General features: G+C 29.8%; 4 protein-coding genes across 4 annotated transcripts; 3 read left to right on the forward strand and 1 right to left on the reverse strand.

Annotated features, from left to right (window-relative positions):
- Positions 1-777: 777 nt before the first annotated feature.
- On the forward strand, positions 778-4193 carry LOC114188509 (gibberellin 2-beta-dioxygenase 8-like). The gene is made up of 4 exons (XM_028077082.1): positions 778-815; positions 1694-2329; positions 3420-3738; positions 3820-4193. Exons 1-4 carry the CDS (start codon positions 778-780, stop codon positions 4063-4065), a joined length of 1239 nt encoding a protein of 412 aa, XP_027932883.1. The 3' UTR covers positions 4066-4193.
- Positions 4194-17336: 13143 nt separating this feature from the next.
- Positions 17337-27384, forward strand: LOC114188510. Its single transcript, XM_028077083.1, has 11 exons — positions 17337-17474; positions 18446-21151; positions 21293-21410; positions 21525-21607; positions 21846-22087; positions 22303-22389; positions 22494-22593; positions 25593-25800; positions 25887-25965; positions 26905-26962; positions 27046-27384. The coding sequence occupies exons 1-11, from the start codon at positions 17388-17390 to the stop codon at positions 27175-27177; spliced, it is 3900 nt and encodes a 1299-aa protein (XP_027932884.1). The 5' UTR covers positions 17337-17387; the 3' UTR covers positions 27178-27384.
- Positions 27385-30196: 2812 nt separating this feature from the next.
- On the forward strand, positions 30197-35129 carry LOC114186737 (protein PMR5). Its single transcript, XM_028074725.1, has 5 exons — positions 30197-30689; positions 31110-31281; positions 31778-31956; positions 32318-32476; positions 34685-35129. Exons 1-5 carry the CDS (start codon positions 30373-30375, stop codon positions 35025-35027), a joined length of 1170 nt encoding a protein of 389 aa, XP_027930526.1. The 5' UTR covers positions 30197-30372; the 3' UTR covers positions 35028-35129.
- Positions 35130-36264: 1135 nt separating this feature from the next.
- On the reverse strand, positions 36265-40666 carry LOC114188166 (asparagine synthetase [glutamine-hydrolyzing] 2). The gene is made up of 13 exons (XM_028076716.1): positions 40393-40666; positions 39377-39515; positions 39060-39155; positions 38732-38873; positions 38429-38619; positions 38075-38236; positions 37895-37975; positions 37582-37803; positions 37356-37490; positions 37194-37274; positions 37026-37112; positions 36822-36929; positions 36265-36735 (listed from the first exon to the last, which is right to left on the reverse strand). Exons 1-13 carry the CDS (start codon positions 40470-40472, stop codon positions 36520-36522), a joined length of 1740 nt encoding a protein of 579 aa, XP_027932517.1. The 5' UTR covers positions 40473-40666; the 3' UTR covers positions 36265-36519.
- Positions 40667-62713: the final 22047 nt, after the last annotated feature.

Raw genomic sequence — 62713 nt, forward strand, 5'->3', positions numbered from 1 at the left:
ATATTTTTTTGTTAAGTTAGACTTTGCATTTGAGTCATGTTAAATTATTTTTTTAACCAATACATAAATAATTTGTATTTTTATGATTGTATTAAAGTTTATTTAGATTTTAATTAAAATTATAATTTAGTTTTGTCTGAAAAAAAAAAGTATTTTTATTAATTAAATAATCTAATCCGTTTAATTCACCGATCTGAGATGGGTCAGATCTAGTTCAAATTTTTTTGATTCACTCGTAAACGAGTCGGATCAAACTGGATTATTGGTTATAATAATTCTAAATAAAACATACCCAACTCTAGCTTCCACAGGAACAATGAATCAATGGAACACCAAACAGAACCCATCTATACCAATAAGGATCAGACCAAAAGTGCACCAACAGTGCAACCACTCAAGAGTCAAACACCAAAGATCATCCAAAAAAATCTAAACAAAAGAATTAAGGAAAAATTCATATTTCAGAACAACATTAAAAACTGTCATACATCCATTAATAATATAGTTACTCAAATTTTAGAGAGCAAACCCACTTGGCTTCATATATACATAGGTATGCATGAGTCCCAAAAGTGCATGAAACATCACAATCGAGTCTTTGATCTCAACTAGATTGCGACGAAAGCCCTAACAAATCTGCAGATTCTCCCTCAGGTTATTGTTTTATCAACTTTGAACATTATTTCTGGCACAAAAAAGAAAAAGCATCTGTACTTTTTTACGGAGATAAAAGTCAAAAGCAGAAAAAGCACTGAATTAAACAGACAAACAATATTAATGGCACGCACGCAGTACACTGCCATGCATTTTTGGCTGTAATGTAACTTGGGTGGTCCTCAAAAATGAACTCACCCCACTTATTGTTTCAAGAGGTAATTAATTAATATACCACTAACTTTTTCTCCAAAATATCCATCTACTTCTTAACTAAGAAGGTGCATGCATGTCCAAACACTTGATATGATATATAGCATCTTATTTGTTTATTTCTTCGCCACGTTACATCTTTGGATTAGATAGACAGTTACTGCATAGAAGTTAATTTTGATGTGATGAGTTGATTAAAAACAGATCCAGATATGACTTTATCATCTTGAACAACCCAGTGACATGTTTTGAAATTCCGATTCTAATAAGGAAAAAACACAGAAACTCTTTCCATTTTCTTTCCATAAACAATTTACAGAACATTGTTTTGAGAAAGTGATATATATGCATCTTAACTAAGAACATGGGTCGGTGGTGATACACACACACACATGATGTATAGCATCTGATTTGGTTAATCTGTTCACCATCCCTTTGGAATAGGGTAGTGAGTGCAGGGGGACCAATCCATGCACCGTATGGTCCCAACACTGGACAACTCTCCTTTTGTTTGGACCTTTGCACAGAGGGGGCTCATGGACACTTGTCAATTTCTATGTAGTTTTGGTCCCCTAACCAACCCTTGCAGAATCCTCTAGAATCACATAAGTTTTTCCACTCCAAACAAAACACTCTTCATCATTCTCAATTTCCAACCATCACTTTTCTTTTTCTTCATATTATCCCATCATCAAATATTTCATTGACTCAATAGTTCCTATAGACCAATTTTCTTACCTCTTCAACAGTTTTTCGTCCGTTTGTTTATGAAAGAGTCATTTTACTTTTTCAAAACTTAAAATAATATAAATAATTGATCCAACAGAACCGTTTCGCCAGTTCTATATATATATATAGTCACCAATCTCATTCAGCCACTGTTTGAATCACAGCATGCATTCACAACCTGTTTTCATTTTCTCAACCTTACTATTAAAGAAACCAAACCACATACGATAGATTTCTATAGGTCCAAGCTTGTCAACAATAACAACAACAGCATGAACAACATAGAGTCCTACCCTCCCGTTCTCCGCCACCTGGAGCAGCAGCGACATCCACCACCACCACCACCACCACCACCTAACTCCGACCCGGATGAAGAGTTTCAGGAGCCGGATCCTGTGCCCATCATAGATCTCGAGTGCTTGCACCATGAGAAGTTGGAAGAAGCGTGCAAGAACTGGGGTTTGTTTCGTCTGGTCAACCATGGTGTTCCGTTGACCCTTTTGAAAGAGCTTCAAGAGGCGGCGAAGGAACTTTTCTCTGTGTCGTTTGAGGCAAAAGAAAGTGCATGCAGTGGCAGCCCTGTGACATACTTTTGGGGCACCCCTGCCCTAACACCATCGGGGACAGCCCTAACGAGAAGCCCCCAAAACATGAACTGGGTTGAAGGGTTTGATGTGCCGTTGAGTCAACTCTCCCACTTCAACCCTCAACTTCCCACACTCGAGTCCGTAAGGTTAGAACAACATCACCAACAACTTGCATTATTTTCATTTGTCTTCTTCCATGTTTTTCTATGCCTTTTGTTTCCCTTATAGTTTATTGGTTTTTGTTTCTTTCTGGCAGGCCCTCGGGTCTATCTTTTGGACTTTCTGTCTTGTGTTCTGTGCTCTGTTGTCTACATGCATGTGCCTTCAAAAAATTCATTTTAAATCTTTTACATAAAATATATAATCTTCAATTTTCTTATCATTATTATTATTAAATTTAAAGAACATATATATAATTTTTATTATTATTATAATATAGTTTAATCACAAACCGGATACAATCTTATTCAATGAGGTTATGAAATTTTTTATATTAAATATTCTAAATTTATTGCTATAATACGGAAATATTATTAGTGTTGAAAACACATAGGGATCATGGTTTTGGTTGTGGGGTACCCGTCACCTTTTCCAGATTATGACACCTGATGGACCACGTGAACGGGTGCTTCGACCAATTAGATTGTGTATTTTCATGGAGGACGCTTATCAGATTTGATGGTAATGTTTAACTATTATAATTTCCTTCACCAACAAAATTAAGGAAAAAACGAACAAATTGAAGAGACATATATTTCTACCAATTTTGCAATTGAACCTAGTTACCTACGTGTTTTTTTTTTTATTAGAACTATGAAGCTTTTTTCAGCTATTTATGTAAATAAAATTATAAGATGAAAACAAACGTATGACCATAGCAAAATTTTAATTTTAATTAAAAACAACACAAGATATTTAATAGTTTAGCGCCTAAAGTTCATTCAGCTAATCTAATTGGTCCACGGGTAATAAATTATGAGAGGCAAACAATTAGATAAGGGAGACAAATCGATTAGGTGCTTCACTTTTTTTATTTTTTTATTAGGTATAGGATAAGGTTGAATCTTGTTTTATATATATTATATTTCTTCACATAATTCATATAAATTAATTACTTGGGCATCCGATATAGGCAACAGCTCAAAAACTAATTATTTCAACATCATCAAAGATAGCCTCTTTATCATTGTTATAAGGATTGTACGATATTGAGTTTAAATGTGTTTGGTTTGGTAGAGTTCTGGTAATGGAGTATGAAAAGCATTTGTCGAGAATTGGCAGAAGATTATTGGAAGCTATGGCGAAGAACCTTGAGTTGAATATTAAAAACTCAAAGGAATACTTAGCAGTTGGAATGATGCGTGTGTATCGGTACCCGAATTGCCCTGACACAAATGGTGGTTGGGGCATGGAGGCTCATACTGATAGCTCAGTCATGTCCATATTGAACCAAGGTGATGAAGTTGGTGGCCTTCAGCTTCTCAAACATCATCAATGGCTCAATGTAAAACCCATTCCCGACACTTTGATTGTCAACCTCGGAGACATGATGCAGGTCCGTGTTCTTTTCCTATGTTCGTGCTTTTATGGTTATTATCAACATAGGTTCGTAATGTTGTGTTCTGGTTTGGTTTAGGCAATTAGCAACGACAGATACAAAAGTGTGACACACAGAGTGAGCATGAACAAGCATAAAGAGAGGATTTCACTGTGCTATTTCGCGTTCCCTGGTGAAGAAGTTGTGATTGAAAGCTCAAAGTACAAGCCCTTTACTTACAATGAGTTCAGAGCACAAGTGCAAGAAGATATCAAAGCCTTAGGCCACAAAGTTGGACTTTCAAGATTTCACCACAACCAAAATTCTCAAGTTTCATTGCTTTGACTCATCAGTTTCAGTTCCCTATTCTGGTGTTCTTCCCTTTATTCATGCTTCATGCTATGTTCAAAAATATAGATTTTGCTACCAACATTCCATCATAAACTTTACAATTATTAAAATGAGTTTGTTTACAACATTTTCGTTGAGAAATTCACTTAAAGAAAATAAGAAATGATGTTATTGTATATATACATGAAAAATATAATATATTTTAAGTTTGTTTATTGACTTATTATTAATATAAAATGGTGAATAACATTATAAATTTTATTATGATTTATTAACTATTAACAAGTATGTTGTTATGTATTTAAGAATAGAGTATATTCTAATTTGTTTCGATTAAAGACTAACAACATATATTTTATTTCTAATATTAGATTCTCCATTTGATTTGGTAGAAATAAAAAATAATATAATAATGTACTATTTATTTTTAGTTTTTTATTTTGATAAAAATTATTTTTTTTCAAAATATTATTCAAATAACTTGGGAGTTCCATTTTCAACATAAAGTTATTAGTCTCTCATCATTTGTTGTCTTATACAGATAAGTAACGAAATGTATTGAGATTGTTGTTAACTTATTCTTGTTTCATAATTCTCAATACTCAATAAAATATATATATATATATATATAATAATAAGTATGAATTAAATTTGAAAAATTATTGATTTATAAAATTAAAATAGTATTTAAATTATTTTGTTAATTACATTTCACAAAAATCACATGAACTTACAAAAAAAACTTTTAATATTTTATACTCTTACAAATTAAATTTATTTTGTTAATGAACAAAACTAAAATCATTAATATTTAATTAATTTATCTTAATGTTAAATAGATAAAAAATTAAAATTAAAATAAAATAAGAAATCATTATAATATATATATATATATATATATATAATCAAATAATTTTTTATAATATATTAAACCTTTTAAAATACTTGAAATACCAAATTGAACACTTTAACGAGACGTTGCTAGAGTAAATATGGGATTGTAAGGGTAATTGGATTTGACTAGTGGTAAGAATGAGGTAAACATGACTAGGCAATGGTGGTTATGTCATATAGAATTTGGGGGAAGACGTATTAACAATTGGTTAATTCTTATAGGGTAAGGGCATGAAGCTAACAGTGGTATATATATATATATATATATATATATATATATATATATATATATATATATATATATATATATATATATTGTATCAGTAACACTAATTTGAAATAGTAAAAAACCTATTTTTCTACCCAAATATAAAATTGAAGTTACGTTTTTCTAATTAAAAAGTATAAAAAACATTTTTTTAAATCAAAGAAGTGAAAGACGAAAGTTTTGACCAATCTAATAAATAACTTTTTCTAGAAAAATGTACACATTTCTTATATTATTTTGTCGTCGTCGTACGACCAAAATTCTGTATAAATATCATGATTAGTTTTAAATCCAAATTTTAAACTGAAAAAGACAGTGGTTTTTCTATAATAAGATTTGATAAAAAGAATAAATCAAAATATCTTGAGTTGAGTGTCGTAATTTTTGTTTGAGTAAAAAGAAAAGAAATAGAAAACATGTTTAGAAACCACACTACTTTTTTTTTTTTCTTTTGGTTTAAGGATCAAAGTGCATGACTTGTTTTTCTTCCCCATTTCATCTATGTTAGTCAATACAATATACAAATATACAAATGAAATCATCACAAAATATAAAAATTTCTTATCAAACATAAAAACCACACAAAAAATTAACTAAAAGTGGAAATTTTATCAACTCTATTTGTTTGACACGTAGAGAAGTATGCACATTTCTAAAATCCTAATTTTTGAGTCATAACTTTTCAATCATCCTCTCCCGTCTCTTTTTCTCTATGACCAAAATCCTATTTCTTTTTCTTCACTCTAAATGTCTCAATGTCTTTGTTGTCTTGCTTCTCACCATCTCTTCATAGGAAACCCTATTTTTTATTATTGGTCCTTGTTAGGAATCCAAGTGTGAGTCTAAGTCCCACATTGACCAGAATTAAGAAAGTAGAGCACCATATAAAGATCAAGGCCCATAAACCCATTGCCTTAAGGTTTTGGGTTGAGAGTGGTGTCAGTGTCTTATGTGGTTGGGCTCAGGTCTCATTGGTGTTGTTCTCCCCGGTGAAACCCCCTCTGTAAAACCTGACAGTCCTCACTCTCTTCTCATTGTCTTACCATTAGACTTTTGAACTTATGTTCGTCAGCCTAATTTCAATTATGTTGTCCTGCACAAAAACTTGCATGATTTAAATTGTAAATTGTTGATTATAAATATTTCCAAGAAGTCAATACATATTGGTAGAGGGTGGAAGGAGTTTGTTTCTAAGAACAAATTGGCCGAAAGTGACCCGTTTTCTTTGAACTAGACAATGACAAAAGAAGCAACAATATGTTTACCTTATATGTGAAATATTTACCGATTGTGGTCATACTAGGTGAGACAATATTAAAATATTTTAGAATTGTGGGAAGATTATGTTTGACAATTTGATCTGAAACAATTATGATGATATTTACTGTATATAATTATGTATGTATTGTGTTGGATTACATATTTTATATTGTTTTATTTATTCAAATATATTATGTTTGTTTGAAAATTTGGTTAGCAATAAATAATTTTATGTTTACAATTATTTACAAAAGTTTTGACGTCCTATTGAATTAATTTTGACATTTATTAAATATGTTATTTACTTCTCATAACAGAGTAACAATTATCAACCCAAATATTATGATTCCTCAAATTTAGACTATGAGATGAATGTAGAAGGACATTTCAAATAATTCAACCAACAATTTATCATAGTTAGTCTTACATTAATCATTATTGAATTCATCTCTACTCTTATACTCCAATTATATTTGTTTCTTAACATTTTTGACCCAACAAATGGTATGACTTGCTATAGATTTTATAACATTGATCCCACAATTCAATTTTTCATAACTTTTTACTCTGTTAATTTGAAAAAAAAAATATAAACAATAAAGAAAAATCTATCAGCTTAACATGTTTTGTGATAACGACTATTTAAAGAAGTCCTCCAATTGTTTGATTTCATTCCCAAGTGTAATCTTTCATATATTTTTGACTGTATAAATATGTTTTGAAGTGGTTGGTGGATGATTGAATTATTTTACTATGCATTCTACTTCAAATTTTCAATTTTTAACAATTTGAAATATCTTCTATTACTTATCTAACCAAGCTATATCTATGAAAGTTTCAAATAATGTGAATCAATCTAATGGGTGAAAGTAAATACCATTATTAAATTCACAAATGAAAACATACTAAAGGAAAACTAGGTGAATAAATCTACTGGTTTCCACTAGTGCAGAATTCCCATTTTACCTCGTCTTATATGCCTCGGTTGGTCAGGAACCGAAGCATATAATGACGCGGTGGCATTTTTGCAATTAGAGCCAAGTTTTAGGCCTCGGTTCTCCAAATACCCGAAGCCAAAGAGGGGTATAGGCCCCGGTTCCCCCAAAACCGGTGCCAAATAGTGGTATAGGCCTCGGTCTAGTAAGACCCGAAGCCAAAAAGTGGTTGTTTGGCCTCGGTCTAAGGAGACCCGGTGCCAAAAGGGGATTTATGGCTTCGGTTCCCCTAACAACCGAAGCCATAGGGTTTATTTAGGGTTCGAATTTCGCGAACCCTTCTTCTTCCCCGCGCCCGCGCCTCCGCAACTCCTTCCCCTTGCTCTCTCTCGCTCTCTCTCTCTCTCTCTCTCAATCTCTCTGCTGCACCCACTGCCACCACACCCTCCAAGCTCGCCTTCCAATTCAGGCCCCTCTCCATGGTCGCGCTCGGTGCTCGCAATGTGGTCGCGCCCACCGTGGCCTTGCCTCCCTCGCTGCTCCGACCTTTCTTCTCGCGAGACCCACACCAGGTCTGGAAGCCATGCCATGAGCCCTGTTGTCGCGCTCCCAACGGTGATTGAAGTCGCTGCTGCTCGCGAGACCCACACCAGATCTGACTCGCCGGCGATATTTTCTTTTCCTCCTGTGGTTTCTCCGCTTCTGATTAGATGTGTGTGTTTGGGGAAGAGGCTTGAGTGTTTGATGCTAGAATGGAATGGGGGGTTCCGATTAGGTGTGAATGGAGGTTGCAGGGAGAAGGAGAGGCTCGCCCACGCCGGAGAGACCCTTGCAGGGCATCTGGAAGGTGGTTTTTTGCGATCGTGAAACTGGGTATATGGCACCGGTTTTGAAACAACCGAAGCATAAAACTGGGTATATGGCTTCGGGTGATAACCGAGGCCAAAAGGGGTACATTTTGGCCTCGTTCCAATATGCCTCGGTTCCAGACCCGAGGCAAAATGTGAAAAACAACCGGGGCAGAAAGCCCTTACTATGCATTCTACTTCAAATTTTCAATTTTTAACAATTTGAAATATCTTCTATTACTTATCTAACCAAGCTATATCTATGAAAGTTTCAAATAATGTGAATCAATCTAATGGGTGAAAGTAAATACCATTATTAAATTCACAAATGAAAACATACTAAAGGAAAACTAGGTGAATAAATCTACTGGTTTCACAGCATGCAGGCGTGGGTGTGACTTTTTCCTCTACTTTTGAATATTCAAACTGAATTTGGCATACTGCATCATATGGAAATGTAGCATTACTTTGTTTTTTTTTTTTTAAATTGTAATTGTTTTAATTCTTTAGTAATTAAATGCTTTTGACAACTTCTCTTTCACATGTTTTCGAGACTATATGTTCTCAAGAAACTAAATAAAAGTGTACTTGGTAGATCTGAGAAATCATATTTTGTCAATTGATTTTTGTTAATTTAATTTAATGTTTTTTATTGTTACATTTTAGATTTTCATTTTTTAAAATAAGACATTCTTATAATTATAGGTATTTATAAAAAATTTAGAGAGTATAATTTATGATTATTTTTGTAATAAAATTGAGAAAGCAATAAAAGTAAATTGTGGGAGAGTAATTATATTTTGTTATATGTAAAAATAACAATTTATCATTACTATCAAATGTATTGTTTTAATATAATAATATGTCCAAGAATGTAAAAAATATATATGAAGATTTATATTTGATTTAATTTTATGAATTAAAAATATTATCTTACAATAGTTTTAATGTATTTATTTTTCTCTTTTTCTTTTGCCTTATACTATACAGAAATGAATTCTCACTTATTTTTTTCACACAAAAATATTGGATAAAAATATATAAAACTAAAACTAGATTTGATATAATTCATAAATACGATAGTTTTATTAACATTTATTACATAATTAAAATTATTATTTTTTAATAAAATTGTATATGAATACAATATCTATATAAATAATATATTCAAAATGTTTAAAATTTAGTTAATACAATTTTCAATTGAATTAAAATCACAATATTATCTATTTTCTATATTTATAGTAGTATTTTTGATTGCTATTAACTAACATATATCATTTTTTCAATGTTAATTAAAAATGTAGAATGATACAAACTTTGTATGCAATTTTTTTTTATTTATTCTGATACAATGAAAATCTACCTCTAATAAAATTATTAAATTTTTTAATAAAATATAATTAAATTTCATCTTTTTCGTCCAATATTTATATATGTATAATCACATGTACCCGTTTCAAAAATAAAAACAAAAAAATGATTAAGATACTCATTTTAAATGATGATAAAAATGTCAAGAGTATGACTACAAACTATAGTTTGATGGAAAATTTCTGTGTGATAAAACCTAACAATAAACATCTCATCATTTTTTGTTTTTTATTTGTTATCAACATAATATCTAACCTAGAAAATTTTGTGCAAAAGGTTAAATTTATATTAAGTTTTAGAATTTGAAAAATACTTATAACTACATATATATTTTGGACATAAAATAAATTTTTAAAGAATTTAAAATTTCTATTTTATTTCTGTTTCTATCCTGAAAAACTTAATTTTTGATATACCAGGATTCTTAAAAACAAATATTTAAATATGTTTTTTTTGCATAAATAAAATCTTTAAGTAAATTATTGGTTTAAAAATCTTATTAGAATTCAATTCAAGCTATTGGTTTTTTTATTTTTTAATATTTTATCAGTTATGTTTATTTGTATTCATGTTTTATTTTTTTTGTTATATTCAATTTTATTGTCACGTGAATCTGCCATTTCAATAAAAAACAAATGCCTCCATATAGTAAATATTGTAAATGAATTTGAATTAAATATTTGTAGAGATATTATATTTCCTAAAACAAATCATATTATAAATATTTTTTTTCTACAAGATTATTGAATACTATATTTTAAATATATTGTTTTTACAATAGATTAAGTTATATAATATAAATTCTTTCTCTCATTTTATATATTTTTTAAAATACATCTAATTAATTAGGTGTGAATATATTTTTATTACTTATTGTATAGTTAATTTTTTTTATAAAACTATATATAAAATAAAATGTGTTTTATTATTATTATAGTTTTAGTTTATATTAATGAACTTATATACTTTTAGAATATCATTTTAAATGAATAAATAAATTTATAGAAGCAAAAGTAAATTTTGATTTAGTTTACAAAAAAAATACACTATTTCCACACAAATATCGAAATTATTTTCCTAAGAACTTTTAATTAAGGATAATGATACGTTCACAATTCATATTTTGACAATTTTCTGTCACATATTCTAATTAATTTAAAAAGATAAAAGAAATAAGAAAATTATAAATGGAAGATCACTTAAACAAAATTATAAATGAAGTTGTAAAAAATAGATGGTTAAAAAATAATTTTCTTTTAATTAAATACATTACTTTTGCACAAATATCAAATTATTTTCATAATTGTTAAACATTGTTGTGAATAAATGTTAAACTAATTTTTATGCAACTAATATATTTTAATTATCTATAAAATATAAATATTAATATCAATTAAAGAATATTGGTTTTAAATATAATATAAATAAATATTAATATCAATTAAAGAATATTGGTTTTAAATATAATATAAATAAATATTAATTTAATTTAATTTTTGGGTATAAATATTTACATTAATATCTCATTTATAGTGTTTATTAATAACTTTAAATATTTGAAAAAAAAGTCATCATTTTTATACAATTTAAATTATACAAGTTTTTTTATTAAAATTATAAATCAAAACATATAGACATCCTAATTTATTGCATAATTTTTTCTAACTTTAAATATTATAATTATTTATAATAACATAAAACATTATATTTTTAAATAGTTCTGTGCATTGTACGGGAAAAACACTAATATTTATAAATTTTAATATCAATTTCATTTTATTTTGTACAGAATAATATTTCATAATATATTTACTTTTTATTTTATTTTTGTACATATATTTTATATTTTGAACGGATCATATTTCATTTACTTGCATCATTATTAATTTTTATTTCATTTATTTGCATGATTATGATTTTTTATTTTTTATTTGTGTTTTGATCTTTTTTTATTTTTATGTGTACATATTATGGATAAATATATTATTATTATTGTTATTTTTATTTATATTATTATTACTATTATTAGTAGTATTTTTAGTATAATTTATTATTATTATTATTATTATGATCTTAAAAAATTTAATATTAAAATAATATTATTTATTTTTAATTAATTTACTTATAAAAAATATTCATGATCAATTATTTAATTTTTTATATTATCAAATTCTTTATTTAAATATTATTATTTTAATTATATATAATTACAACATTTAATTATAATTATTTAAATAAATTAATCATTCAAAAATAATAATAATTATATTATTTTTCATTAAAACTAATATAAAAGAACAATCCGTGCATACGCACGGTCTCAAACTAGTTTCTTCTATGATCAGTTATAAATGGGATTTAATGGTGTCAGTTATAAAAAAATATATATGTATAAAATTTCTCTCCTTCTTCATAAATTTGCTCACCATGGATTTAATGGTGTCAGTTATGAACAATTTCAACATAAAGACATCATTTTCGTCTTCTTTTATTTGGAGATAGTAAATTCACAACAAATAAGAGCATAAGGTTCCAGAGAATAAAATTTCTCTGTTACGTTACTATTTTATAGTTAAAATCTTTTAAGATCAATTATAATTATATTATAATTGTAAAATTTGGTGACAAATCTACATTTAAATAATTATTACAGTATAATAATAGTTATATTTTAAAACTAAAACTTATTTTATAGGTTTGAACCGACCTATGTTTCCACTAATTTAAAATTATATTTTCTACTATGACATAATTATTATTTAATTTGTAAACCAGTAATAACAATGGAAATTAAAAGTAAATAATCATATTTAAATAAAATAATAATTCTTAGTCTATTTATTTTTTTATTTAGCATAATGAAATAGTGTTAAAAAATAAAGAAATATTAATTAAAACTATATAATAAATAATACAGTTTAAAGTTTAAAAAGTTATAAATCAAAATTTAATTATTAATGAACATTTAATAATATAATATATTACAAATATTTGCATAATCATGTTTATTTTAATATGTACATAGAATAAACCAAATTAATAAATTATAAGAAAAATTTACAATAGCAGTTAAAAATCTTGAACTCGTCTGTAGAGTCATTTAGTTGAACTGTTACTAAGGCATTAAGAGTAGACTAAATCGTTTTTATTTACTAAAGATAAGATAAAATAATCTAATTAAAGGATGGTAAAAATAATTAATAAATTTTGAATTGAAAATAAACACGATTTAAAACTACTTCTTTTAATATTTTTTTATAAATTAGAGTGATGTGGTGTATATCTTATTTGGTCTATTATATATATTTTATTTTATAAATTTTTAACATTAGTTAATTATAATTTAATCCGAATCTATTTCTATTTTGACCGGAAATTTTCACATTGATTGAGCATGGATATAGGTATGAGAAATCTTTGACTTTTTCACTTGGGTATGGTGGTGTACATATCCGTCCCGTTCTCGTCTCCATATCCGTCATAATACCTGTTCCCGTCATATTTCTGTCTCAGTTTAAATTATTAAAATATTCACGGTTAAATAAGTAACTTTATATATATATATATATATATATATATATATATATATATATATATATATATATATATAAAGATGATTCTATCTTTTGTGTTCACATTTCATAATGTCAATTATACCCTTTACAATATAATTATTTAAATCATCAACAATTAATTTCTCTATTCATTCCACTTTTTTTTAATAAATATAAATTTATTTTATATATTAACTTAATAATATTACAGTATTATCACCTACTAACATATTATCATTCATATTTAAAAAATGCTCACACAAGCGCGATAGCGCGCCTGTGTACGCTAGTGTGTATATATATATATATATATATATATATATATATATATATATATATATATATATATATATATATATATATATTATACACTTTCTATTTTTTATTTCTTGTAATTGTTTAGTTTGTCGTAAAATTCATTTGCATCTCTAACATATTTTTCATTTTATCATAACCTTTATGTAATTATATTCAAATGATGTATGTCAATTAAATATTTTATATGTCTCACATTTAAATATTTCTATTCTTTTTTAATATTTTTAGTCATTGTATATTCTCCTTTCACATGAGAATGTTTAACACTCCCAATATAAGTGACTAATAGCAAAAACCTTTCACTCATTAGGTAATATAAAAAATGTATATTCTTTACTCTACTATTATCAAATTTTGTTATTTCTCAACCATTGACTATGTTAGTATTTGAAAAGTTTTCTTAGATAAGGTATTTTTCAATCTTATCATATCATTAATTATATAAATTTTTTTCCTTTGTGTTGTTTCATTCGAGTGTTTCTCAAGTTGTTCCTATGACACATTTCATAACTTTTTAATATTTTTATTTATTGTTTATTTTTATCATGTAAAATATTACTTTGATATATTTTAGATAATTATTTTTTATTTTCTAACTAATTATCAATCATATTGTAATTTTGTCACTATAATTGTTTGATTTACTATGATATAAAAATTCAATGTAATTACCATGATTTTTTTATCACCATCCAACATATATTGAAGTTCAAAATATACAAAATATATGTTTATTGGTTTAATATTTGTTCTTTGTGTAATTTTGATCAAGTGATGTATTATAACTTTATTAGTGTAAAACATTCATTATAATTACAAAAATTGAAATAAAGAAGCATTTAAAATATATTATAATTTGAATATTTATTTTCCTTAAATATTTTAAAATATATATTTTTAAATTTTATCAGCTAGATTTCATTAATGTTTGCATATCTAATAAATGTTTTGGTTATCATGATTGGTATTATAATTTCAAATGTATATAATTATAATTTCTTTCTAAATATTTGATAATATTATGTTTCTTTCACCATAATTTTTTATTATTTTATAAAAAAGAATTAATTAATTAATATTGAAATAGTAAGAAAATGGGTACGGGTATGAGTAGAAAAATATACATGTTATCCGGTGGGGAAGGATGAGACAAAAATTTAATAACCGTTGGATTTAGATATGAAAATGTTAAAGAATTTTTTATATAGAGATAGATATAGAATAGGAAAATATGTCTCCGTCTCGTCCCATTATCTTTCCTAATAAGGAATTGATCTCATATTAATGAATAATATACAATTTATCATGTAATAATATAGATTAAAAATAAATAAAACATTAATCAGCATATGGTCTTTGATTTTATGTTGTATTCATCAATTATAAGATCTTACAACTTAAAATATACAAAAAAGAATTATGTTAATTTTATACAAAAAAATAATAACAAAATACTGAACATTATTTATATTATGTATGTAATTTGTTATTAAGGGTGTGGTGTTTCAATTTTCAAAAAAAATCAATTTCTTTTTTTTATTTTTAATTCAATTTAGTCTTTGTAACTTTTAAAACAATATAATTTCTTCATCTCCAATTTAAGATTACATTAATAATTAAATTTAATTACAAATTAATTATATATATATATATATATATATATATATATTTAAATATTTTTTATAGTTTATATATTAAATTATTCTACCTAAATATTCGATTTTTTTTATAATAAGGTGAAATGAATTTGATATATATATTCTAAAAAAAAATTAATATGTATATATATAAGTTATCATTAAACTTAATTATTAATTTAGTCTTTTACATAAGAAAAGATAAAATTATATTGTTTTAAGAGATATGACACTAAATTAAATAAAAATTTTAAATAGAGAATTAAGTTAAACTTTAAAAAAAATTAAAATTTTTAAAATAACTAAAGAATTAAACTGAACATTTAAAAAATAAATAAAAAACTAAATAAAATAAAATAAATAAATAAGGGACAAAAATAACTAATCTAACTAACTAAAAAACTAAATCAATAATTTATTTTTCTTCTTTCAAACTTTTTTTCGTTTCCAACTCACTTCATAAATTCTAACGATGATTTCTCTCTTTTTCCTTCTCTTTCTCTCTCAACTTATATGTTAATAGTAGTACGGTTAAATCACCGATTGATCTTTTCATTAAGATTATGTGTGAGTGATTACTAATTTAAAATACTGTTAATTTTAAAAAAATTTATTAATGTTCCAATTCTTTTGTTAATTTAAAATACTTTTTTAAAAAAAAAGTTACTTTAATTCATTTATTTTTTAAATTTTGAGATCGAAATATATTAAAGTATAAGAGAAGCAAAAATTATTATTTTTACCTCTAATAATAAGAAATAAAACTATAAACATATTTAATCTTATTTATGTTATATATTAATCCTTCCTCCCACATTAATCATCCATTCATGCATAATCAATTATGGCTCATTTACACATTTCTTCTTTTGATCAGTTATAAATGAAATTTAAGTGTCAGTTATAAAAGAAAAAAAAAGACAGCAAAATTATAAAATTTCTCTCTTTCTTCACTCACTAGGGAGAATTTGAACATACCCTGCCTTTATGAATAATTTAACATAAAACAGAAAAAAATCATTTTCGTCTTCTTTTATTTGGAAATCATTTTCCTTTCAAAACTAAAACATTTTTTATATGTTTGAGCGGACCTATGCTTCCACTAAGTTGATACTATATTTTCTACTATGACATGATTATTATTTAATTTGTAAACCAATAATAACAATGAAAATTAATAGTAAATAATTAAATTTAAATAAAATGGTAACAGTTAGTCTAATTCTTTTTTTTTATTTAGCATAATGAAATATGGTTACAAAATTAAGAAAATATAAAATAAAAATATATAATAAATAATACAATTTAAAGTTTAAAAGTTATTAACCAATTTTTAATTATTAATGATGGTTTAATAATATAATATATTACGAATATTTGCATAATTATGTTTATTTTAATATACACACAGAATAAACAAAATTAATAAATTATAAGAAATATTTACAAAAGCAGTTGAAAATCTTCAACTCGTCTTTAGATTCATTTAGGTGGTTACTAAGGCATTAAAAGTAGACTAAATCGTTTTTATTTACTAAAGATAAAATAATCTAATTAAAAGATAATAAAAAAAATTAATAAACTTTAAATTGAAAATAATCCCGATTAAAAGAGACTTCTTTTAAAAATAAATTAATATTTTTTTTTATAAATTAAAGTTATCTAGTATATATATTAATTGTTAATTAGTGTCTTATATAGATTTTATTTTATAAATTTTTAACATCAATTACTTATAATGTATTAAGGAGCTGATTTCATATTAATGAATAGTGTGTAATTTATTATGTAATAATATAGATTAAAAATAAATAAAACATTAATCAGTTGAGGGTCTTTGATTTTAGGTTGTATTCATCAATCATAAGAGCTTATAATTTCATACATATGCAAAGAAAAAAAAATCTTTTTCGCAGTTTATGTTAATTTTGTTAAAAAAAAAGGATGAATAATAAAATACCGAACATTAAAAGTGTGGTGTTTCAGTGTGGATTACTTGGACCCCAAGTCTGAACGTTGTCTGTGGGTTTTCCGCAAAGGTTGCAGAATTTTGTAAAATCTCGTAGGTTTAAATGTTGTGTTTTGTGCCGCTCTCATTGTTTTTTCAAAAACCTCTTTCATATTCTTCTTGTTATATTTCACTCTGTGTATAGTGGCAGATTGTGAGAGAGGCAAAACTTTGCGCTCTCACAAAAAATAGAAAGTTTTGTGGTTGAACTCTTGCTCCAATGGCAACGAAAGGTCTTGATAATGTTGGGAGCAGAAAGCGCAAACGACAGACTTCAAGAAAGCTTGAAGTGGATGCAAAAGTGGAGGTAATTCGTTTTCGCTATTGGGATTTCTGAGGTTTCCTTGAGATAAAAAGTACAATTACGAATTGTTGCATCCTCGTGTTTGGTGTTATTGGCTTTCTCTGTTTGCATCTCTTTCTATGTTTGGTTTTGATCATTCTTGCCTTTTGGTCTCTTTTCATGATCGGATACTTGATTGTTTAGACGTTTTGTACACTCGGAATTGTCGTTTTTGTTATTCAACTCTCTTCTTCACACGCTGCTTGCGAAGTTTCAATTTTTTTGGACAAAACTTACAAACATTACTATGGTGATTTAGGTTCTCTTCTCCAATCAAATTTTGAGTTTTCAATGTTGTAAACGCGCAGCAATTTAGAGTTTCGGAGACCCGGTTGAAGGATGCCTGGGTCGTCCCGGAAGAAGTGGAACTCCCACGGTGTCTGGAAGCCTTGGGAATGCGAATGACCCTGAAGAGGATGTGTTGAAAGGTAATGGTTTGAGGTGATTGTGAGAGAAAGGAAGGAGGGTGATGTGGATTTATGGTGAGTGAGTGAGTGAGTGAGAGTGAGAGTGAGGAAGTAGAACGGTTTAGAAGAGAGGTATGATAGGACCATTAATGATGAAAGTAGGCATTATTATGAAGTAAATAGGATGATGATTTGCAATAGTTTTGCTCTGTTTTCAGTTCAATCTTCTCTAGCTTCCTCGGCAGACACCAACAAACACCACAGCAACCAATGCATAAGGAAGTGACCCTCTAAATGCATCCCGTTACACTATAAAACTGTTGTCAGGGGTATCCAGCAGAACAATTGAATATATACCCTCAAGAATGGGAACTTTGATCAAGATTTAGTGTAATAATAAGTATTGAATAACAGTGCCATTTTTTTTTAAATGTTGATATTTTGGTTTACTAAACTCGAGTGTGAGACTATTTTCATCTGCGATTTTCATTTTCTATTTTTTTAAAATTGAGTTTAGAAATTTTGCAGGTGAGGAGTATGGACAATGGGTTTCAAGGATCGTGGCACCCTGGAACAGTTATCATGTGTGAGGATTTGCAACGGCGTGTCAGATATAACAATATTTTGGATAACAACGGGGCGTATAATCTTGAGGAGGTGGTGAATGTTTCAAAAGCTTTGGATGGTGATATTGAATGTGCAGACTGCTATGCACGCGGGTTCATTAGGCCACTGCCTCCTTTGGTTGAGTTTGATAGGGGGGACCTTGTATTTGGTTTATGTGTTGATGTGAACTATAAGGAAGCTTGGTGGGAAGGAGTTATATTTGACCACTGTGATGGAATGGACAAGAGGAATGTGCTTTTCCCTGATTTGGGTGATGAAATGCCGGTTGAAATTCATCAGTTGCGGGTTACTCAGGACTGGGATGAAATTACTGAGGAGTGGACACGACGAGGGAACTGGGTGTTTCTTGATCTGGTGGAGGAGCAGAAGAGGAACTTGTTTGTCACAGTTTCGGCCAAGCAGATTTGGTATGATGTACGCATTAAAAAGGAATTTGAGACGATTAGAGAGTGGACATGTAATTTGAAGTACTTGTGGACCAAGTTGATAAAGGAGGTAGTTAATCACTACTTTTCTCTAACGTTAAAGGAAATTATCTCTGTCCTAGACCTTCCTGGGAGTCTTTTAAGTGAAACACCAGAGCATGCATCTGCTGAAGCCGTGCCTAATGTTGACTTAAGCATGATCGGGCAAAATAACCAAATTGTTGTGCAGAAAGGAACTGTCCCTCCTATTAAAGGGACCTTGTCTGACGTTCAAAATGAAATTAGACCCTGTGGTGATAGTCCTTTTAATGAAAGTAGAGAAGATAGATCCTCAAGTCATTTAGTGTCCTCTTTTTGGAATCCTGTGAAGTTGTCTGGGGTTGAATTATGCCCTGATGCTGTTAGGGAATATCTACTTGCTTCCAAACGTGATGTCAGGGCATTTTGGATGGACAAATTACAAAAGCATCTTGTATGTCTTGGATGGAAAATTGAGTGGTCAAATAGATTAAATGTCAAACGTTACAAGTATATTGCCCCTTATACGCAGGGCCAAAGGTGTTACCTTTCACTCATTGAAGTTTGTAAAGCTATAAAACACGACCCCAACATGAACTCCTTGCATCTCCAAAATGATCACACTATAATGCATCCTACAGTTGGTTGTCATCTTTCAGATGTGCCTTCTATCCCAGCTGAAAATATTCGATCTATAACGCATCTCCAAAATGATCACACTATAATGCATCCTACAGTTGATTGTCATCTTTCTGATGTGCCTTCTAATCCAGCTGAACATATTCAGAATCCAGATATTCCTCTGGCTGAAAATATTCAGAATCCAGATATTCCTCTAGCTGAACATATTCAGAATCCAGATATTCCTCTAGCTGAAAATATTCAGAATCCAGATATTCCTCTAGCTGAAAATATTCAGAATCCAGATATTCCTCTAGCTGAAAATATTCAGAATCTGGATATCATTCCTCCAGCTGAAAATATTCAGAATCTAGATATCTTTCCTCCTGCTGAAAATATTCTGAATCTAGATATCTTTCCTCCTGCTAAAAATATCCAGAATCTAGATATCATTCCTCCAGCTGAAAATATTCAGAATCTAGATATCTTTCCTCCTGCTGAAAATATTCAGAATCTAGATATCTTTCCTCCTGCTGGAAATATTCAGAATCTAGATATCATTCCTACAGTTGACAATATTCAGAATCTAGATATCTTTTCTCCAGCTAAAAATATTCAGAATCTAGATATCTTTCCTCCTGCTGAGCCATCTTCTCCAGTTGAAGATGAAGTTGAAGAAGTACCTGAGTATTGTCCTCGGGCTGTGGTGCAGTATTATCGCATGTATATACACAACAAGAGCCGAGCTGATAAAAAAAAGTGGATACTAAAGGCAAAGAAGCATCTGTTAGCAGAGGGATGGGTTTTTGACCATCCACCTCCATTTAATAAGAAAAGGGGAATAATATACATGTCTCCACAAAATCGGAAATTCCCAACACTCCATGCAGCATGCAAATTTTGCATTAACGAAACTATTCCTAATTGGAACCTTATATGGCAGGAGGAGATGGATGAAGGTGCTTCTAGTATTAAACCAACTACAAATCAAAAGAAGAAAAACAAGAGGGATTTGAAGGCCAACACACCCAAGGGCCAAAGCAATGGACCTCGACAGGTGCTAAGATCAAATAAGAGGGTGCAAAAGGTGTCTGTCTCTACTCATTTACATCATAAGCCTCTAAATATTCCGTCTTATTTGATAGACAGCAACATCATCTTACCAAGGTCTAAGGTTTATTATAAGGCAAAAGGCAGGAACCGTGCAGTCCGAACTTTTGCTGAGGGGAAAATAACTCATGATGGAATCAAGTGTAACTGTTGCCTTACAATATACAGTTTTGCTGGATTTGAAAAACATGCTACTGGCAGTAGTACATGCAGACCCTCTGCTAATATCTTTTTGGATGATGGAAAGTCACTCTTGGACTGCCAGATACAAATGATGCAAGGTCAAAAGACAAGTGTGGCTAGTGGAAAAGCATTAACTGATCTGTCTCTGGCTGATAATGACTACATTTGTTCAGTTTGTCGCTATGGTGGTGAACTTATTTTATGTGATAAATGTCCATCCTCATTCCATAAGACGTGTCTTGGTTTGGAGGTACATTAACTATTTTCCTTCTGAATCATGCTATATTTAGTGCTATCCTGTTTTTACTTATCACAGCACAGGACATCAATTTGGTGCTTTGACATTAGATCTAGTTTTTTACTTTGGCTTGTATTATATTTTTCTGTATAGGATGTCCCTGAAGGTGACTGGTTTTGTCCATCATGTCGTTGCGGGATTTGTGGCCAAAGGAAAATTGATGGAGATGAGGTTGAACACTTCCTTTCTTGCATACAATGTGAACATAAATGTATGCCAGCTACACCCTATTTTTAGTTTCATTTTATTACCATGCTTGAATATCTTTGAAGTGTATTTGTCTGCGTACGTAAATGTGGTCTTAGCTTTTGTCAAACATGTGTAGATCATGTTAGGTGCCTGAAAAATGGAGCTGCAAATACATCAAGATATAATGGAAACTGGTTCTGTGGAAAAGATTGTGAAAAGGTAGATTAAATCCACTCCAACTCGTTCTTTATTTCTCCCCCATTTTAGAAAAAATTAGCTATAATGTGCTTCAAAAATTGCTTATTACTATTTGTGGTTTACCATCAAGCTTTTTGTTTGTTGCAATTTGATCAAAAATGGGAACCTTCATGACCGTTAGTTTGTGTGTTTTCATTGAGAGTCTTTTTAGGGCACTAGTTTGGCTCTACTAAACAATATGGTATCTATTTTTTTGCAGATATATGAGGGCCTTCATAAATTATTAGGAGAGCCAATTCCAGTGGCTAACAATCTAACTTGGACTTTGATGAAGTTTATCAACCCTGACAGTTGTGATCTTGGTAATATTGAAAGTGACTTAGTGGCAGAAAGTTACTGCAAACTCAATCTTGCTCTTTTGTTGATGCGTGAATGTTTTGAGCCCCTAAAAGAATCCTTGACTTCCAGAGATCTCGTGGAAGATGCTCTGTTCAGCAGAAGGTCAGAAATTGTTATCCTTCAAGACATGATCGTTATTTTTCTATCTTGCTTGTTGCATTTGTGTTATATACATCGATGACATTTACTAATGGATGTGTTTGCATCTACTTTATTTACTTTGTCAATGATAATGTTGTCTGCCTCTAAAGAAATGTACTACATTATTGTTTCATCTCTTGGTCTATACCTGACATCTATAATTTGGAACTTAACAGGTCAGAGCTTAACCGAATAAATTTCCAGGGTTTCTACACTGTGCTACTTGAGAGAAATGAAGAACTGGTTAGTGTGGCAACTATTAGGTAAGTATAGTTCTTACTATTTTTGTTTGATTGCATAAGTGCATGTCCTATTTGAGTTGTTTTTTTAGGCTTTTCATATTTCATTTGTTATGTCAATTTTTTAGGGTCCATGGGAAGAAGGTAGCTGAAATACCTCTTGTTGGCACCAGATTACAATATCGTCGACATGGAATGTGTCGCATTTTAGTAAATGAGCTTGAAAAGGTAATCCACAAAACACACATGTCCTTTTTTTTATCGTCTTTTACCTTAAATGGAAGCTCTTTTTGTCGGGAATAAGTGGTATAAGTGGTATAGTATAACTGCACAGTATCATCTTCTGAAGTTGTTCAAATTATTAAGTGTTATAGCCATTCACTTGAAACCAATCCACGTAAAGGTTAGTTTTTGTAGCTATATCGAGCAGTGAATAGCACTAATTTTCTTTTTAAAGTAAATCATCGCTTTTTAAGTTTTGGTGTATGTTGGAAAACCATTAAAAATATACTGTAATGTGGTGACTAGTTATTGTTTTTGCACTATCTTATTTCACTGTCAAATGTATTTCCAGTAGATGAATTTAGCTCATACCAAAGCTACATTTCATTTAATGTAAAATTTTATCAAACTTTATGCCTGAAATGGAAATGGATTAATAAATTTGTTTCACATTGGTTTTCTATCGTCCCTTCTAAAAAATGGAGAACATGAAGTATCGTTTTTCATTTATATTGTCCACTTTAATAATATGCAACACATTTAAGCTATGTTTCACAACACTAACCGCAAATATAATTGAAACCTGAAAACTAGCTAGAAGCCGAAAAACTAATTGATAATAAATAAATATACACTAACAAATTATACATACATGCAAGTCGTTTTTCTTATTATGATTTTTAAATTGTTATAGTTTTTATATTATGTATTGTAATATGCATATTGAAATATATTCTCATTTAATTCTAATTTAAATTAAAGTAAAAATGCCATAACATTAAGTACATACCTACCTTCATTATGTTAATCAATATAAACTGTAAGATAAAAGAAATATCATATACTAATATCTTCAAATTTAATGTAATAATGAAACAATATTGCAGATGGTATAATGAATAAAAATAAATAATGCATTGAGTTACTAGAAAATATTATCAACTTCTTGATTTAGAAGAACAAATTATTAATTATTATAATTACCACAATTCGACATCGTAGTAGCATAGGAAAAGTTATTAGTAATTATTGTAATTTTTTAAGGTGGCAGAGTTCCTATATATACCCTCCTAAATTTCCTCCTAAATTTGTTGAAGTATTGTTCTAGAGTGTGCTGGTCTACTCCCGCATTCAATGCTTAACCTTGTCCGCCTCAGATGTTTGTTGTGGTTTTTTCATCTTCACTGCCGCTGGTACATATCCCTGAATTCATGATTATAAAAGAGAGAAGAATGATTATAAAAGAGAGAGGAGAGAATTTTGGTCTTCCAGACACTTAATCTCTTGAGAACCCAACCAGATTCATGATTATAAATGAGAGAGGAGAATTTTTTTTTCTTCTAAACCACCACAATCTTTCTATCTTGTAAGGTTGGTTTGATGGTAAAGTTGGAAAGGAGAGTGGGAGAGGTTGTGAGTTCAACTTCCACTATTCTTAGCATGATATTGGGGAATCTGATTGTTATTACCCAAACAAGCATTTAATTTGATCAACGTATCGGAACCGATAACATTCGAGATTATGCAGGATTATAGACGAAAATTTGGCTCTCTCTTTAGCCCTATGTCTCTTATCCTTAGGACACTTAGGAGTTATAAGGTTGACTTGGTAGGTTTGGAAAGGACGACGAGAAAACTTGTGGTTTTAACTCCTCCCACTAACATAATACTAACAACTAACAATATGAGAATAGTAGATATTCATTTACCATTGAAAAGAGAGCAACATTAAACTCCACCCATTTTTGAAAAAAGCAAATAAGCAAGAATAAATATGAGGACACAATAAAAGTATTAGTAATTCTTAGAAAGTGCTTTAAATCTAACTTAATTTTACAAAATCAACTTACAATAAGAGATTTGCATCACACTTGGTCTCTATAGTTTGGCATATCGCTAATCGATGTAAAATCTTGAGCACATGTTGTAGACTGACACAATAACTCCAACAACCCTTATTGGAATGGACTTTGAAGGTGGACATTAAACCAAATTTGACCTTATAAAACTATTTATATGATGAATTTTACACCTACTTGTATACTATAATTTGACAAATATCTCTAATCGATATGAAACTTTTAGCACATCCCTTTGCTAAGGATTGAACCTGAGTGCAGGACTAGATATCTCTAAGTGGTCCAAAAGTGACTGTACTAAATATTGTTAGGAAAGATTCTGCAAATAAACTTTTAAATCTAACTTAACCTTACAAAACTTTTTTATTAAGGTGAGGTTTGCACTTATAAATTATGATTTGGCAATTACTCTTGTGGATCTAGGATCTCCAACAACATGTTTTCTACCTTTTGCATAGTAGAAAAATTGTCTTCCACATGTTTTCTACTTGTTTGCACCATCTTCAATGCCAAGTATATGGTTAATGAGAGAAGACCTATGACAAGATATTTTTTGCTTATGACAAGTGTTGCACTTAGACATCATCAAAGAGAGGATAAAATAATAGTCAATTAGTTCAAAGTTAACGGTTACAGAAAGGTTTCCTAATCTTTGCATATCTACACACAACATAGCATGGGTTCTAGCACAAAAAATAGTAAAAACAGTGTCAGATTAGGAATCACTGAGCCTTGCGTTTCAAATTTGCCACTGAAAAGTGAAGAAATAGAATTTGGGAGAACGGTATTCTGTTGTATATGAAGAAGGTTAGATGATAAGAGTACCAAACCTGTTTAAAAAAAATAACATTGTTCTGTCCAATTTGCTGCTTTTAAAATACGGTCTAGTTAATTTTTTCATATCATGTTTGGTTCAATTCAGTTTCAAAACGGTTTAGTTTGCACACCCCTGGATACAATGCTTATGATCTGTTTATAGTGATTGATCAGAGTTTTTGAAATGGTGTTTATTCATTTCTAAAGAAGAGTTTGTGTGCGGTGAGACTACATAAAAAATACTGGCGATAATTATAATATCATGATTTTTTTTATTCTTGAGATATAGTCCTCTTACAGTTTCTTAAACTCGCACTTTACTTTCTTCAGAAGCTCATGAAATTGGATGTGGAGAGGCTGGTTTTGCCGGCTGTTCCTAGTGTGCTAGAGACATGGACCGGCTCTTTTGGCTTTGCAAAGATGACTAATTACGAGAGATCTCAGTTTCTGGACTATACTTTTCTAGATTTTGAGGGTACCATTATGTGTCAAAAGTTGTTGATGAATATTGCATCTTCAGATTCAGTTCCGTTAATAGGTATCTAATCTTCTATATTTCTTGTTTTCATAAAGTAGAGAAGTAAACCAGTTTGAATTACACAGCATTGGTGTTTCCTTTTGCAGAGTCTGAACGTTGCTGTGTTAACAACAGTAAGTCTGATCCCATATGTGAAGTGCAGCAAGTAGAAGCTATTGACGAAGAGTAAGTCACACACCTCTCTCCGTTGATCCTAATCATGAGAGAACAACATTAAATGATTGCTATGTGTGTATGGTATATATGGTTATCATTGTAGTAAGTATCGTACGATTCACGATACGAATCGTACGATACGATTCAGGTCCCTGGCGATACGAATCGTGAGTTGTATCGTTTTTACTCCCGTATCGTACTTGTATCGTACGATACGAGTCCGAATCGTGTGAATCATGATTCGATTCACGATACGAATTTACCCCAATTTGAAAACCTAGTTTTTCCCTCTACAGATATACCCCCAAATTGAAACCCTAATTTTTTCCCCCTTTATTTTCCGCACATTGAAACTTATTAATGTTATTTATTAAGGTTAGTGTGCTCGAAAACACTTATTTTTTGGATGGCTATAATGCATAATTTGTTTAGTAGCATATAACTATAGTTGAAAGAATCTTATGCAGCAACCACATTGTTTTTTGAAGGCCATGTTGCTGAAATTGTGAAACTCTATGGTAGATACACATAGATACAACTACTTTATTTTTGATTATGAGATTGTTTTGTTATTAATTTTCTCTTTACATATTTATCTATCTTATATATTTAAGTATAAACTGCATTCTTTTAATGTTTATAAAATGTTTATGAATCGTACGATTCACGATTCAAAATTTAAGCTCTCCGATACACGATACGATTCACGATTCAACTACCATGATGGTTATAGGACAACACTAATTGACACGAAGTGTCTAACCCCTATACTTTCACCCGCTAGTATATTTTTATAATATTACTTAAATTAGGAACTTAAGATGCTCTCAAAATTGTTCCTTTATAAGATTGCTTTGTATGTTTTATAATATATCCTGTATTAATTGTGTAATCTATTTGGGATGTAATATAATCATTGTTATACTAACATATATGATATTCTTTTAGTGCTTGTGCTGGCAATAATGATCACCATGTTATACCAGCTATTGACCCATTTAGAATGGTATTTTCGTCCCCTTTGTTACTTCGTGTTTTTTAAGGTTGTTTTCTGTTTCTGTTAGGACTGTTAATGTCATTGGTTCGTAGGTGGAGGAACCGGATCAACAGTGTCTGAAAGGAACAACCAGTAGTGTGTGCTCGTTGGATGAACTAGCTGACAAGAATGATGGTCTGTATAAGTTTGTCTACACTCGAAAGAAAATGAGAAAATCATACTAAGGGATTTAGCATGATAAATTCTCCATATCTGTCCACATAATGTCACAAGTAGTAGATTTTTGTACAGAGTAGAAATAGCCTTGTACAAAACTCTACTGTTACAAGATGTAATTTTTCTTGTACAACTGCACTTTTTCTCAGCATTCATGGTGTTACAACCTTACATCACTGTACTTTTGCTGTCATCTGAGTTTGTGAAAATAGAAAAACGGTAAATTTGAGTGAGGTTAGTGTATGCACATTGAATATAGTTGCACATTGGATTAGCTGTTTTACTATTTTGCTATTGTGAAAATGCAATGTGGTATGAAAAGCAAGGAACATGTGCTTCTATGAGAATTGGATTCTTTTGATGACAGGGGCAAAAGGTTCTTTCCTACAAAGGGGTAAAACAACCCCTTTGGGCCATGTATCTATACTATACTCTGATGGGGTGAAATATACAAGTTAGGATTCTTACACTTGAGAGATACTATAGTAACCCACCAACACAATGCTACCAAATGCTAATTCGGAAGAGAAGCATCCACCTACAATTTTTTAAACATGCATGGTTTTGCTTGGAACTCAAGTGTCATGATGCATTAGAATTAATGCACATTGTAAATGATTCCTCTCTCTCTTTTTCAAACTCATTTAATTAATGTTATATAATTAGTTTTTTTTAGGTTTTGTAATAATTATTTCAAGAATTCAATATTAATATACCATTGATCATAATGTCAACTGATGAAAATTCATGTTCTTTTGGACTTTTAAAATAATGATTCAAAAAATTAATCATCCTTAATTATATAATAGTTCGTGATTAGATAAAATCTAAAGAAAATGTTTAGATTGTCAATGTATTTTTATTTTAATTTATTAGTCATACTTGTAATCTAATGTTATTGTGTATAATATATCATTTAAATTATTTCTATTAAAGTCCTACTTTTAATATGATTTGAATTTGAATATCAAATACCTGCATTCTATTTTAATGTTCGGTATTTTTATTTTTTGACACCCAATAAATTTTTACACATTTTATATCTATTGTTTTACTTTTCAATTTTTTATTATTTATAAATACAAAAGTTAACTTTTCTTTTTTAATAATCAAAATACAAGGTTGTGAACCGGGCAAGTAGTGTCAAAATAATATTTTTCTTTAATATTTTTTAGAAAGTATTGTATATCATTTAAAAGTTTCTTTTTATATACATTTAATTAAAAGAAAATCATATTTATGTATTACATCATAAATCTGCATACGAAGTCTTGATCGATTCATTTGATTTTAATTTATTTTATTAAATTCAAATATTATATATATATATATATATACGTGTCATTGTTAATTGTAACACCTTTCCCGGGTCTTAATTAATTCTACACTTTTCGTATATACAATGGTTAAAAGATTAAATTGTCTCTTTGTTGTCTTCGTCCCTTGCCAACGTCGTCGTTCTCCCATGTCTTCGTCACAAGTTTCTTACCACTATCCTTATATATATTGTGTTATGGATGGATTCCAAAAAGAAATGTCCTTGTTTGCATAGTCTAAAAATCACTTTCCCATGAAAAAAAAAGAACTTTCAGATATTACACAATTCAAAAATAATAAAAAAATGATTTTTGCATTGCTCAATTTGAAAGATATTACTAATTACACAATTCAGAAGTTTTACTTTAACATTGCCTTTGTATTGCACAATTTAGAAGTCAAATGACTTTTGAATTATGCGACTCATAATTTTATTTTGGATTAAATATATTTTTTGTCCCTCAACTTTCAGTAAAAATTGATATTAGTCTTTTTTTGAAATTTTGATTCAATTTAGTCTTTAATTTTAAAAATACGTGGATTTAGTCATTTTAATAGAATTTTGTTAAGGTTATTTGACATTTCAAATGCATTTTATGATAATTTTTAAGTTAACATTGAAGCAAAAATGTGTCAAACGGTGTAAACAACTCAAATACTATCATGAAATGCGATTGAAACGTTAAATAAACTTAACAAAATTTGTTTGAAAGGACTAAATTACATAATTCTGAAGAAATTAAATTAGACCAAAGTTTCGAAGAGAGACTAATTTTAATTTTCACAAAGTTGAGAAAAAAAAACATATTTAATCCTTTTATTTTCATACAAAAACTAACTTTCAAATTATACAATTTAAACAAAAAACAGATCATACAATCTAAAAGGAAACTTATGTTAAACTTTTTTTGAATTACACATTCGAAAACTATTTTTTTAAGGACAAAAGGGAAGTTTTGTATTTGGGGGAGTGCAGAAGGAAAATGTGGAGTTGTAAAGTGCAATCACAACAGTCTATAACTATACAAACCGGCTTACTTTTGTTTATTAATAAAATTTCAAAGCAATTAAGGATATGAAATTTATGCTGTAAAAGCTGATGTAGTGTCCAAAAATGATGAAAAAAATCAAATAAAAATCATGTATATGATAGTAGAAAAGTGGAAATAACCATGGGAGGCACATGCACATGCAAGTATGGGTTTGTAAAATTCCACCATAGAAAAATGTTTGGAAGATGCTCGGAATAAACTTCTTGAAATCTTTATTTGAAAAGAAAATGTATATCAAGATTATATTTTATTTTCACATACTCTATATATTTTATTTTCCTAACATAAAGAAGTTTGTGCCTTTTTGAAAAAAAAAAAAAGTAAAAACAGAAACTACTGAAAAAATGTGTTCATGCTATGTAGACAGATGCAAAACACAACCTCTTTCTCTTTTTCCCATGCTTACCCACAATGTTGGTTTCACACTTGATGTCCAAATTCAATACTTTTTCAATGAACAAGTGCCACTGGATGAAATCGCAGTACAAATTTTAAAAGTTTGTTTTAAAATCTCACAGTGCAGTATTTTTATTCAATAGTTATACTTAATTGATTATGTGTATGAGATTAGTGTCCTTAAGATGATAAACTGAACTTCCATTTAAAATTACTTATGCTTACACATTGAAGAATTTGATCTACCTTCTTCCCCTATACACAACCAAACAAAAATTGCACCATGATTTATTCACAGACAACAAAAAAGCTCAATCCTTTATATATTCACATTTTTTCAAAACAGTCCAAACATCCTTCTTCCCTCTCCCCTTTCCCTGTCCTTTTTGTCTTCAACCTTTTTTTTTTTTCTCTCTCTTTCTCTCCACAGATTCTCCAATGGCACTTCTCCGTTTCCAACACTTGTTTTCTCTTATCTTCCTTCTTTCCCTTCACCACCACACAGGCTCGTGTGCCCTCCTTCTAAGCTTGAGACACCACCACAACACTCTCCGCCAGCAGAGACCCATGATCCATGCCAACCAAACTAACTGTGCACTCTTTGTTGGAACATGGATCCAAGATGACTCCTACCCTCTCTACCAATCCCCCAACTGCCCCATCATAGATCCACAGTTCAACTGCAAAATGTTTGGCCGCCCAGATTCTGAATACCTCAGATACAGATGGAGACCCCTCAACTGTGACCTCCCAAGGTATCCCCCAAGTTCAAAACAAAGACTTGTGCATAAAGATGCCATTTTTAGCTTTTTGCAACTTCATTGGTCTTCAGATAATGGTGTATTTGGATGTGTTTCGTTTCTAGTTTCAGTAAACAAGATTGTTCACCAGTTGGGGTTGGGTTTAGTGGAATATTTTATATTTAGAATGGGATTTTCTTTTAAGGAACATACCTGTGGGAAAACAAAAAGAAAAAAGAAAAAAGCAAGGTTGTTCAAATAGCTGAGAAAATGTTTTCCAGTTATTTTGGGTTTTCTTTTAAACTTGATAAATTTTGAATGACATTGATTGTGAGTAGAGTGGAATTTTTAAAGACTTAAAACTGGAAGCGAGTAAAAAAAGAGCCATTTATCCTATGTATGCCTCTAAATTGTTTTGTAGCATGTTCTTGGTAGGTTCAATGGGGAGGAGTTTCTGCTGCAAATGAAGGGCAAAACCGTGATGTTTGTGGGTGACTCACTGGGGCGCAATCAATGGCAGTCATTGATTTGCATGATATACACTGCAGTTCCTCAGACACAGACACAATTGGTCAGAGGGGAACCACTCTCAACCTTCAGATTCTTGGTGAGTGAGAACACTTTGTTTCTTCCGAGCAATCATAATGTTTGTTTACCCACTGGACATTTTCTCTCTATTTTTGTTTTCCATTAATTGAGATTTTAGATTTAGGCCATGATGTTGTCAGTTAATCACCCCCATTATTTCCTGGACAAAGTTTTCCAATTTTTGGTTTAGGGAAAAGGAAAGTAAGCACAGTGGTTTTCCTGCATCAGAACAGTTTGTGCAGTGTCCCTCTTTATTAGTTTTCATTCAAAATCAGAGAGGAGTAGGTTCTGATATTTTCAACAAGACAAAGTATCTGTTGTAAAAGGTGCTGAGAGAGGGGCCCAGATGTACTATTAAGCCATTATATTTGGACTAGTTGATGCAAACTGGAACACTAAATTATGTTCAAGCTTTTTGGTTTTGTATAAAGTAGACTTCTATAAAAGCAGCATGTTACAGCTGCAAAAGATGGTCCCAACCTAGTCATGACTGGGTTTTGGTATGCTATGTGCAGGACTACGGTGTTACCATTTCATTTTACAGAGCTCCTTATCTGGTAGAGATTGATGTGGTCCAAGGGAAGAGAATTTTGAGGCTGGAGGAGGTTGATGGGAATGGTGACCTATGGAGAAATGCTGATGTGCTTTCTTTCAACACTGGACATTGGTGGGAGCATCAAGGTTCTCTTCAAGGGTATGCAAATATCTCTTTTCTTTTACAACTAAATGATGTATGTACTACCAGTTCAGATTCTCTGCTGGATTTGTTGGTATTATTCTCAGCTGAGTATTAAAAATGCAGTTGATATTTTAAAAATCTTTTTTAATATATTTGAAAACATCAAAATTAGTGTCCATCAGGAAATCGAAATTCATATACTACTCACCTAATCATAAATTTATGTATACAATAATTTTGTAAACTTTTACTGTCATTACCTTAGGTATGTGTGATTCTGAGAATGATTTCTGATTGATTGAGTCTGCACTTTTTTGTCTTCTTAAATCATGAAGTGAACTTTGAAGTAATTTTATGTTTTGGATACTAAGTGCAGGTGGGATTACATTGAATTAGGAAGCAAATACTACCAAGACATGGATCGTTTAGCAGCTTTGGAAAGGGGAATGAGAACATGGGCTAATTGGGTGGACAGCAATGTTGACAGAAGCAGAACCAAGGTGTTCTTCCTGGGAATTTCTCCTTCACATACCAAGTATGAACTCTGATCCTGCATTTCTCTCTCTTACATTATTGTACTGTAACATAGTATGGCATTTCTAGGCTTCATGATTGTGTTTGTTCAATTGGAATAGCATTGTCCAACGCGTATAAATCTGCCTCTATGTGATGAGTTAAGGGCAGAGATTAAGAGCCTCCTCGTTTGACCCATTAGAGTTACCTATCTTAGAGCTGAAATTCACGTGCTTGTGTTATCTCTTTGTCCTATCTCTATCAGTCTGGCAGACACTTTTGCCTTTGGCTGGTGGTGACTAGCCAATAATTTCCCCAATGTTTTCAATAATGCATTTAGTACTGTTGATTATGGATTTTTACCTCTCTAAATGGGTGAACATCAAATAAGTAATCTTAGTGGTGATGAGAAACTCAAATATTAATGTTTTGAAAATTCCATGTAGATTAAATATAAAAAAAGTTTATAGTATATAAATAAATGTAAACTTCACTTTACAAGAGATACACATAAGAAAACCTTTTGTTGTTTGTTTCTGTTCATTGATATTTTGATTAGTATTGTTGAACTTTACTTTAGTTTCTATATTATATGTATTGAGTATTTTAAATAGATAAAATTAAAAATTGGATTATACTTCTGCATTTTGTGCAAAGTCACCTTTTTGTGATTATTGATGCTCACATGAAGTGTAGTTGGCACTTTTATTAGCCTTAAACAATCCGAGTTCAATTTGAAGAAAAGTTGTTCCCCTCATGCATAATAATGTTGATGCATCTATGAGAAAATTTCAGTTTTTTTTTTTTTTTAAATGTGTCGGTGAAATCAAATTCATGTCTACTACACATTTTGTACATAAAATAAAACTACTATTTATGTGTGGGCCCCTTTCATATGTTTTTATCTTTGAGCTTCTCATTCAACACTTGTTTAAATGTCATATGATGATGTGACATGGACTTGTCATTTTTTAAGTTTTAATTTCAAATTTTTTAATTTTAAATGTATTAATTTTTATCAAAAAATTTATTCCAAAAGTTCTGTCTATAAATTCTCTTTCAAATATTTTGAAACTAAAGTTAGAAAACAGAGAGTGGCATAGTGCCATTAAAAGTAAAGTGATGTAAAAAGTGAGAATATAGAGACTTTATCATATTTTAACATGCCACGGCCAGATTTAGTCCATTGGTCTAGATCGGGAGCCCAATACTGATTTTTGTGTTTTTGGGCCTTAACAATCACACAACCTTTTAAGACCCAAAAAAATAAAATCACAATTGACCAATATGGCCATTCTCGTATTTTTTTCCTAGGAGAGGCTTTAATCAATTTCGGAATGCCCTGAGCATTTAAGGTTCTAAAAAAAGTCATCCTTTTTAAGTTTTGATAATTATTTTTTATTGTTAATTTAACTTGTCAAATACTAAACTTTATAACAAATATTTGCATTTATTTATATTGCTTTTAACTTAATTTATAGTCCACAAAATAATCATTTTTAATTCTTAATTTTATGAGTTACTGTTATAATATTTTAATAGTTATTAATAATTATATTAATTACAATTAACAATTATGAAGGCAATAGTATTTTCACTGACATTATAAAGTTTTCTTACATGTATTCAAATACTATGCATGAAGAGTTGTAAACTAGTTCATCGTAAAACTTTGATGATTAATTTTGTAGCTAAAAACATAAAAGAACCAAATCATAACTAATGAGTTATACTTAACCAATCCTTGAACGAAAAAGAGTCTGCAAAGTTTCTAAACACGCAAAGTTTCTAAACACAAGCCTTCCCATTATACCATGGATGATATGCATCCATGCAAGTGGCATTAATTTGTGATAAAAAAAGAAAAAAAAGTGATTTGTGCTTCACAGATAATGCATTTAACATATTGTAAAATCTTTTGTGCCGCGAAATTCAAGTGAATAGTAGAAATGATAAAGTTAAACATCATATAACAAAAAAAAAAAAAAACTCATAAATCCAATGTCTCGAAGTTTTTTTATTAAAAGTGATGTTAATTTCTCGTGTGGATTATGCTGATGTCATATATATATATATATATATATATATATATATATATATATATATATATATATATATATATATATATATGTAATCTCTTCTTAATGAACCATGAATTTGGTTAACCAAGTGTTTATTTTTTGTACTAATTTGACTATACAAATTGGTTCACTGTGTAATTGCAATGCAGCCCAAATGAATGGAATTCTGGAGTGACAGCAGGACTAACCACAAAGAACTGCTATGGAGAAACTGCTCCAATAATGAGCAGTGGCACTGCATATCCTGGTGTATACCCTGAACAGATGAGGGTTGTAGACATGGTTATCAGAGAAATGAAGAACCCTGCATATCTTCTTGACATTACAATGCTTTCAGCATTCAGAAAAGATGCACATCCCTCCATTTACAGTGGTGATTTGAACCCTCAACAGAGAGCCAAACCTGATTATTCTGCAGATTGTAGCCACTGGTGTCTTCCTGGACTGCCAGATACTTGGAATGAACTTTTCTACACTGCTTTGTTCTACTGACTTTTCTTCTTTGCTAACTAATTAACACATTTCTTCCACTTCACTCTTGTTATCAGTATCAGTAGCTCATAATACATTTGTTTAGAGGGTTAGTCAGTTACTTACATAATAGCAGCAATTCAACTCTGTCATGTGTAAAGATATGCTAATGAAATCAAAGAATTATTTATTTATGTTCAAAGTTTAGTGTATCAAATATTGTTGGGAATATTCTAAGTGTGAGTCAAAAGTCTCATATTATATAGAAATTGGAATAGACAAAGTTAAAACCATACGAGAATAAAGATCTGTAACATCATTACTTTAAGTTTTTAAATTAAAAGTGGTGTCAAATGATTTATATTTATATATATATATATATATATATATATATATATATATATAAACACAATGATTATAATTTTATATGTAAAAATATATAAACCCAACAAATGTAAACCTATCACTTATCAAGATCTTGATTCCAAGAATTCGTTATAAAAGCTCTTGTCATTATAATAGCTCAAATCTCGTCATTAATAAATTTTTCTATAAATATTTTTTTTAAACGTAAGTGCAATTTTCTATAAATCAATATTAATCTATAGGTAAGTTTGAGTTTTTTTTAGAGAAATTAATTTCAATAAATCAAGGAATTCAGTATCCAGCACATCTTGTTGGCTTTTGTTTGTATGTGATAATTATTAATGTCTCTTAACAAGAAGGATAGATATGAGAAGATGGTCTTTGTTCTGATTTTTATGGAATTGAAATAATAGAGTCGTGGGTCTCTTTGGTTTTAACTCCTCACTCTGTGATTGTGATAAATCCGGAGAAAGTCGTACTAAAACTACTATATTTCTTAAAGATATTTCTCATTCATGATTTGTGTTCAGCTATTTTTTATCTATGTAATTTACAATTCATAATGTTTAATTTCATCTATATGGTAACATTTATTATATTTCATATTTTTGGACTAGTTTTTCTTGAAAACGAAAGTAAAAAGAATATGTAAAATTTGATAACAATTTTAAGCTAAATTTTCAATTTTTTTCTCCTTTTCTGTTTCTTCTAAAAATATCCTTTGATACACAAACATTACAAAATCTACTCTCTCCATTTTATCTCAACTATTCTCCAAACTTTCCCAACTTAATCTCTCTCTCTCTCTCTTTCTCCATGTCCGTGCTAAGAAGCAGTAAAATTTCAATCTTTTCATTACTAGACAAGTCAATTCAATTTTGGTGACAGATGGTGTCGAAACAGTGGGGCTTGCATTCAAATTTAACTGATACAACATTTTCATGGAAACCAAGTACATTATGATGATAGTGTGAGGTGACAGAATGAAAATAAAGACAAGAAAGTGGATAACAACACTTAACACCGCTAGATAATGAGCCTTATCTATAACATAACATTGCCTGGATAAAATACACAACAGGCAAAATTTTCATTAATGATGACTACTAGTATTTGTAATAGTCCTCTGCTATGGCTCATGGTTGTTCTAGATGACAACTCCTAAGGGAGAAACCTCCATCTTGGGTATGATCTTCTCTGGTTCTACAGCTTTCACTTGGTTTCCATAAGCTGATGAATGCACTCCAAGTGCTGCTCTACCAGATGGGTCAAGGTTGTTGGACCATGCAGCATCCCACTCAACAGCTTTTGCTGTGCTACATGCAACACTTGGTCCTCCAGGAACAGTGAGTCTAGCTGAGTTCTGCAAAATCAAATCATGGATTAGGATCAGCCCTTGCTAAATCAGCATGGATTTTTCAATGTCTTGGTATGGTTGATTCAATTTACCTGAGGGAAGAACCTCTCAAATATCATTCTATAGTAGTATGCTTCTTTGGTGGTTGGAGTGTTGAAGGGGAAAATGTTAGCAGCATTCAGCATCATTCTATCAGTCACCTTTAGGAAAGAAATTTTGAAGAACCAATAATTATTTAGCAATGTGAAATGTTATTATGACAGTAAGAGAAAACAGGTTTCATTCAAGTTTTTTACATGTTTCTCAGCATGAGCTTTAAGGCCATCAATCCAACCATATCCAACTCCATCACTGAATTGTTCTTTCTGCCTATATAAAATGTGCTGCATAAGTTGAAACTCCAACATGTTAGTTTAACAAATTAATTTTGTAATGTTGCGAAACTTTGCTGCAAATCAGAGTACCTTTGGCAGATAAGGATGCTCTTCATCATCAAATGCCCTCCTCAATACCCATTTCTCAATTCTTCCTTCTTCTTTTTTTATCTGAACAGATTAAGTAGTAAACCACTTAATAAAATGTAACATTTTTTAAGTGATGGTGTATGCAAATTTCTCTGCACTTACCATTTTGTACTCAGGATCAATGTTCATTGCAACTTTGATAAACTCTTTGTCCAAAAATGGTACTCTGGCTTCTAAACCCCAGGCAAAGGTCGATTTATTGGCTCGCAAGCAATCATATTGGTGGAGTGCTTTAATCTGCATTAAAGAGAAAAAAAATTATCATCTATTAACCCTTTTAGTCCAGCCACTTATATTGATCAGGCAATAAGTATGATAACTCTGTAACCTTGCGGCATGTTTCTTGGTGAAACTCTTCTTTGTTGGGTGCCTTGTGGAAATATAGATACCCTCCAAAGATCTCATCAGATCCTTCTCCAGAGATAACCCACTTGACTCCTAGTGACTTAATCTTACGAGACATAAGAAACATGGGAATGCTTGCTCTAATTGTCGTTACATCATATGTTTCAATGTGGTAAATCACATCTTCAATGGCATCTATGCCATCCTGCATTTACCATATATAAAACATTCACTAGTTATGATTTTGTATATCAAAATGCTCCCAAAGTTTTGAGCAGTAAACTATGTAGATATACCTGAACAGTGTAGTGAAATTCATGATGGACAGTTCCTATGTAATCTGCTACTTCTTTTGCAGCCTTTAGGTCTGGTGCACCCTACTCAGTATAATATAATCAAAGATTAAGACAAACATCATGGTTTCCTTCTTTTACTGAAGAAATCTGCAACACTTGCAAGAATAGTTACACACACACCTCAAGTCCTACACAGAAAGAGTGTAATTTTGTTCCCCATTGCTTGGCAGCATTTGTGCCTTCTAGGTAGCGAGCCGTGACAGCTGCAACCAATGAAGAGTCCAAACCTCCAGAGAGTAAAACACCAAAAGGCACATCAGTCATCAACCTTTTGATCACAGCCTGCAAATAACATTCAATGTTTCTATGAAAAGGGTGTGTTTGGATAAACAACTTAATCAACTACATGTTTAAATAAAAGCTTATCACCTAAAAGCATATTTGATAAGCTTCTAGATGAAGTAGACTAAAAGTAGGTGGCTTTTGGATAAACTTTAAATTACAATGATGTCTTGAGTCTTCTGTGTATCTTACCTTCTCAAAGGCATGCCTCAAAGCTAAAGGGTCATAAGGGGCTGAAGGAATAGCCTCAGAGAACCATGGAGGATTGTACCATCTACGAAACTCTCTCTCTTTGCTAGAGTACAAGTGACCAGGTGGAAAAGACTCGAAATGCTCACAATCATCATTTAGCCCCTTCAATTCTGATGAAATCCAGACAGAGCCTGAACAGAAGTACGCAACCTAGTCACTATTTATTCGATTCAACTCTGTTGTTTGAGCTCAAATAGAACACATAAATTCAATTCAAAAGCAGGGCACATATGTTATCATTACCATCTAGACCCCAACCAATGTATAAGGAAGTGACTCCAATTGCATCTCGTGCCACTATAAAACTGTTGTCACGGGTATCCAACAGAACAAACGAAAATATACCATCAAGCATGTCCACAAAGTTTTCTCCGTGCTCCTCGTACTAAAACAACACCAACAACATACAGGTGATAAGAACAAGAAGTCGAATCATGAGAAACCACAGAAATGAAAACTTCAAGGAGTCTTAATAAGAATTGATGAATAAAACAAAAAAGTTTCTGTTGGTTTTTATGCATACATGATCAGGTCAGAATTGTTGCAAAATTATACATAAAAGATGACTAACCAGGTGAGCAATAACATCACAGTCACTTCCTGTACGGAACGTGTGATTAGGCAATTGTTTCCTGAGTTCTTCATGATTGTAGATCTCTCCATTCACCTGGTTTTCAGAGGATGACATTTAACGTGAGTCATAATTCATCACTGTTAAATTCGTAAGACTAATAAATAAATGTAACAAAAGCTATATGTTACTATGCTATACATTCCAGTTTTTTGTATTAAATCTTATCTATTATGAGTTTATAGTCAAAGTGTATTATTATTACCAATTTTCCATACCATGACAGTGTGAGTTCAAATCATTGAACAGAGGCTTACCGTAACAGCAATAGTTTTGTCTTCATTGAAGAGAGGTTGATCACCAGAAGCTGGATCAACTATGGCTAACCGTTGATGAGCCAAATAGCAATCTCCATATTGGTGGAGCCCACTCCAGTCAGGACCACGGTGCTTCAATCTGTGACATCATCGAATGGTAAATTATTAACTACTTGTTCAAACTGCACTTTGGAAATTTCCTTTACCACTATCAGACAAATTAGCTCCTTTCCATTACTATCCAACTTTTGTTCTTCTGTTGTACTTTCCCACCACAAAAGTTACCAATAATTTCACACCAAGGTGGACCCCACATTCCACTTGTTTATCCAAATAAGTTAGTGATCTAACCAGAACACTTGTTTATTCTAGAATCCACTTAGCTTGTCAAAGTCCAAACATGTTTATCCTTAAATACTTGTGACATCTAAAAGGTTGGCATCATAATATTAAGTAATAACTATGATTTCAACAGTTACATATGTCTTAGTTATTGAATGAACTTGACAGTAGAAAATAACAAGCATAGTGGTTTACTTTATCATATCATACAACTTTTTGCAAACACTTCTCTCTTGGTATTAACTAAAGATTAGTGTCCAACAATTTTTCTCCCTAGAAGATACCACCATGAAAGTTAAAACAATGAAACAAATTACAAGCACTACCTTTTTTATGGTTCTTCTGCTCTCCTGTCAGTGTACAGAGTATAATAATGATAATTTAAGGACACTTCACTTTTCCATCTTTTATCTCTTCCTAAGTGTCATAGTCATTTTTTACAGGTAGTAGATTACGTTTCAGTATATTAGGTGCTAAAAATATTGTTATACCATCACGCTGAGTTTTCCACTTTCAAGTAAATATTAGCACAGAAAAGTTCAGTTAGGGAAGAATTACTTTTCTGGGCTGGGACAAAAATGCACAAAACAATAAACTTTGAAAAGAAACATAAAGATTAATTATGTTTGTTTGATTTTGTGTGAATAAGAAGAAGACAAAGAGAGAATCATTGCCTGCGAGAAAGTTCAAGGACGCGGACCCTCTTGGCTTGTGATGAATCAGAGCAACCAAGCACAGCAAGTATGCCACACATTGCGTTATGATATAATTGCTATGACGAAGAGAGAAAATCTTGAGAGGGAAAAAGAAGAAAAGAAAGAGAGTGCAATGAGAAAAAGAGAAAGAAGGAAATTATTTGAGAGACGAAGATGAAGCAGTGAGAGAGGGAATGGACAACACGTAGAACGGTTCTTAGTTGAAAGAGTTAAGTGATCCACATAACAACGTACACGTATTTATATGCAAAAAATGAAGCCCAAACGGTGTCGTTTCGTCTGATGTCGCTTTCACAATGCCGTGGGAAATTTAACCGGCTACGGGGTGTCCCGGTCACTCACACAGGGACCACCGCCAATTTCCTCTTGTGTATCGCCACGTGGTATGACGTGGTTTGCTATGGGATATTTTTGTCACTTTTTTAATTATTGTTGTTGTATTACATAGTTTTTTTTATTTTGTTTTATTTTATTATTTGATTCCTTTTCTCTTTTGTGATTAGCGATTCGCTGCTTCCCGTTTTGTCTCGTCTCAGATTGAAGAGAGAGATGCTTATCACTTTATCCTCAAATTTAATAATTTTTTTCTTTGGTTAAATTCTTCGAGAGTTTATGAGAATCAATTAAGTGTTACGTCAGCTTGGGTTCCGTTTTTCAGATATTAAATTGTTGGAAAGTGGAAAATACTATTCTTATATATGTTTAAATTATTCTAGTTATTAGGCCAAGTGTTAAGATTCTTATGTATGTAACTAGTATTTTATTTATTAGTTAATCAAAGAATAATTATGGAAGTTTCAAATTGACATAAAAGACTTTTACTCAATAGATAATTTTGTTGTCAATAATAAACGTTTTATTATATGAAATGAATATAAATTACAGATCTGAATTTTTAAGTCTGGTGACTTTTATATATATACATATAGCTCTATCAAGTTTATTAACAGTGTATTATGATGAAAAAAACATATAAGCCCTTTTTTTTTCTCTTTATGGGATTATATGCATTGTTTTGCTATTTCTTTGAGCAACGATATCAAAATAACCAATTCTTCTTTTTTTTTCTTACAAAAATGAATTACCAATAAATATTATATTAATAAAAAAATGAATTCGTTTAGAGAAAATAATGAAATTTATGTTGACACAAAAATATGTTTTTATATTATTTAGAAACTAACACAAGAGTAAAAGTTGGTCCTATTTAATAGAGGAAACAAATATTACTTTATTAACTCGACAATGTTTTTCACAAAAAAGACTCCTAAATATACGAGTTTATGGATTAGTGGAAAAAATTATCACTATGAATGAAACTTAGTTATAGTAATTAACAGTATATATATATATATATATATATATATATATATATATATATATATATATTGCGTTGCTTTGTTATTAAAGAAATGTTACTTTTAAGAAAAAAATCTCATCATTAATTACTTTAATTGTAAATATATGATTTTTGAACGATATTATCTACATAAACGATATATATTTATATAAATAATGTCATATCATTTATTTTAGTTAATAAACTTGTTAAACAGCACTGTTCAATGTAAACTATTGTAATTTGAGATGGCTTAGTTAGTTAAATATGAAATATTTTCTTAATCACCTTCTGATCTATACTTTGTGTTGCGAAGAACAAAAAGGTACTATTGAGGACAAATTTTCAATTATTATATTTGAAAGCAGATATTTAATGGGGAAATAACACTAAGTTATAAGTTTAATTTATAATATAAAGTAAATCAAAATAAAAATACTAGTTACTTTACTTTAAAAAAATAATAATTTGTTAGAGCATAGAGTTTATTACCTATATTGTACGAGTGTTATTATTTTTCAAAAAGATAACTTTATTATGTTACATTTGATTTTGGATTATTTTAAGTGGGAATATAAATAATCATTTATTAGGGGAACATATCCAACACACATACTTACATTACATGAGTTATTTAATAAAAAAAATCATTAAAAAAAGAGACGTAAGAGTATATTGCATGAGTATCTTTCACAAATAAACGAGGTTGATTAATTGAATCCTACCAATAAAAAAAAATACTTTTTACAAAATAAAATATTATACTTAAGTCAAATACTTATTTTATAAATTTTAATATTAAAATCGTTTTTATGTGGGATCTTACATCCATATAAGACTCCAAATTTAAAATAAAACTATTTAAGCAATTACCATGATAGATGTTTACGTTATTTCATATTTTATTTATTATTTTTCTCGTAATATTTCTATTAATTATGAGAGAAAAAATAAAATATTCGAGAGAGAATGGATATTTCTGTATTAAGAAACTCGTTAAAAGAAATTAGCATTTGCCTAATAACGTGTGGACTTGTAAATGCATTGGTCAGAAATAGTTGCTCAAAATAACTTCGAGGAATTAAAAAATGATGAACAAAAATAATGTACCAAATAGAAGTGTGACAAATTATATCTAACTGTGCAAGTTACTTAAAATGAATAACTAACGAACAGAGTTTTCTTTGTTTTTCGTAAATTGGGGGTGAAGTTTTCACCTAAAATATGATTTATGACTTCAATTATGATTGAGAAAATGCAAATTGACCATGAATCATAAAAAAAAAAAAACTTGATTATGTAAATAACTATTTTCTTTCTAAATATATGTCTTTATGATAAACAGTATGAAAAAGGATAAAAATTATTATTATATATAAATTATTGTATGTTATGCATATATAATACTTTTCAATTTAAAAAGCTCAAAAGGATTACATTACTTGTTGAAGTAATTAATTGTAGAAACCCGTACACGTATTATCGACGTGGCTATATAATTATTTACTTTCGTATTTCTAACTTTATATTAAATTCCACCGATTCAACTTCCATTTCATGTCATCAAAGTTTGAGAATTCATGTGCATCTTATCAATTTTAAATTATCAATTTTAGCAAATACAAAAGTCAGAGGATGATCCAGTTTAATTTAGATTTAAAAGTTACATTTTGAGGTTGTTTTATATTTTTTTTATTATTTTTCTAAAAATATTAATTTTTTAGAATGTTAAATTTTGGTATATTACAGTTACATTTACTGTTTTCTGTTATACTCGTTTGTTATTCCGTTAAGCATATTCTTTTTGTCTTATAAAAGACTCTTCTTTGTTTTTTCACGGTGTGTTGATCAATAATATCAGAGTTATGCAAGCTTGTCTTAGTCAATACCATAAACACTAATATGGTATCAGATTAGGCATTTCTCTCCTTGCTTCCGCATTCTTTTGCTACTTCTGATCAACCATGGCCCAACCCAGCCAAAACACCACACCACCCGATCATCTCGTAAATCCAGCCAACCCCTTCTATCTTCATCCCGGTGAAAATCCAGCCGTTGTTCTTGTCTCACCTCCTCTAACAGAGACCAATTTCCATCAATGGCAACGCGAAATGTTGGTAGCCCTAGAAACCAAGAACAAGGAAAGATTCGTCAATGGAAGTCTTCATTGCCCTCCTATCAACGATCCCCTTCATGATGCTTGGCGACGCTCCAACCGAATGGTTATGTCTTGGATGATACGTTCGATGACACCTTCCATCAAGCAGTCTGTGATGTGGATGGATACTGCGGTTGAGATTTGGAACGACCTCAAAGAACGGTTTTCGCATTCAGATAAATTTCGGGTGGCTGATCTTCAAGATCAAATTACACATTGTAAACAAGGTGAATCCAGTGTATCTGAGTATTATACAAGATTAAAGATCTTGTGGAAAGAGATAGAATTGTACCGGTGCGTTCTGGTTTGTACTTGCTCCACGTCATGTTCGTGTGGTCTTCTTCCAAGATTACAGAAAGAAAGGGAAGATGATTGCGTTATCAGATTCTTACGCGGCTTGAATGATGATTACTCGCAGGTTCGTTCTCAGGTCATGATGATGGACCCAATGCCTTCCATTATCAAAACCTTCTCTATGATCTTACAACATGAACGAGAATTTGTAAGCACATCTTCCTCGACTCAAGAATTAGTTGCTTTTTCTGTCCAATCTAAAGAACCCCACAAGCCTAACAATAACCCTCCCACTGGATCTGTCAAGAATGCCAATCTTGGTAAATCAAATAGAAATAACAAGTTTTGTGAGAAATGTAAAAAGACGAATCACACAATTGAAACTTGTTATTGGCGCATTGGATTCCCTACTGGATATAGAAAAACGTCTCGTCAATCCTCTGGTGCTTCCTCTGCGAGCTTGGTAGAAGCAGAAACTGATACTTCTCCACCGCAATCCCAACTGGTTGAAGAGGCTACTCCTGACCAATTCAGTTTTTCAAAAGAACAATACACAGCTCTCCTAGCTCTTCTCCAACAGTCTCAAGTTAATACGGCTTCCACTCATTCTCCACCAAATCATTCTGCCAATTCCGCAGGTGATCTTCCTCCCTTTACTCCCTGGATTCTGGACAGTGGTGCCACTGACCACATGTGTCCCTCTAAAACCCTTTTTCAATCCTTAAAACCCATTTTTCCTATACATATTAAGTTGCCTAATAACACTACTGTTACTGCCAAATTTTCTGGCAATATAATTCTTGGCAACTTAACTCTTCTTAATGTTCTTTATGTACCAGATTTTGTTACCTATCTCATTTCCATTCCTAAACTTTTATCACATTCTAATTGCATGGTTGTGTTTTTTGATACTAAATGCTTGATTCTGCAGAAATGTCAATTTCAGATGATTGGTGCAGCTAGGTATTGCAATGGCCTTTTTTACCTTCAACCCCCTAGTGGTGTCCAGTCCTGTCATTCTTTTTCACATAATATTGTAGGTTCTAGTGCTCTGCCAACATTATGGCATCACCGCTTAGGCCATACTTCTGATCGTATTCTCAAACACTTGTCTACCAAGTATAGTGACATTGATTTTCATTGTTCTCAACCTTGTGACACATGTCATTTTGCAAAGCAAAAAAAGCCGCCTTTCCCTCATAGTAATAGAAAAAGCTCTTCTTTCTTTGAATTAATTCATATGGATGTTTGGGGGCCCGTTGCTATTTCTTCTATCGATGGTTTTAAATATTTCTTAACGGTGGTAGATGATTTTAGAAGATTTACATGGATCCATCTTTTAAAATACAAATCTGATGTTAAAACCATTTTGCCATCCTTCATTCAATTAATAGAAACTCAATTCACTGTAAAATTAAAACGCATACGATCTGACAATGGCAAAGAATTTTACTTAACTGATTTTTTCAACAATAAAGGAATTTTTCATGAAACATCGTGTGTTGAAACACCCCAACAAAATAGTATTGTTGAAAGAAAACATCAACATTTGCTAAATGTCAGTCGTGCCCTATTATTTCAAGCCCATCTTCCAACTCCTTTTTGGTCTTTTGCAGTAAAACATGCCACTCATCTCATTAATAGACTCCCAAGCCCTCTTTTACATTTTAAATCTCCTTATGAATTAATTCATGGAAACCTCCCTGACTTAACTCACTTACGGGTTTTTGGGTGTTTGGCTTTTGCTACTACTCTTTTTGCTGGCAGAACTAAATTTGATAAAAGAGCAGTCAAAACTGTTTTTCTAGGTGTCAAACCTGGCACTAAAGGCTTTATCCTATATGACATTGTCACCAAATCTACTTTCATATCACGCAATGTCATTTTTTATGAAAACTCTTTCCCTTATAACCACAAAAACACTGATACACAACATGCTCATATAAATAACTTTCCTATCAGCACCATTTCTGATATGGATCGTTTTTCCTCTCTCATTCCTTTTGAAAACTCTGACGATTATGGCACTGAGAATAATTCTTTTCCACAACATGCCTTGCCTACACAAAATGTTGAAAATGTTTCACAGGATTCACAACAAGCCACTGATTGTTTTCATCGCCAATCTACAAGGTCTAAAAAGCCACCTGCATATCTTGCTGACTACCATTGTCCGACTATAGCTTTATCTAATACTACTCATACAACCCCTTACCCTTTGATTTCATATATGTCATATGCCAACTGCTCTAACCCTCATACTGCTTTTTCTTTGTCTATATCTGGTACAATTGATCCCACATCTTTTAAGGAAGCCAATCAACTTGAATGTTGGCAGAACGCTATGCTTGCTGAGTTAGAAGCTCTTGACAAAAACAAGACTTGGTCGCTTGTACCTCTTCCACCAGACAAGAAAGCAGTGGGTTGTAGATGGGTCTACAGAACCAAATTCAATGCAGATGGTACCATTCAACGACACAAGGCACGTCTTGTAGCCAAAGGTTTTACCCAAACAGAGGGCGTTGACTTCTTCGAAACCTTTTCACCAGTGGTCAAGCTTACTACAGTTCGGTTTATTCTATCTCTTGCTGTCTCGTCTGGATGGTTTCTATATCAGCTAGACGTTGATAACGCCTTCCTACATGGTGAGCTTGATGAAGAAGTTTTTATGAAGCCTCCTCCTGGTATGCGCCTTCCTTCTCCCAAACTGGTCTGCAAACTTCATAAATCCCTCTACGGGTTGCGCCAGTCTAGCCGTCAATGGAATGCCAAGCTCACTGCTGCCTTAATCAACTACGGCTTTACTCAAAGCATGGCTGATTATTCTCTATTTGTGCAAAAGACCGACGATTCGTTTACCGTTCTCCTTGTCTATGTAGACGACATTGTTCTCACTGGTAATAATCTCACCACCATCAATCACATAAAGGCATATCTTCATTCTCAGTTTCACATTAAAGACTTAGGCAACCTGAAATATTTTTTGGGGTTTGAGGTTGCCCGTTCACGTCGCGGATTGGTTCTGCATCAGCGTAAATATTGTCTTGACATCCTCTCTGAGTTTGGCTTAACAGGATGCAAACCAGCTCCCACTCCAACTAATTCTTCTGGAAAAATTAATGAAACCGAAGGAAACCTTCTACCTGATCCCACTCATTACAGACGTTTGGTTGGCAAGCTGTTATACCTTACTCATACCCGTCCTGATATAAGCTTTGCTGTACAACAAATTAGTCAGTTTATGGCATCTCCTCGCGTCTCCCATTTACATGCTGCATTTCGCATTCTACGCTATCTGAAAAATGCACCTGGTACTGGCCTTTTTTACCCAGTTCACAATCGCAATCGTCTACAAGCCTTTTCTGATTCTGATTGGGCAACTTGCAGCACTACCCGTCGTTCTATCACTGGTTACTGCATTTTCTATGGTGATTGTTTAATCTCATGGAAGTCCAAAAAGCAAAATACTGTCTCCCGAAGTTCTACTGAAGCTGAGTACAGGGCTCTAGCCACGGTTGCTTGTGAACTCCAATGGCTGAAATACATAGTTGATGATCTCTCCCTCAGCCTTCCTTTGCCCATTTCTACCTTCTGTGATAATCAGTCCACCATCCAGCTAGCAAAAAATCCCTCATTTCATGAACGAACTAAACACATTGAGGTGGATTGTCATTTCATTCGTTCAAAAATCACTGATGGCCTTATAATCCTTTCCCACATTCCTTCCAGACATCAGCTAGCAGATGCCTTCACTAAATCCCTCTATCCAACACCTTTTAATGAGAACATTTCCAAGTTGGGCTTACTCAACATATATCACCCAACTTGAGGGGGGGTATTACAGTTACATTTACTGTTTTCTGTTATACTCGTTTGTTATTCCGTTAAGCATACTCTTTTTGTCTTATAAAAGACTCTTCTTTGTTTTTTCACGGTGTGTTGATCAATAATATCAGAGTTATGCAAGCTTGTCTTAGTCAATACCATAAACACTAATATGGTATGAATGCTTTAAAAATCAGTTCCACAAATTGAAGAATCACAATTTTATTCCACTAAAAATTCCTTATGCAGGGCAAATTTTGTATAAAAAACCAAAATTATAATTATGGATTCCGTTTTAGTTTTAAGTTGTGATTTTGATCCACGTTATTTTGTGATTTTAGTCTCCGGATTATAAAAGAAATTCGAAATTTTCGTTAATCCTGAATTTTGTATTTGTTTTCATTTATTTAACTTTTTACATTTTAATTAATTAAATAAATTGTTGATAGTATTTCAATTTGGATTCAAGACAACAAAATTCAAGTTGTAAATTGTAACACCCGTTTTAATTGAAGTATATGTTACTAACTTTTATTACGTTTCATGCATAACAAGGGTTTACATAAATTATTTAAAGAAAATTATATTAAAAAAATTAAAATACCTGATAAGATGATGAGAAATTTTTCATATTTACAATTCATTTATTAATTAACTATGGTTAAAATAGCAAATCCAAATTTGCATATAAAATGCAACTTCTCAGTAAGTTAACTAAAAACTAACAATTCGAGCTATAAACATAGATTAACTATTTATAACAACTTTTATTTAGAGGTGTATCTGAACTGCAACACATGTATTTCTATCAAATAAGTGATCATCGTAAAAGAAAGACAAACAACATAAGATAGAAACACTGAAGAAGGGTAAGCTAATGTACACAATATATATATATATATATATATATATATATATATATATATATATATATATATATATATTTAAATCAGGCCAAATACTTACAAAAATGTTATAAAATATATCTTTGATCTATAATTGCACAGACAATTGACATTAAACTCAATTATCCAAATATATGCATCTGACATCGAATTTCCTAGTAGCCTACACCTACGGATGGTTTCCAAACTCTGCAGAGTTTGACTTTAAGGGATTATCACACAACCATCAACAAGGTAAATTCCCTTCACGCCTAGGACTTAATTGAGTCATATGGCCAGGATTTCTTTCATATCTTCACCACATAATCTACTATGCTCTACTTGAGCGTTAGTAGTTATTAGAGAAAAGATATCAATCAAATAATGAATTCTTATGTCGAACTAAAACCTCACATAGAATTTCTCCTTGAAATTCTTATCATTACATCACATTCTATGCTCACATATGATATATGTGCAATTAAATTATCATTACAAATCAGGAATATAAACTCTAAATTCAATTAATTGATATCTGTTAAGAAAATTATCCATTCGCCCAACGAACTCATCATTTCGCTAGGCGAAAAGACATTTTCGACTAGCAACTAGGTGATTTTGTCCAATGAGTAATTCACTAAGAGTCCAGAAAAAAAATCCATCAATAAATTGCCCAACAATGATTTTTGCCCAACGAGTCCTAATTCAGAGAAATCCATGATTCAGAGAAATCCCTGATTTAAAATTCGTCAAACTAGTCCAATTCAAAGGAGATTGATTTAATTTATATATAACAAGTAATAAGTATCAAAGTCAATCTTCAAATTTATTAATTTCTAAATATTCGTTAAAAGTTTGTGTAAGCTTTTGCATACATACTTGTTGGATACATGAAAAAATGTCTTCCAACATTAGTTTAATCAGGGTTAAATTACAATTCTTCAAAATTCCTAATGATTTTGAATGAAACTGATAGACTAAGTTGTAATTGTATACTTGGTTCCATCATTATAAATGAAGGTGGTGTAGATTTGATGTTGGTTTTGTTAATTGAAAAATACATAAATGTCAACATTATATATATATATATATATATATATATATATATATATATATATATATATATATTTATAGGAGGTTGTGTCAATATTATATAAGAGAGGACAATCTATAAAAATAATCGACTTAAGGTAACATAAATTATGCCTAATTAAATATTAGAACACTCTACACTCAATTAACTTAGACCTTACCTATATCTAACATATTAAAATATTATTTACGAGATACAAATTGTTCATTAATTTTTATATTATATTTATTGTGTTTCATACCTTTTAGTAACTTGCGTCAAAGTACTTTGTAGTTATTTTACTCTCACATCTCAATATAAAGAAGACGGAAAAATATATTATAGAAATCCAACATCTCAACCAAATGGTGTAGCAGTGGAAGAAATTTTATAAGAACATCAACTCTTATGAAGAAATTTTATAAGAACAATAAGAACATCAACTCTTATAAGGAAAAAAATCATATATATAATAAAAATATATATAAATAGTGTAAATTATTTTATATTGTCTAACAAGCCTATGCACACATCATGCAATTTCTTTATATGTTATCTATGAACTATACATTATGTTATCTTTAAAATTCATAATGATTTGATTGGTAATATATTTTTTCACATTAGTTAAACTTTATTTGTATGTCGACTACTGATAAAAAATTGTCTATCACATCAAAAGTGATATTTAATTACCAAAGTTAATTATATTTTTAATAATTTTATAACCAAATCAGTATAATATGACAAGTAGCATGCAACAAAAATAAATTTAATTTATGTCAACAAACTTTACATGAAAAATTAACTGCACTTACTTTTTGACTTTGTGAAAATTAGTGGTCAAATATGCATCTTTCAGACACAAAGAATATAAGTAGGGATGTCAAAAATATTTATATCTACAAAATACTCACAATGGATAGGAAATGAATATTAAAAATGGATACCCGCTATCTGTAGGTACGGATATTTTTGATACCCGCATGTTAACGGGACGGGTACAGATATCATAGTATCCGTACTCATGGATATCCGTACCCGCTAAACTTTAATTCTCAAAATACCCTTATATATATATATATATATATATATATATATATATATATATATATATTAGTAAAAAACATTTTGATCTAATATTTTCTAAGTTGCACATCTTATCTTCTTCTGTCTTCATTCTTCCAACTTTAAGTATTGGTACATTGTCTTCTTCCAAGTACACTCCTTAACATTCTTCTCTTTTCCTTCTTTGAAATTGGGCATATACATCAAACCCTATATAGACACTGACGTTTATAGTATGCTTGTTGTCAAATGATGGAATCAAAATAAGAATACTTGGCACGTGGCAGTTGGAGATTATTATTTGATTATTTTTTAGGAATCAATCGGAGAAAGTGGATTTATTGATCAAAACACTAATTAAAGAATTTCCATTGTGTTGAATGTCATTTTATATTTATTTTTATAATTATTTGGACTTGTATGGACTTGAGTTTGTTTGAACTTTATTTAAAATTTATGACAGTGATGTATTTTATTTTATTTTATTTGAATTTATGATTAAATATTTATTTTTTAAATAATTTTGTAAATATCCGCGGGTATCCGTGGATACCCACGGATATGAAAAAATAGACGGGTACTCGCATAACAGATACCCGACGGATATGAGTACGGGTATGGGGTGAATATTTTTCCAGCAGGTAGGGTACGGGGGAGCTACTACCCGTACCCTATCCATCCCGTTGACATCCCTAGATATAAGAGTATATTACCAGTCATGTTTTCAATTTTTAAATAATAATAATTAAAGAAAATTGGTTAAATTACTCTTTTGGTCTCTCTATTTATCATGAAATTTCAGTTTGGTCCTTAAATTTTTCGTTGTCTCAATTTGGTCCTCATTTTTTTTAAAAATGACTCAATTTGGTCCTCACTGTTAACTTTGACCAGACAATGTTAAAGTTAACGCCACGTGGCACAACTATGAAGTGACACGTGTAAAAAATAAAAATAAATAAAGAATTCAAAAAAAAAATCAAAAATTTTAAAAAACCATAAATTGACACGTGACATTGACTTTAACATTGTCTGGTCAAAGTTAACGGTGAGGAACAAATTGAGTCATTTTTAAAAAAATGAGGACCAAATCGAGACAACGAAAAACTTGAAATTTCATGACAAATAGAGGGATCAAAAGAATAATTTAACTAAAAAAAATTTAATTTGCATAATTTTGTATACTTCTTGAAAATATAAAATATATTAATTTATTCATATATTTATTAAATAATTATAAAAAAAAAGAGTATTTTATATTTTACATATTGTTAATTATACTGATTTTATTCTTGTACTAAGAGGTGGGTAAGCTATACTTTGATAGAAAGAAATATTTTTAGATTCTATTATAGCTTTCATTTTATAAATTTTGAAATTTGTTTGGTTAACTGTAGAAAAATAACTAAATATATTTATAGACATGCATAAAAAATAACTTTATAATATTTACCTGATTACATTCCTAAGAGTATAAAGCCGTCATAACCTAAACTAAATGTCACTTCAACCTTTCTATCACTACTAACGACAACTTTTAAATTAAATAAATTAAAAATTATTTATCATCCAATCCAATGGATCTCATATCATAACATAAATTATATACATAAAAAACAATAAGGTAAGTTAGTAATCCAAATCTTCATAATAAAAAAAAATGATTTGAGTTTACAATTTTTTTTTATTATAACCTTTAAATACACATTTAATTATATATACTTAATTTAATATAATTAAAATAATTTTAGTTAATTTTATTTTTAAATTTTTTAAAATACTTACAAATTTTGTTATAAAAAATATTTTAAAAAGTTACTATTAATTATTTTACAAAAATATTTTGTAAAAAATATTCATTGATTTTATAATTTTATAAATTATTTATTTATGGAAAAAATTATTTTTCAATTAAAATTATCAGAGGAAATGACAAAAAAAACATTATTTTCTTACAAAGTTTTATAATAAATTTGTAAAATTAAAAATCATGAAATATAAAAAAATTTAGTAGTGCAAATTTTTATGAATATTGTGTTAAAATATAGTGGTGTAACTTGTTACATTTCATGAATATCATACACGCCCATACACACCACAAAAATTAAATGATACTTAATGATTCATTTTCAATGTTTGTATCAAATTATAATATATAACAAAAGGTGTAACTGTGACATCCTATTTTAAATATAATAAATCTACTAAAATTAAACATCACACAGTTATAATATAAAAGAACGCATGACATGAAGCATACAAATTCTAACTATTAAAGATATCCCGAGTACACTTGGGAATAAAAGCTTATGCACGCCAATAATGTCATAGAACCATAAATTAAGAGTACTATTGTAGTACAAAAGAAATGCTCCTAAAGCAAGAAATTTAAAACTAAACGCTTAGTTCTTCAAAAGGGACTAGATAGTGGGTCACAACCCAGATCATGGAAACCACCCTACACCGTAGCATCGTCACCACCTTGAGAATCTTCAGGGTTTCCACATCTGCTCACACCAATAGCATTGGTGATCATTGCAAAAGGGAAAAACCAAGCAAAGGAACGTACACCAAAAGAAAGGGTATGCTAGAGAAAAACCGTTTTTAACATGTTATTGGGCAAGCAAAAGATAAAGCAGGCTATCAACAATTAGAGCAGTAGGCACCCAAATCATGCGAAACAAGCAAATGCAGGACGCTACAACTCAATATTCGGATCATACTCTTAATATAGAATTCTAAAGGAAGTATGCGTCTGTGCTGGCTTCTAAACTCTGTAGAGTCTAGACACAAGGGGTTATCACCCAACCACACACAGGGTTAATCCTCTAATGTCTTGGGCCCAATATGTCCCAATACTAGGACCTCCTGCCACTCTCACCACATAAATTATTCTACTTTATGTGAGCATGAATAATTTTTAGAGTTCAAGATACCTTCCTTTATCTAGACATCTCCTATATCAAGGTATACACTAGCCACATATATCACCAAGATTTTCCCATGAAACTCCTTTACCAACACATTCCACATGCCTCATCAATCACCCAAATCTCATGTAAATCCAGCACCAACCAAACAGATCATGTTTCCCATTTTATGCTCAACATAACAAAATTTTCATTCCATCTCATACTTTTCGCATGCATAACAATATTCAATCCAACAAAGTCATGACTCATTACATAATGACACATTCATTTCAGTCCCATTCAAGCATACATATCAAGCATGGCCACATAATATGAGCAAGGAAAATAATTAACACAAGCATGGAGCCATATTAGTCAACACAACAACTTCTGCCAGGAACTTTCGCTCAAGCAAAAGGTCCCCGCCCAGGCGAAAGGGTCCCTTTCGCTCAAGCGAGAGCTCGACAGTAGTTACTGCAAGGTTCCAGCGAGTTCTCACTCAGGCGATAGCGTCTCACCTAAGCGAGACTGCTTCTCGCTAAAAAACACCACTAGTCGCCTAAGCGACAACCCGTGTTGGAACCAGGGGTGAGTTCCTGCTACTCTCCCTTAGGCGAGGGTCACCCACTTAGGCGAGGTTGGCAGGTTTCCCACCTGTTCGCAGCTGTAGCTCCATGTTCAACCATGCACACACACACACACCATACATATTCATACAACTATCAACATTAATCAAGCACCAGAAACTTAAAACTAGATCAGGAATAATAAAAAATAACTTAAAAACATAAACCCTAGCTTCCCTTACCTTAATGGGACTTAGCTAAACGAAACCAAACTTCAAGGAAGAACACCACAACTCCAGGAACAGATTAAGGAGCTGTAAAATTCCGACACCAGAATAAAAAAAGAGTTACAAGTGTGAACCCTAGGCAAAGCCATCACCACACAAATGAGAAAAAGGGTTGAGGTCTACTTACTCGGAGATATGAGCTCAGACAGCTCCGAACATGGATGACTCACTAGCTCAGGGAGCAAAAGCTGGTAACCTAGCAAAGCTCTAGCTGGAGAAAAGAAAAGGGGAGGGAAAGTCTGATTTCTGCAAATGAGACAAAATGCATGGGTTAGGGACTGGACAAGGGTGTCAGGCTTGATGGACTAGTCTTGGACCTACGAAAAGGCCAAACCCAAACACTTATAAAATTGAAAAGGAATGAAGTTTACAGTAAGAATCATTATAATATATAACCAAAGGTGTAAGAATCATAATCTCGTAATTAGAATATCTATTTATCGTAAATGAACAAATTTTATTTAAAAATGACCTATTATGATTCATTTAAAAAGGTTGAATTTTTCTAATTTTGTTTTTAAATATAAAGTTTGTGCATTAACACCTAAAACTAGTAAATTATCCTGTTAATAGTTATATTTACAAATAATTCTTCAATAGAAGGTATTCTAGTATTCGAGAGAATTTTGAAAAGACAAAAAAAAAAGATAGAACAATAAAAACATCAAAAAAAAAGGGAAGATAAGTAGAAAATATGAACAGAAAAAAGAAAAAGAAAACTTATTAAAAACGAGAGTAAAATCTAAATACAAATATTAGGATAAAGAACATAAAAACAATAACAATAAGAAAAGATAAATGATAAACGAGAAAGATAAAAACATCAACAAAAGTTAAAATGGAAGAAAAAGTGAAATTGCAGCAACAGAAAAGAAGAATGCAGTAATTATACAAATATTTTTTAAATTGTCATCACATTTTTAAAAGTTTTCATTGTTTTAAACGAGACCTATTAAACAGAGTTAAATATTTTTCCAGTGAATAATATATCTAACTTTATTTTAATAAAGTAAACAGAATATTCTATTAAATATGAAAAGACATAGTAAATGTGTTGTGTTTATATGGCATATCTTATAAGATTGTTATGTTGAGGGTTAGTTATGAATGGTATCTTTAATTTGATACGTTGTGATATTAAATTTTATATGGATGGATATGATGATGATTCCATTTTGTCTTCTTTCCAACACATCTCATTTAATAAACTTTTTGTCCATTCAATGTGTATTTTCCGCGTTTCCACGTGTCCAAATGGATTACAACTTCACCCAACACTATCAAAGGAATAACTTTTATATAATTTTACTTATTTTATTAATTGCATATAAAAGAATTATTCGTTTTATTGAGGACTAAATTTACTCTAATTAGAGATCTAAAAACTGGATCTTTTTAAATTTATTATGAGTTAGGATAAAAAGGAGTTATTTTAACTCTTATTTTATATAAGCTATAGATTTTGTAACTCAATTTAATTTATCATAAATTTGTAAACTAAGAGAATTAATTTATTTAAGATGTCTTGTTTGCTTATGTATTTATTATGGTATAATGAAATGAATCAATTCGACTTATATACTTATAAAATATAATTATTTTATTAAATATTATTATAAAATTATAGTTAAAAGTATAATATTTACCAATATATTTAAACAGACGAATAAATTAAATAATCAAATTATTAAAACATTATTAAACAAGAATATAATATCTAAAAGTATCAAATTATCTACATATTCAGAAAAAAGGTAAATAATTAAAATAAAAAGTATGAAAAATAATAAAATTATAAAAAAATCATGTTAATGGATTACATGTCAATCCACTGTCAACTCTACACAATTTTTTTAATCAGCTGGATTTAATTTAGTTCAATTTTAAAAACTTAATTCTCAAATCCATAATATATGAAATTAGTTTTTTTTTTAATCTTACAATATCGTACAACCTCTAATTCTGGTGAAATGGTTTAAGTTTCAAAATTATTTTGTATATTTTTTTTTTTTCAAATTAAGATGTATGATTTATCTACTTTTGCCGCAAAAGTCGTTCTCGGTGGTTTGTGGGGGCGTTCGAGTTGGAGATGCCGTGAAAAAAGAGAAAATGTAGATGCCAAATTCTAAAATAATTAATTATCCACTTTTTCAACAAGTTTCACATTTCATTTTCATTTAAAATAATACTTTTCTTTATAAAAATGTAATTTAAATAAATCCATTGAAATATTATGTTTTTAAATCTTCTATTTTTTTTAAATAGGGAGGAAAAATTAAAAAGTTCAGTAAAAGTAAAAATACGAAAATATAATTAATAAAAAATACTGAGTTTAAAATTCAATTATTTTAAGATAAGAAATAAAATAAAAATAATTAATGATTTTTCCTTATAATGGAGAAGTAATGTTCTACTAAGTCATTTAATTTTGAATTATTAAACGATACATCCCAATTGGTATTGAATTATTACCGTATAAGGTTTATCCAGTAAAGCATGTTTACTTGTAAAGATAAATTTTGAATTTTGAGAGAGATTCAAGAATAAATCTCGATGGATCTGAAAATAAATTTGAAAATGAAATTTATGAGAGTTTATGAGAATTTGATTGATATGATAAATAAGAAAAATAGATTAAAATATAAAATTATTATCTTTTTTATAATAAAATTATATTATTTATTATTATTATTAATTAGTAATATTATTATTTATTATTATCATTAATTATTATTATCATTGATTATTATTTATTATATAATAATAATAATATTTAATAAATATGACCAGTTGTTTTATTTCAACAAAAATGAATATTATATGAACAATATAATAAGTAACTGAAAATAAATATTAATAGATACAAAAATTGTACTAGTGGGTAACTAAAAATAAATACAAATGAATAAATAATTAGAAGTGATGCGTAAATATAAATAAATAGACCGGTGTGTATCTGAAAATAAATATAAATAAATATAATATAATATTGTGTAACTAAAAATAAATATAAGTAAATAAATAAATAATTGAGACTAGAAACAACTACTTGAGTGTAAATATATGAATAAAATATAATAAATAACTAAAAAAGATCAGATGATAAAAATGTTCTAAAACTGTTAAAATATGTTGAAATTCGTGAGTCAACCCAACCCATCACATATTTGGGTCGGGTTGGATTGAAAATTTTTCACAAATTTTAATATGGGTTGATCTTTAACCCAGCTCACCACACCATGCTGATCTAGGATGGTGAGACAACTCGCAAATAAAAGGTCGCACAAGTGTTTTTTGTTAAGTTAGGTTTTGTATTTGGGTCAGATTAGATTATTTTTTTTAGCCAATACATAAATCATTTGTACTTTTACGATTTTGATTTGTATTTAGATTGTATTGAAGTTTATTAAGATTTTGAATCATTATTTAGTTTTGATTGAAAAAATAAAATAAATTGTTTTTTTTTTAATTAAGTGAGTCCATGAATCAATCCGTTTAACTCACCAACTTGTACTGAGTCGGATTTGGTTCACTAATAAGTGATCCGGATTCGATTGACTCACTAAGTGATCAATCTGTGATAGGTCGAGTCGAACCAGACCGATTACTCATTGGCAGAATCTTTATAACAACAAAATATGTACCTTTCTCCTTCTTATTATCTCTTCTGTTTCTTTATTATCTCTTATTCCTTCATTTCTTTGCTTTCATTCTTTCAATTTATATTTGTTTACATGTTTTTAACCCACTCTGATTCATATATATATATATATATATATATATATATATATATATATATATATATATATATATATATATATATATATATATATATATATATAACTTTGAACATTATAATTAAAAACTAAATTATTGAGATACCTTTACAATTATTGATTTTCGTTCCTTTAAATTCAGAAATAAGTATTTGTTATCCTTGAAGTTAATAAATAACATTCTAAAAGATAGAAATTGCTTATAGAATCGCATGCTGATATCAAGTTTTCCGCTATCGAAGTTAGTCAATTTTTATATTTGTTATGCATTTTTCCTTCTCGGTTTCACTTTTCTATCAGAATATTTATTACTTTAATATTTTACGGTTCTTAATATATAATTGGATATAAACTTAATTTTATAAGTCAATTTTTTAAATTTAAAATTAAATTAAATTTAAAGTCCACTTCATAACATGATACTAGAGTCATAATTAAAATTTATCCTAATGAAATTTGTATTTTTAATATATAATTTGATCCGCTGTTATATCACACGTATAATATATATATATATATATATATATATATATATATATATATATATATATATATATATATATATATATATCTCATGAGAAAAATGTACTAAAAATATTACATTGATTATAAATAAAATAATTTTATAATATATAAATAAATACGAAATTTATTTTATAAACCAATTTAATAAAGTTAAATTAAATTTAAAATTCACTACGTAACATCAAGGTTTTCGCAAGTTTAGTCAATTTTTATATTTGTTATGCATTTTCTGTTATCGGTTTCACTTTCCTATAAGAATATTTATTCTTTTAATATTTTGCATACGTACACGCGGACGTGTTTTATTTTTCTTTCTTTCTTTTATTGTGAACTTAAATGTATTTCAATCGGGGATCACAGTTAGTGCCTAACCTAATGGATTTCACTTAATCATCTTATATTAATTAATTATTGCTACTTGATGAGTAGTGGAAGTAGGTAGATAACATCACAAAAACATTCCTTTTACATCAAAATATTTAGGTGAGTGCTTAAATATAAGAAGTTGGTTTAACAAGTTGGTTCATAAATTTAAATTTGTGTAAATCAACTTTTTCTACTACAAATTCTTATATTACATGGGAATTTTCTTACTATTTTTTCTAAAAATTTTAATTGACAAGTAATTCTTTCGTGGATAATTATTTCCTACGAAATTATAAAATTTACAAATATTTTTTACAAATTTTTTTGCGAAAAGTATTTTATACAAAATATTTTACAAAAAAATTGGCAGCAATTTCTTGCAATTTTTTTTTTCATAACAAAATTTATAAGTATTTTCTACAAAAAAAAATTTAAAACAAAATTGGCAGGAAATATGAATTTTTTTTAGTAGTGTTTTGAAATGAATTAAAGGTTTATTTATAATACTTTTTATAAGAATTTTACATACTATAGCTCCATGGTCGTGAAAATTTCTAAAATTTTATTGTTCATAAGTTGAAATATTATATTTTTAGATAAAGTAGAATGATTTAACTTATCGAAAATTTTGATTTGACTTATTTCATAGAAAACCCATTTTTGTTTTATTTTTCTTATTTTAATGATAGAATGAGATGAAGTATATAATCAAGCAAGAGTTATATTATGTATGGAAACTTTCCATCTATAGTTTCGTGACAAAATTTTGAAGAAAAATCAACTTTGCACTCGTCATTTAACCAGGGATTAAGATTTCAGGCCTTGTATTTGAATTTTAAATGCAGAACTTGTTATAAATTTATTTCTTTAAACACGTTATATTATATTATCTATATACAAACCAAAGTTATTTCATGCTATTATGTATAAGCTGAAGTAGTTCTACTTATCAAGAAATTAATGTATCTTTTTCTTTCAGTCAGTATCACAAAAGAAACAAACACACATGTCACACTAAAAACCAAAAGAAGGAAGATAAAGATACGTTTACATGCATCAGTAATAATAATAATAAAATGAAGAAAAAAAAAACTTTAATTAAGACCAATTTAATTTAATTTTAGACGGTGGCTTTTAGACCTCTATTAGGGTTCATGCATGGTTACTCTAAATATATGTGATACTTGTTTAAGGTGACTCTTGATTAATTTAGGGGCCATGATTGATTCACATATAACTTGGTATTTTGTTTCCATGGCTGCTCTAGCTCAAAATCTTTGAAAATGGCTGGTCTAGTTAAAAGTCTTTGAAAATGTTTATAACTTAGTCAGGAAGTATTATTATTATTTTTTTTATGTTCTCTGTGTGTAGAGAGAGATATGTGAATAATAAGAGAGTGTAAATAAATTTAAATTCCTACTAATTTATGAAATTCTAAATAATTAAAATATTTGCATTTTTTTAATATATTTGTACTTTTTAAAAACTTTCTGTCTCAAGGCCATGTTTCATTATAAAGTATTTAAATTATCCACAAATATAAATTATTATCTAATTAAAGAAAATTCAACCAACCATAACATTGAAGTTAAAGTATGATTTTTTTTTTCTGTAATTAACACCTATTAATATTTTGGTTACTCGAAATTAAATAAGAGATTAAGTTAAAGAACTAAAATAACACGATATAAAAAAATTCTCAATTAGAAACTAAATTTAGAAACAAAAAATAGTTAGTTTTATATTAACCAATTTAGATATCAATCTACAAAATTAAAAATTATTGGTTACTAATATAGTCACTATTATAAATAAAAAAATTATAATTCATCATTAATTAATTAGATATTAATTTAAAAACTAATTTATTTTGGTAATCAAAACCTAGGTAGCTAATTTTTAATAACCAATTTGGTAGCTAAAACTATGGTAACTCATTTTAAAGACCAAATTTGTTGACTAATTATAATTTTTTATTCATAATAGTGACTATTTTAGTAACCAATAACTTTTAGTTTCATAAATTAATATTTAAATTTGTTATTATAGATGCTAATAATTATTAATCACTATTATAAATTTTCTTGTAGTGACAGTAAATAATCATACAAACACAAAAGTTAATAATGAAAATTTTCTCCATAAAAGCTTATAAAAGAAAAGAAAATGAGAAAAATGAAACTAAATTTTACATAAATTAAAATTAATCTATATACGCGTTAATAATATAATTTTAGAAAAAAGGATGCAAAATCATTTCTATACACAAATTAATTTTAAATAACGGAGAGATTATTTTTTCACTATTTTTTCTTAAAAGTTTTTACAAAAAACTAAGTTATAAAAATTTTAAAAAAGCACATAAATTGCTCTTCTTCTTTTTTCAATTTCAGTGCTCTCATATCACATCAAATTCAATAAGATAGAAAAAAAGTACTTATTGAAGAAAAAAAAATGAAAAACTAAAGCTCATGTCATTGTCCATAGAAGTCATCTACGAAGAGTGGAAACAATCGAGGTCGTTATTTTGCATCCAAATCTTACTGACTTTTAGAGGTTACAAAGAGTTCTTTTTTTGTTCTTAGTCACAATAAGTGCTTTAGGACTTTTGGTATCTCCGTTAGGACGTGCTTCCATTTTTGTTTTTGTTTTTCGCTGCTTCCTAATCCACGTAACTTTACAAATTTCATTCATCCTCACTTTTTAATATAATATTACTGCATTAAATTTTATAACCGTTCTCGTATACCAATAACAAGTCTCCGTCTCACGTAGTTTAGAAATTGAGATTATACAAAATTTAAATATTTCTTTCTTTCTCCATTCTTTTCTAAGATAACTTTTAAAAACAAAAGTGTGACAAAGATCCATACTCCAAAACAAACAATAACTCAAAAATATAATTGTTGTTACTAACGATAACGATATTGTTGTGTTGTCTGATATCGTCGACTGAAAAACTTGTTTCGGTACACAATCATAACTAAGATCACTGTAATTTTTATTAAACTACACATAGATTGATATAATTACTACAATACTACACAATTCTTTTATCTCAAACTCAAAAAGAAGTAAACTATAACCCTAATATAAGACTCATAGAAGATATAATGTTACAATTATTGTTACTTCTAAACGTACGTGACTATATTATTGAATATACGATTAGATTCTAACGATAAATGGATAATATATATCTGAGAAACT

Source organism: Vigna unguiculata, chromosome 6 (genome assembly GCF_004118075.2).
Source record: "Vigna unguiculata cultivar IT97K-499-35 chromosome 6, ASM411807v1, whole genome shotgun sequence".
NCBI lineage: Eukaryota > Viridiplantae > Streptophyta > Magnoliopsida > Fabales > Fabaceae > Vigna > Vigna unguiculata.

Coding starts and splice junctions, on each gene's coding strand:
- LOC114186737 (XM_028074725.1), top strand. CDS start 30,373: ATGGCACTTCTCCGTTTCCAACACTTGTTTTCTCTTATCTTCCTTCTT. Junction 31,282..31,777: donor TCTCAACCTTCAGATTCTTG/GTGAGTGAGAAC, acceptor TGCTATGTGCAG/GACTACGGTGTTACCATTTC. Junction 32,477..34,684: donor ATTTCTCCTTCACATACCAA/GTATGAACTCTG, acceptor ATTGCAATGCAG/CCCAAATGAATGGAATTCTG.
- LOC114188509 (XM_028077082.1), top strand. CDS start 778: ATGGCACGCACGCAGTACACTGCCATGCATTTTTGGCT. Junction 2,330..3,419: donor CCCACACTCGAGTCCGTAAG/GTTAGAACAACA, acceptor TTGGTTTGGTAG/AGTTCTGGTAATGGAGTATG. Junction 3,739..3,819: donor ACCTCGGAGACATGATGCAG/GTCCGTGTTCTT, acceptor GGTTTGGTTTAG/GCAATTAGCAACGACAGATA.
- LOC114188166 (XM_028076716.1), bottom strand. CDS start 40,472: ATGTGTGGCATACTTGCTGTGCTTGGTTGCTCTGATTCATCACAAGCC. Junction 39,516..40,392: donor GTCCTTGAACTTTCTCGCAG/GCAATGATTCTC, acceptor ATGATGTCACAG/ATTGAAGCACCGTGGTCCTG. Junction 39,156..39,376: donor ACAAAACTATTGCTGTTACG/GTAAGCCTCTGT, acceptor TCTGAAAACCAG/GTGAATGGAGAGATCTACAA.
- LOC114188510 (XM_028077083.1), top strand. CDS start 17,388: ATGGCAACGAAAGGTCTTGATAATGTTGGGAGCAGAAAGCGCAAACGA. Junction 21,152..21,292: donor AGACGTGTCTTGGTTTGGAG/GTACATTAACTA, acceptor TTTTCTGTATAG/GATGTCCCTGAAGGTGACTG. Junction 22,594..25,592: donor TAGTAAATGAGCTTGAAAAG/GTAATCCACAAA, acceptor TACTTTCTTCAG/AAGCTCATGAAATTGGATGT.